The 59861-nt window shown below is 41.4% G+C and overlaps 6 protein-coding genes across 6 annotated transcripts; all 6 read right to left on the bottom strand.

The window, feature by feature from the left end:
- Window positions 1-602: 602 nt before the first annotated feature.
- Window positions 603-3020, bottom strand: LOC122118039 (protocadherin beta-4-like). The gene has a single exon (XM_042691889.1). The coding sequence runs from the start codon at window positions 3018-3020 to the stop codon at window positions 603-605; it is 2418 nt and encodes an 805-aa protein (XP_042547823.1).
- A 3552-nt stretch (window positions 3021-6572) lies between these two features.
- On the bottom strand, window positions 6573-8944 carry LOC122118038 (protocadherin beta-4-like). The gene has a single exon (XM_042691888.1). The coding sequence runs from the start codon at window positions 8942-8944 to the stop codon at window positions 6581-6583; it is 2364 nt and encodes a 787-aa protein (XP_042547822.1). The 3' UTR covers window positions 6573-6580.
- A 3553-nt stretch (window positions 8945-12497) lies between these two features.
- Window positions 12498-14899, bottom strand: LOC122118151 (protocadherin beta-5-like). The gene has a single exon (XM_042692069.1). The coding sequence runs from the start codon at window positions 14846-14848 to the stop codon at window positions 12506-12508; it is 2343 nt and encodes a 780-aa protein (XP_042548003.1). The 5' UTR covers window positions 14849-14899; the 3' UTR covers window positions 12498-12505.
- Window positions 14900-23582: 8683 nt separating this feature from the next.
- On the bottom strand, window positions 23583-25979 carry LOC122118037 (protocadherin beta-4-like). The gene has a single exon (XM_042691887.1). It carries the CDS (start codon window positions 25977-25979, stop codon window positions 23583-23585), a length of 2397 nt encoding a protein of 798 aa, XP_042547821.1.
- Window positions 25980-39110: 13131 nt separating this feature from the next.
- LOC122118153 (protocadherin beta-3-like) lies at window positions 39111-41451 on the bottom strand. The gene has a single exon (XM_042692076.1). The coding sequence runs from the start codon at window positions 41449-41451 to the stop codon at window positions 39118-39120; it is 2334 nt and encodes a 777-aa protein (XP_042548010.1). The 3' UTR covers window positions 39111-39117.
- Window positions 41452-46002: 4551 nt separating this feature from the next.
- On the bottom strand, window positions 46003-48402 carry LOC122118036 (protocadherin beta-2-like). Its single transcript, XM_042691886.1, has one exon. It carries the CDS (start codon window positions 48400-48402, stop codon window positions 46003-46005), a length of 2400 nt encoding a protein of 799 aa, XP_042547820.1.
- Window positions 48403-59861: the final 11459 nt, after the last annotated feature.

Here is a 59861-nt window from a genome sequence, read left to right as displayed (position 1 = left end):
ATGAGAACATAAAGTTCCAGGTAAAGTCATTTGCCAAAATATTCAAATTAGAAATAAGAAAAGCTCTAAAATGTTGCACAAATACAATAACTAACATAAATTATCACTAAATGAGTAATTTATAATTATAGAATAATAAACTACCAGAAGAAAGATGTGGAGAAAATATAAAATATACAGTTCAACTAAAAATGTCTAATAAAATTAAAACCAATAAATAGGACACAAATTATCTGAACAACTGTAATCCTAGCTACTCAAGAGGCTGAGATCTGAGGATTGTGATTAGAAGCCAGCCCAGGGAGAAACAGTCCCTGTGAGACTCTTATCTCCACTTAATCATTCAAAAACCCTAAGTGGCCCTGTGGCTCAAGTGGTAGAGTGCTAGCCTTGAGCACAAAGAGGCTGAGGGACTGCATCCAGGTCCTGAGTTCAAACTCCATAACTCTTCCTCACCCCCTCTCCCACACATACAAGGAAATAAATGTGTTGTTGTCAGGGACATGCATAGGTTTAGACTAGTGATAAGAAAGGACTACTAACATAATCGCTTAAAGACCTGTCAATAATTTGTCAGCATTGATGAGAGATTCATTGTTAAACTAACATCCTAACACAAAGTCGTGACCGCAGTGGGGGTTCTCCTGAACTTCTCTCACAGCATCCTGCACGAAGAGCTTTGGGAGTATAGGTTTCAGAAAGTTGAACTCACCATTCCCAGAGTCTCCTGTGAGACACACCTCATACTGGTAGCTGTGGGCCAGGGTCCCCGTGCCACTCACGTCCAGCAGGTGTCCAGGCAAGGGGCCATCGGGCAGCGCGCAGCCGGCCAGCGAGCGCGCCCTGCTCCTCCTGCACAGCCTGACGGCCACGAAGAGCAGCAGAGACAAGAGGAAGAGAGAAGACACGGCCGCCAGCGCGATGACCAAGTAGGCAGTGAGGCGGTCGGGCTGCGCGCGCTCGGGCGCCGCCGCGTCGGGCAGCGGCAGGTAGGGCTGCGAGAAGCCATCCACCAGCAGCACGTGCAGCGTGACGCTGGCCGAGCGCGGCGGCTCGCCATTGTCCTTGACCAGCAGCAGCAGCCTGTGCTTGGGCGCGTCGCGCTCGCTCAGCAGCCTGGCGGTGCGCACCTCGCCATTGTGCGGCCACACGCTGAACAGCCCGGGCTCCGTGGCCTTGAGCAGCTGGAACGACAGCCAGGCGTTCTGGCCCGAGTCGCGGTCCACCGCCACCACCTTGCTCACCAGGTAGCCCGGCTCGGCCGCCCTGGGCAGCAGCTCGGTGCAGGGCGCAGACGCGTTCTGCAGCGGGTACAGCACGAAGGGCGAGTTGTCGTTGGCGTCCAGCACCTGCACGCGCACCAGCGCCTGGCTGCTGAGCGGGGGCGAGCCGCGGTCGGCGGCGCGCACGCGCACCTCGAACGCCTGCAGGGCCTCATAGTCCAGCGCCCTCAGGGCGAACAGCTGCCCGCTGTCCGCGTTGATGGACACCAGCGCCGCCGCCGCGTCGGGGCCGGGCTGCGGGCCGGGCAGCAGCGAGTAGGTCAGCTGGGCGTTGCTGCCCGAGTCTCTGTCTGTGGCGCTGATGGTGCCAATGTGCAGGGCGGGGCTGTTGTTCTCGCGGACCCACAGGGTGTAGGAGGACTGCGTGAATTCGGGGGCGTTGTCGTTCACCTCGGACACCTGCAGGGTGAAGGTGTGCTGAGTTTGCAGCCTGGGAGTCCCCAAGTCGGAGACAGTGATGGTGATATTGTATTGGTCTCTTATTTCTCTATCCAAGGGCCTCTCTGTCACCAAAGTGTAGAAATTCTTGAAAGTAGATTTTAGGATGAAAGGAAGGTCATCTGGAATAGAGCATACTGTCTTTCCATTATCTCCAGAATCCCTATCTCCAACTCTGAAGATAGAGACTAAGGTCTCAGCAGCATTTTCTGGGATGGAGCTGGTGAGTGAAGAGATGGTAATTTCCGGGGCATTGTCATTCACATCCACCACCTCTATGAATACAGTGCCCTTCCCAGTGAGGCCTCCTCCATCCGTGGCCTCCATTTCCACACGGTAAGAAGTAACTTTCTCAAAGTCCAATGCCTTTTTCAGTCGAATTTCTCCCGTGATCTCATTTATTGAGAAAGTTTGCTTAATGTCATCTGATGCTTGGAAGAAGCCATAGGAAACACTCCCAAAGTGCCCATCATCTGCATCTTTGGCTAACACGTTTAGAATCACAGAATCTGGTGGGCTGTTCTCCAGGACCCGCACCTCATATGGAGAGTGCACAAACTCGGGAGCATTGTCATTGACGTCCATGACCAGGACTCGAACCAAGACTGTGCCAGACCTAGGTGGAGTCCCACCATCCAGAGCCACAAGGGTTAAGCTGAGCTCAGCCTGTTCCTCGCGGTCCAGCGCTTTGTCCTGGACCAATTCTGGGTACTTCTTGCCTTCGCTATTATTTCGAGTGAGCACATTAAAGTGAGCATTGGGGCTGACTGTGTAGGTTTGAATCCCATTAATGCCCACATCCAAATCCTCTGCTAATGTTAATGGAAACAGAGTTCCTGGGTGGCTGTTTTCCGGTATTTTCAAGAGCACTTCCCTATCAGGAAAAACCGGGGCATGATCATTTATATCTTCAATCAGTAATTCTCCTGGAAAAGCTTGCACTGGCATTTCCAGGAACACTTGGAAATGCAACACACACGGTTCCCTGGGGCCACAGAGCTCCTCCCGGTCTAATTTCTCCCTCAGTAGCAAATCTCCATTCTGAGGGTCCAGCAGCAAATGCTGTTTATAATCGTCAGACACCACCCTGGCAGATCGGGAGGCCAATTCCCCAAGTGCCATGCCGAGATCTTTGGTAAGACCGGCTACAAAGGAACCGCTTTCTGTTTCTTCTGGCACAGAAAAGCGCATTGGCTCCGGGCGAACAAGAGACACAAACATCATAACAACAAAGAACCTCACTTGCCTGTTTGAGGGAATCATCTCTACCTTCTCCACGTTGGAGCCTGATGCTGGCATTCAATCACTTCCGCCGCTCCTGAGGAAATGCTGGAGATGTATTATGATTTCTTGTTTGGCTGAATCATCAGAAAGTGGCTTTTCTCCACCAATTCTTTGGTATAGGTTCGACCAACTCCGTTTATAGCCTCTCTCAACGCTTCTGTATTTGACTGTGTATTACAGTGTAAACGAATACAGGCGCTTTTTAGGGCTGTTTATTCGGAATCTTAGCCTGCAGCGCCACCCTGCGTCCTGATTGAGAAATTAATCCGAGATAGTCAAGTAAAATGACCTTTTACAAGTTTCTGATTGAATAGACCTAACAGCAACTGTAGTTAGTACTATACATTTGACAGTTTCTCTGTGTTCTGCGCTTAGTGAAATAGCTAAATAAAGGACATTTTAGAGGAGGGTGTGATGGCAGGAGGTTCTTCAGGCTAGCCAAGGTGGCCAGCTTTGGCTGTACAATAAGACCCTGTCTCAAAAAGCAGTTAAAGCTTAAGAAACTTTTATTCATGTACAAGGGTAAAGGGTTTCAGTTGCACATAATTGGAGATAACTTTCTACCAAAGAGTTTTTGACTGCACATAAATGAAGGCAATGTTCAAACAAGTGGAAGGCATAATTATTTCTTGTCATCAAATTTAGACTATTATCTTTGCTGCATTTGCAAAATTCTACTTAACCAACAGTGTATAAATTCAATTTATTCATATTGCTAATGATTATTTCATGTGAATCGCTGATAGGATCTGCACTTGAGTATATATCTTGGTGGTACAGTGCTTGTATGCCCATGGCCCCAGCCATCACCACCACAATGCATGAACACTCTTATTAGTTACATCTATTTTGTCCTCAAACTATAAATAACTCTCCAAAATTTGATGGCCTGGGAAAGAACTGCCTCCTCTTTACTTGCCACAATTAAATATTTCCCATGAAATTGGTGATAAATGGATGTTTTGAACAGAAGATTTGGCCTTTTTCCTTATCTTCATGGAAACAGCTAAGGATAAAAGGATAAAAACATGTGCCCCAAAGTATATTCAAGAATACATTTAAAGTACATAGAGTGAAAAGTAAAAAATTATTTTTGATTATTAAGGAGTTAGGCATCTGTTGTTCGGTTGCATAAAGAGAATTGTACTTTTTTCTGGGTATACAACCAAGGTTCTCCTGCATGCTGGCCATAAATTTCATACTCTATCATTGACGTGTATGCCCCAACCATCACCACATAAATGTAGCTATAACTGCACTTTATGCATGCTTAAAGAAATGCTAGCTGGGCGCCAGTGGCTCATGCCTGTAATCTTACATATTCAGGAGGCTGAGATCTGAGGATCACAGTTCAAAGCCAACCCTGGGCAGGAAAGTCCATAAGACTCATCTCCGAAAAACCACCAGAAAGCTGGAAATGGTGCTGTAGCTCAAGCAATAGAGTACTCACCTTGAGCTGAAGAGCTCAGGGATAGTGCCCAAACCCAGAGTTCAAGCCCCATGACCAACAAAAAAAGAAAGAAAGAAAAAAGAAAGAAATTCTAATCTTATTTTTCCTCATGGAAAGTTCCAAAAATCTCGAGAATTTCCATTCTATTTCTTTTCATCATTAGTGTTCAATTTCTGTAAAGCAATCATACCCATGTGAAGAAAAGTTATTTTTCTAATACATTTCTTTAAACACTAAATGTTTTATTGACAAGATTTGTTGTTTCTGTTGTTTTAAATTTTATTCTTAGCTGTAGTTAACTTAGACTTTCATAATATTGCTCTCTTTCCTTTGGTACTTTTTGTTCGGCTTCTTTTTTTGTTGATTGTGGGCTTGAACTCAGGGCTTGGGTGCTGTCCCTGAGTCTTTTTGTGCTCAAGGCTAGTGTTCCACCACGTGAGTCACAGCACCACTTCTGTTTTTTAATTAGAGATAAGAATATTATGGGTACTGTTCTGCCCTGACTGGACTCAAATCGAGATCCTCAGATCTCAGCATCTTTGAGTAGCTAGGATTACAGGAGTGAGCAAAAGGTGCCAGGCTTATTCAGCTTCTTGAACTACAATGTTGGAAGTAGAATGCTGAAGTGTATTATCTCCAAAGGACTGCAAATAATCCCAAAACAATATTAGATATTAGTGTAAGCCAGGAAAATAAAGGAAGAATAAAATAGTTCCCTTCTAAAACACCCTATGTATGTCAGGGAATCATGAATAATGAAGTAGGACTCCATGGACAAGATACATTTATGTTTCTTCAAGAGATTACATGTGACAGGAGTCTTTACATTTGCAACTCTGAATTTACAAATCAAACTGTCATCCCTCATGCCTTAATAATGTCTCATTCACAGTAGAAAGCACAATCAGATGTTTAAAATGGTTTCAGTTTAATTTTGTCCTCAGTCATTGTGAATATGATTTGACCAACTATAATCATTTAAGAGGAGTTTGCTGTACTCATTTATATTTTTGTCCATTGTATGTAATACACTAACAAAATATTAACTGTAACTGTCAATAAAGAGAATGAATCAAATGTTTTATTTTTATTTTTGTACTATAAACCTAAAAGGGAATTAATTGATCTTAAACACTTCCTTATTTTCCCTACAGGCCATTACTTGAAGATGTACTAGGAATATTATAACAAGCACAGAAAGAAAATGCAGTGCAAATACAGAATGGAGATTTGTTCAGCCATAGAGTAGAATCAAACTATGCAGTTTTCAGTACATAGGTGAGATGGGAGAAACCATGTTAACCTACATAAGCCAAACTCAAGAGTATCATAATTTTCCTCTCATATATGGAATTTAGAGTAGAAAAAACATGAAAATCCAATGCAACAGTAATATTCACAAGACACTATGTAGGAAATAAACTCTATAACTTGGGGGGGGAGGGCAAGTAGTTGGAGGGGAGTGAAAGCAAGGGGAAAAAATGAGGGAGGTGGTAACAACCTTCCACAAGCAATGTACTCATTACCTTCCTATGCAACTGTAACCTCTCTGTACATCATCTTGACAATAATTAAAAATTTTTAAAAGAACATGAATCTCAAAAGGGGAAAAACAGAAAAGTAATAAGGAAGATAAAGGGATTCAAAAGGGTAAATAAATGCAAGTACAACAGGAAATTAAGTTGAAATTTCACTGTTGAAATAAAGATAGCATAATGAGAACTATTCGTTATAAATTAAATGTTTTGGATTTTATGATGCATTCTTTCCATTTACAATTAACTTAAATACATGGTAAAAACAAAACTATGCCTGTACTTTGAAAAATTTAACATTTACACATTTGTTTAACTACACAGATTTTGACTGTAACTGCTTTTAAATACATAATTTGAACTGAGTTAAATAGATGTATTTGAAATCACCAGTAAAACAATGGATTCATTATTCCTGCCCATTAGCAAAAAAAAAAAAAAAAAACCATAAAGGCATTAACTGAATTAATAAGAAGACCCACTTTGATATAAGAAAAACATAAAACCACAAATAATCTCATATATCGATATGAAAACAAGAGAATGGAACAGAAAGTTATTAATATTTCAGTTACTACAAAGCCTCAGCCTTAAGTGTCATGAAAAAGACTATTCGGAATAACGGGTTTCAGGAAATTGAACTCGTTGGTGCCAACACCTCCCTGCAGACACACCTCATACTGGTAGCTGTGGGCCAGGGTCCCCGTGCCACTCACGTCCAGCAGGTGTCCAGGCAAGGGGCCATCGGGCAGCGCGCAGCCGGCCAGCGAGCGCGCCCTGCTCCTCCTGCACAGCCTGACGGCCACGAAGAGCAGCAGAGACAAGAGGAAGAGAGAAGACACGGCCGCCAGCGCGATGACCAAGTAGGCAGTGAGGCGGTCGGGCTGCGCGCGCTCGGGCGCCGCCGCGTCGGGCAGCGGCAGGTAGGGCTGCGAGAAGCCATCCACCAGCAGCACGTGCAGCGTGACGCTGGCCGAGCGCGGCGGCTCGCCATTGTCCTTGACCAGCAGCAGCAGCCTGTGCTTGGGCGCGTCGCGCTCGCTCAGCAGCCTGGCGGTGCGCACCTCGCCATTGTGCGGCCACACGCTGAACAGCCCGGGCTCCGTGGCCTTGAGCAGCTGGAACGACAGCCAGGCGTTCTGGCCCGAGTCGCGGTCCACCGCCACCACCTTGCTCACCAGGTAGCCCGGCTCGGCCGCCCTGGGCAGCAGCTCGGTGCAGGGCGCAGACGCGTTCTGCAGCGGGTACAGCACGAAGGGCGAGTTGTCGTTGGCGTCCAGCACCTGCACGCGCACCAGCGCCTGGCTGCTGAGCGGGGGCGAGCCGCGGTCGGCGGCGCGCACGCGCACCTCGAACGCCTGCAGGGCCTCATAGTCCAGCGCCCTCAGGGCGAACAGCTGCCCGCTGTCCGCGTTGATGGACACCAGCGCCGCCGCCGCGTCGGGGCCGGGCTGCGGGCCGGGCAGCAGCGAGTAGGTCAGCTGGGCGTTGCTGCCCGAGTCTCTGTCTGTGGCGCTGATGGTGCCAATGTGCAGGGCGGGGCTGTTGTTCTCGCGGACCCACAGGGTGTAGGAGGACTGCGTGAATTCGGGGGCGTTGTCGTTCACCTCGGACACCTGCAGGGTGAAGGTGTGCTGAGTTTGCAGCCTGGGAGTCCCCAAGTCGGAGACAGTGATGGTGATATTGTATTGGTCTCTTATTTCTCTATCCAAGGGCCTCTCTGTCACCAAAGTGTAGAAATTCTTGAAAGTAGATTTTAGGATGAAAGGAAGGTCATCTGGAATAGAGCATACTGTCTTTCCATTATCTCCAGAATCCCTATCTCCAACTCTGAAGATAGAGACTAAGGTCTCAGCAGCATTTTCTGGGATGGAGCTGGTGAGTGAAGAGATGGTAATTTCCGGGGCATTGTCATTCACATCCACCACCTCTATGAATACAGTGCCCTTCCCAGTGAGGCCTCCTCCATCCGTGGCCTCCATTTCCACACGGTAAGAAGTAACTTTCTCAAAGTCCAATGCCTTTTTCAGTCGAATTTCTCCCGTGATCTCATTTATTGAGAAAGTTTGCTTAATGTCATCTGATGCTTGGAAGAAGCCATAGGAAACACTCCCAAAGTGCCCATCATCTGCATCTTTGGCTAACACGTTTAGAATCACAGAATCTGGTGGGCTGTTCTCCAGGACCCGCACCTCATATGGAGAGTGCACAAACTCGGGAGCATTGTCATTGACGTCCATGACCAGGACTCGAACCAAGACTGTGCCAGACCTAGGTGGAGTCCCACCATCCAGAGCCACAAGGGTTAAGCTGAGCTCAGCCTGTTCCTCGCGGTCCAGCGCTTTGTCCTGGACCAATTCTGGGTACTTCTTGCCTTCGCTATTATTTCGAGTGAGCACATTAAAGTGAGCATTGGGGCTGACTGTGTAGGTTTGAATCCCATTAATGCCCACATCCAAATCCTCTGCTAATGTTAATGGAAACAGAGTTCCTGGGTGGCTGTTTTCCGGTATTTTCAAGAGCACTTCCCTATCAGGAAAAACCGGGGCATGATCATTTATATCTTCAATCAGTAATTCTCCTGGAAAAGCTTGCACTGGCATTTCCAGGAACACTTGGAAATGCAACACACACGGTTCCCTGGGGCCACAGAGCTCCTCCCGGTCTAATTTCTCCCTCAGTAGCAAATCTCCATTCTGAGGGTCCAGCAGCAAATGCTGTTTATAATCGTCAGACACCACCCTGGCAGATCGGGAGGCCAATTCCCCAAGTGCCATGCCGAGATCTTTGGTAAGACCGGCTACAAAGGAACCGCTTTCTGTTTCTTCTGGCACAGAAAAGCGCATTGGCTCCGGGCGAACAAGAGACACAAACATCATAACAACAAAGAACCTCACTTGCCTGTTTGAGGGAATCATCTCTACCTTCTCCACGTTGGAGCCTGATGCTGGCATTCAATCACTTCCGCCGCTCCTGAGGAAATGCTGGAGATGTATTATGATTTCTTGTTTGGCTGAATCATCAGAAAGTGGCTTTTCTCCACCAATTCTTTGGTATAGGTTCGACCAACTCCGTTTATAGCCTCTCTCAACGCTTCTGTATTTGACTGTGTATTACAGTGTAAACGAATACAGGCGCTTTTTAGGGCTGTTTATTCGGAATCTTAGCCTGCAGCGCCACCCTGCGTCCTGATTGAGAAATTAATCCGAGATAGTCAAGTAAAATGACCTTTTACAAGTTTCTGATTGAATAGACCTAACAGCAACTGTAGTTAGTACTATACATTTGACAGTTTCTCTGTGTTCTGCGCTTAGTGAAATAGCTAAATAAAGGACATTTTAGAGGAGGGTGTGATGGCAGGAGGTTCTTCAGGCTAGCCAAGGTGGCCAGCTTTGGCTGTACAATAAGACCCTGTCTCAAAAAGCAGTTAAAGCTTAAGAAACTTTTATTCATGTACAAGGGTAAAGGGTTTCAGTTGCACATAATTGGAGATAACTTTCTACCAAAGAGTTTTTGACTGCACATAAATGAAGGCAATGTTCAAACAAGTGGAAGGCATAATTATTTCTTGTCATCAAATTTAGACTATTATCTTTGCTGCATTTGCAAAATTCTACTTAACCAACAGTGTATAAATTCAATTTATTCATATTGCTAATGATTATTTCATGTGAATCGCTGATAGGATCTGCACTTGAGTATATATCTTGGTGGTACAGTGCTTGTATGCCCATGGCCCCAGCCATCACCACCACAATGCATGAACACTCTTATTAGTTACATCTATTTTGTCCTCAAACTATAAATAACTCTCCAAAATTTGATGGCCTGGGAAAGAACTGCCTCCTCTTTACTTGCCACAATTAAATATTTCCCATGAAATTGGTGATAAATGGATGTTTTGAACAGAAGATTTGGCCTTTTTCCTTATCTTCATGGAAACAGCTAAGGATAAAAGGATAAAAACATGTGCCCCAAAGTATATTCAAGAATACATTTAAAGTACATAGAGTGAAAAGTAAAAAATTATTTTTGATTATTAAGGAGTTAGGCATCTGTTGTTCGGTTGCATAAAGAGAATTGTACTTTTTTCTGGGTATACAACCAAGGTTCTCCTGCATGCTGGCCATAAATTTCATACTCTATCATTGACGTGTATGCCCCAACCATCACCACATAAATGTAGCTATAACTGCACTTTATGCATGCTTAAAGAAATGCTAGCTGGGCGCCAGTGGCTCATGCCTGTAATCTTACATATTCAGGAGGCTGAGATCTGAGGATCACAGTTCAAAGCCAACCCTGGGCAGGAAAGTCCATAAGACTCATCTCCGAAAAACCACCAGAAAGCTGGAAATGGTGCTGTAGCTCAAGCAATAGAGTACTCACCTTGAGCTGAAGAGCTCAGGGATAGTGCCCAAACCCAGAGTTCAAGCCCCATGACCAACAAAAAAAGAAAGAAAGAAAAAAGAAAGAAATTCTAATCTTATTTTTCCTCATGGAAAGTTCCAAAAATCTCGAGAATTTCCATTCTATTTCTTTTCATCATTAGTGTTCAATTTCTGTAAAGCAATCATACCCATGTGAAGAAAAGTTATTTTTCTAATACATTTCTTTAAACACTAAATGTTTTATTGACAAGATTTGTTGTTTCTGTTGTTTTAAATTTTATTCTTAGCTGTAGTTAACTTAGACTTTCATAATATTGCTCTCTTTCCTTTGGTACTTTTTGTTCGGCTTCTTTTTTTGTTGATTGTGGGCTTGAACTCAGGGCTTGGGTGCTGTCCCTGAGTCTTTTTGTGCTCAAGGCTAGTGTTCCACCACGTGAGTCACAGCACCACTTCTGTTTTTTAATTAGAGATAAGAATATTATGGGTACTGTTCTGCCCTGACTGGACTCAAATCGAGATCCTCAGATCTCAGCATCTTTGAGTAGCTAGGATTACAGGAGTGAGCAAAAGGTGCCAGGCTTATTCAGCTTCTTGAACTACAATGTTGGAAGTAGAATGCTGAAGTGTATTATCTCCAAAGGACTGCAAATAATCCCAAAACAATATTAGATATTAGTGTAAGCCAGGAAAATAAAGGAAGAATAAAATAGTTCCCTTCTAAAACACCCTATGTATGTCAGGGAATCATGAATAATGAAGTAGGACTCCATGGACAAGATACATTTATGTTTCTTCAAGAGATTACATGTGACAGGAGTCTTTACATTTGCAACTCTGAATTTACAAATCAAACTGTCATCCCTCATGCCTTAATAATGTCTCATTCACAGTAGAAAGCACAATCAGATGTTTAAAATGGTTTCAGTTTAATTTTGTCCTCAGTCATTGTGAATATGATTTGACCAACTATAATCATTTAAGAGGAGTTTGCTGTACTCATTTATATTTTTGTCCATTGTATGTAATACACTAACAAAATATTAACTGTAACTGTCAATAAAGAGAATGAATCAAATGTTTTATTTTTATTTTTGTACTATAAACCTAAAAGGGAATTAATTGATCTTAAACACTTCCTTATTTTCCCTACAGGCCATTACTTGAAGATGTACTAGGAATATTATAACAAGCACAGAAAGAAAATGCAGTGCAAATACAGAATGGAGATTTGTTCAGCCATAGAGTAGAATCAAACTATGCAGTTTTCAGTACATAGGTGAGATGGGAGAAACCATGTTAACCTACATAAGCCAAACTCAAGAGTATCATAATTTTCCTCTCATATATGGAATTTAGAGTAGAAAAAACATGAAAATCCAATGCAACAGTAATATTCACAAGACACTATGTAGGAAATAAACTCTATAACTTGGGGGGGGAGGGCAAGTAGTTGGAGGGGAGTGAAAGCAAGGGGAAAAAATGAGGGAGGTGGTAACAACCTTCCACAAGCAATGTACTCATTACCTTCCTATGCAACTGTAACCTCTCTGTACATCATCTTGACAATAATTAAAAATTTTTAAAAGAACATGAATCTCAAAAGGGGAAAAACAGAAAAGTAATAAGGAAGATAAAGGGATTCAAAAGGGTAAATAAATGCAAGTACAACAGGAAATTAAGTTGAAATTTCACTGTTGAAATAAAGATAGCATAATGAGAACTATTCGTTATAAATTAAATGTTTTGGATTTTATGATGCATTCTTTCCATTTACAATTAACTTAAATACATGGTAAAAACAAAACTATGCCTGTACTTTGAAAAATTTAACATTTACACATTTGTTTAACTACACAGATTTTGACTGTAACTGCTTTTAAATACATAATTTGAACTGAGTTAAATAGATGTATTTGAAATCACCAGTAAAACAATGGATTCATTATTCCTGCCCATTAGCAAAAAAAAAAAAAAAAAAACCATAAAGGCATTAACTGAATTAATAAGAAGACCCACTTTGATATAAGAAAAACATAAAACCACAAATAATCTCATATATCGATATGAAAACAAGAGAATGGAACAGAAAGTTATTAATATTTCAGTTACTACAAAGCCTCAGCCTTAAGTGTCATGAAAAAGACTATTCGGAATAACGGGTTTCAGGAAATTGAACTCGTTGGTGCCAACACCTCCCTGCAGACACACCTCATACTGGTAGCTGTGGGCCAGGGTCCCCGTGCCACTCACGTCCAGCAGGTGTCCAGGCAAGGGGCCATCGGGCAGCGCGCAGCCGGCCAGCGAGCGCGCCCTGCTCCTCCTGCACAGCCTGACGGCCACGAAGAGCAGCAGAGACAAGAGGAAGAGAGAAGACACGGCCGCCAGCGCGATGACCAAGTAGGCAGTGAGGCGGTCGGGCTGCGCGCGCTCGGGCGCCGCCGCGTCGGGCAGCGGCAGGTAGGGCTGCGAGAAGCCATCCACCAGCAGCACGTGCAGCGTGACGCTGGCCGAGCGCGGCGGCTCGCCATTGTCCTTGACCAGCAGCAGCAGCCTGTGCTTGGGCGCGTCGCGCTCGCTCAGCAGCCTGGCGGTGCGCACCTCGCCATTGTGCGGCCACACGCTGAACAGCCCGGGCTCCGTGGCCTTGAGCAGCTGGAACGACAGCCAGGCGTTCTGGCCCGAGTCGCGGTCCACCGCCACCACCTTGCTCACCAGGTAGCCCGGCTCGGCCGCCCTGGGCAGCAGCTCGGTGCAGGGCGCAGACGCGTTCTGCAGCGGGTACAGCACGAAGGGCGAGTTGTCGTTGGCGTCCAGCACCTGCACGCGCACCAGCGCCTGGCTGCTGAGCGGGGGCGAGCCGCGGTCGGCGGCGCGCACGCGCACCTCGAACGCCTGCAGGGCCTCATAGTCCAGCGCCCTCAGGGCGAACAGCTGCCCGCTGTCCGCGTTGATGGACACCAGCGCCGCCGCCGCGTCGGGGCCGGGCTGCGGGCCGGGCAGCAGCGAGTAGGTCAGCTGGGCGTTGCTGCCCGAGTCTCTGTCTGTGGCGCTGATGGTGCCAATGTGCAGGGCGGGGCTGTTGTTCTCGCGGACCCACAGGGTGTAGGAGGACTGCGTGAATTCGGGGGCGTTGTCGTTCACGTCGGACACCTGCAGGGTGAAGGTGTGCTGGGTTTGCAGCCTGGGAGTCCCCAAGTCGGAGACGGTGATGGTGATGTTGTATTGGTCTCTTCTTTCTCTGTCCAGAGGCCTCTCTGTTGCTAGGGTGTAAAAGTTCTCAAATGTGTGTTTCAGGAGGAATGGGAGATCATTTTGAATAGTACAAATCATCTTCCCATTATCCCCAGAATCTGAATCAAATACACTGAAAACAGCAACTACAGTCTCTGGTGAGTTTTCTGGTATGGAGCTCCTGACCGTTGACATGGTCAGTTGTGGGGCATTGTCATTCATATCCAAAACCTCTATGGCCACAGAACATTTTCCTGAAAAGCCCCCAGTATCTGTGGCTATAACCTCAAGGTCATAATGTGGAACTTCCTCGAAATCCAACATCTTTTTCAGGCGTATTTCTCCTGTCATTTTGTCTATCACAAATGGTTGAGAAACTTCATCTTCTTGGAATAGAGCATAGACCACACTACCATACATTCCTGCATCTAAATCTCGAGCAGAGACCGTGACAACTAAAGAATCTGTCGGGCTGTTCTCAGGAACCTGCACCTTATAGAGCGACTGTAAAAATTCAGGGGCGTTATCATTGATGTCCACAACTTCTATGCGCACTGTGGAGGTCCCAGAGCTGGGTGGAGCCCCACCATCCACAGCAGTCAGAGTGAGGCTGAGCTCAGCCTGCTCCTCCCTGTCCAGCGCTTTATCCAGCACCAGCTCTGGATATTTCCTGCCATCTCCGCGATGATGGGTAACCACATGAAAATTAAGGTTGGGGCTGATTGTGTAATTCTGGACAGTGTTGCTCCCTATGTCGAGGTCCTGCGCTGCTTTCAGAGGGAACACTGTCCCTGGCTGGGCGCTCTCTGGGATCTTTAGGAGCATTTCTCTCTCTAGGAACTCTGGAGAATGGTCATTTATATCTGTGATGTGCAAATCAGCTTGAAAAATCTGCACTGGGTTTCCAAGTAGGAGCTGGAAATGCATTAGACAGGGTTCTGTCGCCCCGCACAGCACCTCCCTGTCCAGCTTTTCATACAGGAGCAAACTGCCTGTCTTTACATCTAGCTGCAAGAGCTGTTTGTTTCCTTTGTAATGGATTCGCGCGCTGCGAGTGGCCAACTCCCCCACCCTCAGCCCCAGATCTTTTGCCAAGTTGGCCACAAAGTGGCCACTTTCCGTTTCTTCTGGAATGGAATATCGAATTGTCTCACAACCAGACCCCCACACAAACAATAGCAAAGCAAGAAAAGCAACTTGCCTTTTCTCTGGCGTTTTTGCTAGCGCAGTCTCCATTGTTCAGACTCGGTTCCAGAAGGTCCGTTTCTTCAACTCCGTGTAGGATTAATCCACACAGGTGATTTCGCCAAATAACCTCCCTTAAATCTTACTCACTGACTTGTTTTTAGAAGTATGCTCTTCCTAAAGATCTGTCCTCTAGACCTCACCAAAATGCGCGTCCTTCTTTTAAGGAAAGATTTCTGATTGTCAGCTTAATGGCGCTGTGGGTATCTGCAGAGCGGGTTATTCTCATTCTTAGCCTGCAGCGCCACCAAGCGTCCTTACTTACTATTGCATACAATTTTTGCCATTTCAATCCCAAACTGGACTGTTTTACAAGAATATTCAAGTCACAGGACTCCCCAGTACTGTATCTCTTCCTCTCATTTATTGTATGTTCTAATGAAACATGTTATTAATTAATTTTCAAAAGAAGGAATACTTTTGGAGCAAAAAGTGTACATTTCATATCTGCTAGATTTTTTTCTTTTTAAATTAAACATGCATCCAGAAGCGAAAGACCAAAATGTTGTAGAAAACTCAGTGGGTTTACACCGAATTAATACTCTGGTTTAAGAATAATCTGCATGAAAAGTAGAACTTACCAAAACCACAGGAATCCTTTTCTCTTATCCTCTGGTTACAACTCTCACTGTTAAATATTTACGCTACCCTGAGCCCATTTACCAAAGATTATTTTTTATTTTTGGAACTGTTATGCAAATGTTAGTTTGTGAGTATCAGTCTCTCATGTTTTTTCTCTGACTGAAGATATTGCTAATAGAACTCATCTATGGTATGTTGTAATTTGTTTTATTCTCATTATTCTATGAATGTACTGTAATTCCTTTACAATCTTCTCTCACTGATGAACACCGAGTTTTTCCAATGTTTACCTTTACTGAAAAGTACTGCCCTGTCCTGTTTTTCTCATGCCATTTACTGATGACTTTGCAAATATAATCAGGGGAGTTAAATAGTTGTGCATCCTTGTATATGTTTGTATTTTACTTTAGCAAATCTTTTGAAATTCTTTTCATGAGTAAATATGAGTTCCAGTTGCTCTATATCCTTGTCAACAGTTGATGTTGTCTTTTTGTTTGAACATTCTAGTGAATATTACCATATTGAAGTTTTGATTTGAATATCCCTAGTGACTAATGAAAATTTTGCATTTTCATGTTGTATGGCCATTTGTATAAATTCTTCAGAAATATTTGTTCAAGTTTTTATGTATTTTTTGTTTGAGATTGTCTGTTTGCCTATCGTACTATGGAAGTAGTCTTGCATTTTGAATATAGGACTCTGTCCAAATATGTACATTACAAATACTTCTCACTTGATTTGTTGTATTTTAACACTAATTTTTTTAACTTTGATTTTTCAGTTTTGTAATTTCAAATGATCATTTTTCTTGTTAACTTTAAGCCTTTGTACCAGACACTGGTGGCTCATGCCTGTAATCCTAGCTACTCAGGAGGCTGATATCTGAGGATTGTGGCTTGAAGCCAGTCCAGGCAGGAAACTCCATGAGACTCATCTCCAAAATCTTCTTAGAAAAAGCTGGAAGTGGCACCGTGGCTCAAGTGGTGGATTGTCAGCCTTGAGCCAAAAGGCTCAGGAACAATGCCCAGGCCCTGAGTTCAGGCAGCAAAACAAAAGAAACTACAATCAACTTAAAAGGTTTGAAAAAGATTGGATTCATTTCCTCTCCCCTCACTTCAGATACTTTAATACCATCTATTAGAAAGCTGACTCAATTCCCTTTATTTCTGAAGCTTCATTGTTGTCATAAATCGGATAGTCATGTGTTTGCTCAAGTATTCCATTTTTATTTCCTTGTCTATCATGCCATATTATGTTATTAGTATAGCTTAATCTGAGAGGTAAGTCTTCCATTATAATACTATTTTCAGCCAGGTGCCAGTGGCCTATGCCTGTAAACCTAGTTACTCAGGAGGCAGAGTTCTGAGGATTGAAGCCAGCCCAGGCAGACATACCCAAGAGATTTTGTCTCTAATTCACCAGAAAAGGCCAGAAGTGGAGGTGTGTTCCTAGGGGTAGAGCACAGCGTAGATGCAAAACAAATTGAGAGTATAAGTCACTGAGTTCAATCCCCACTACTAGTGTGACTTGATGTGATTTTGATTAATTCTCTCAGTTTTATTAATCTGAAACCACATTTTTTTTGTGGGGGTCCGGTCATGGGGCCTGAACTCTGGGCCTGGGTGCTGTCCATGAGCTCTTTAGCTCAAGGCTAGCGTTCTACCACTTGAGCCATAGCACCACTTCTGGCTTTTTTTATTTTCTGCTTATGTGGTACTGAGGAATCGAACCCAGGGCCTCATTAATGCAAGGCAAGCGCTCTACTACTGAGCCACCTTCCCAGCCCCTGAAACCACATTTTTAATGATATGTTTACTGGTAAAAGAATTTTAGCCTAGTAATAATCTTAATTCAGGACTTTAAATACAGCATTCCTTTGTCTTTTGATTTCATAGTTTATGTGAAAAAATCAGCTCTCTGTTTAATACATGCTATTTTAGAAATAATGTCGTATTTGTTTGTTTGGTCCTTTTTCTTTGGCATAATGCACTAACAGCACTTGAGCCACTCCTCTAGCCCCTGATTTTGGTCTTGAGCAACTTTGGTATGATATACCTAGATATTGATTTCTATTTACTCCGCTTGGGTTTTACTGAGAATCTTGAAGGGTTAAACTTTCACCTATTTTGGTGACTACCACTTGTTACCCTCTCTTATTCTTCTAGTACTATATTTATATATGTGTTAGAGAGTTTCATACATCCTATAAGAAAGTAGTTATTTTCCATAATTTTGGTTACTTTAGCATTTCTAGCCAGATAATTTCTATTGCCCTGCCTTAAACCCACCAATCTGTATTATTTTATGTCTACAACATTGCATGATTTAAATAATTGTATATGCCCTGCATTGTGTTTTTCAGTTACAGGATTTCCATCATAAATTTCAATTCTCTGGTTAAATTTTTTGTCCCTTTTTTCCATTATTCCTTATTTTACTATTTTAGTCATACTTGTTTTAACACCGTGTTTAATTCCTTTCATTTTAACCTATGGATTTTCTAAAGTCATTGATTTTATTCTGCTCTTCCTGTTTTATTGGTACAAACTTGAATTTTTGCTTTTTGCTGAACACTATTTACATGAAAAATCATGCACAATGAAGATGACAGTACTTCCTTCAGGAGGAGTACATGTTTTCCTCTGTTAACGCCATAAAACCCCATCTCATCATATAACCTTTTGTCATCTAAAGAGGCTCAAATGTATTTGCAACTCTAATTTTCAGCTAGAACTTAATCTATTCTCCATAGCCTTTTTTCCTGTGATAAATTCCAGAATCTGATTTTTATATTTCAAGAAAAACCTTACCCTAGTTTTTAGAGAATTGACAATCAGGATGGGCCCACGTGGCTTAAACCTGTAATCCTAGCTACTTAGGAGGCTGATATCTGTGGACTGCAGTTCCAAGTCAGCCCAGGCAGCAAAAATTCATGATACTCTTATCTCCAGTCAACCACTAAAAATCCAGAAGAGAAGCTGGGGCTCAAGTGGTAGAATACTAGTCTTAACCATAAATGCTAAGGAACAGGGTGCAGGGTTCAGTCTTCAGTGACAGTCTCACACACACACACACACACACACACACACACACACACACACACACACACACAGAGAGAGAGAGAGAGAGTATTTCACTTAGGTTTTTAATCTTTTGTTGTGGTCCAGAGAGAAATTTGTTCAAAAACTGTATTTCTCCAAAGGTCACTACCTTCCTCTGCTTCTGTCAAGAACTTGCTATTGTTTCAGACTTAGAAAAATTCTACAGAATACAACTGACTGTAGCTCTCAGTTCTCATCCTCACAGTTTTGCTAGCTAAGAAGTTGGGTTTTTCTTTCAGTTGTGAGGCCTGAACTCTGAGCCTGTCACTGTCCCTCAGCTCTTCAGCTCAAGACCAGTAGTCTTCCATCTGAGTCACAGCGCCACTTCTGGGTTTTTCTGCTTAGGTGGTGCTCAGGAATCAAACCCAGGGCCTCATGCATGCAAGACAAGCTCTCTACCACTGAGCCACCTTCCCAGCCCTATCTAAGAAATTTTTGATTTGGGAATGGTAGTACTGAGAGATGAACTCAGGGCCACAACCACTTGAGTCATGAATCCCTCCCCTCAGTCTTTTTTGCCTTTTTTGGGCCAGTCCTGGAGCTTGACCTCAGGTACTCGGCTCTCTGTGCTCAAGGGTAGCCCTCCACCACTTGAGTCACAGCACCAATTCTAGCTTTTTTTGTTTATGTGTTACTGAGGAATCAAGCACAGGGCTTCAAGCATGCTAGGCAAGCATTCTACTGCTAAACCACACTCGCAGCCCTCATTTGATTTTTAGGTAAGTTCTCACACTACTTTCTCAGGCTGGCCTCTGATGTAGCTGGGATAACAGATGTATACCACCACATCTTGACTGTCTCAATAACTTTTAGCCTGACCTAGAATCAACCTATGATCTTCTTGCTCTCTGCTTCCCATGTAATTGGGATTAAAGGCATGTGCCACCATTCCTGACTTGTCATATCAGCCTCTTCCTATTGGTATAAAATATATATATATATATTTCTGACTTTTAACCAGTTTGTGTGTGTGTGTGATTCAGGATAAATGTCTGCCTAATTCCACCAAATATGTAAATGAGTTTTAATTGTAACAGAAGTGTGGAACTTAAGGTCATAATGGCTATACTACTTTCAGTAGAACTTCTGTCCTTAGAACAGTACTTATTAAATTCACTATGTCCAACACCTAAAAATGACAGCAAATGAATTATAAAAGATGTATGTATGTATATATCTACAAGCACTTGAAAGTGCATAATGAAATAAGCGTTATTGCTTGTCCTTCAATCTATTTTTGTTCTGTGACCACAGAACTGGCCTATTTTAGAAGGTGTGAATGTTATGGATATTTAAATTATAACAACTAGATGTCAGAAATGGAGCTGTGACTTAAGTGGTAGAGTGCAAGTCTTAAATGGAAAGGCTTAGGGAGACCATGAGGTCCCAAGTTTAAGCCTCAGGCTGGGAAGGTGGCTCAGTGGTAGAGCACTTGCCTTGCATGCATGAGGCCCTGGGTTCCATTCCTCAGCACTACATAAGAAAAAGCTGGAAGTGGCGCTGTGGCTCAAGTGGTAGAGCACTAGCCTTGAGCTGAAGAGCTGAGGGACAGCGCCCAGTCCCAGAGTTCAGGCCCCACGACTGGACCCCTCACCCAAAAAAAGAAAGTAATACCAAGTTTAAGCCTCGGTACATATGCTCATGTGTGTGTATGTATGCTCACATGCACACATGCCCACACACACACACACAAATCCAAACTCATATACGAATTTCAGAAATTTACCTACTCTGCTGTCTGGTCTGGCCCCTAGCAGTCAAGGAAGAATCCCTGATTTATGAGTGCAGGATTGGGTGGATTCTAGATACTTATTTTATTAGTCTCCTATGGGTAATTATACAAACTGAACTTTCCTCATAAAACAAAAAAGTGAGGTTGGGACAAGAGCAGCAGTACTTATCTGTAACTCCAGTATTAGGGAACATGAGTTTGAGAACAGCCTTGGCTGGACTACAGAGTGAGATCCTGTCTCAAAACTAAAACAATTATAGAAAATGTAAATGTGAAGTGTTATGACATTGAAATATGCTGGTAAAAACTTCAACCAGTTGTATTAGTTGTCATATAGAAAAGATATTTCATGGTCTAGCGGTGTAGTGTACTTGTCTATAATGCTGAAGACTCTAGGTTCAACCCTCTATACTGCAAAAAAAATATTAAGAAATGGAGAAGTCATTACAATTGATTACTCTATGTCTTGCATATTTGTGCTCAATTCTGTTGTCATTTTTATCTTTTTTGCATTCCAATTTTGAAGACTCAATTTGAACTCAGATCTTCATATATGTTAGGCAGGTATTCTATCACTTAAGCTAAGCCTAGACCCTTTTCTTTTAGCTGTTTTTAAGATGAAGTTTCAACTTTTCCTCAGGACAAACTCATCTGTGATCCTCCTATTTATACTTCGCGCTATTGCTGAGACAAAAGGCATGTAACATTGTGCTCTGCTTTTTATTGGTTGAAATGGGTAGTCTTATGAACTTCTTGCTTGGTCTAGCTTCAAATCTTGAACCTCTCAATTTGACTACTTGGGATTATAGGACTGAGCCACTTGAAGCCAGCTGATTTTAATTCCTTAAATAGAATGAAGGCTGAAAATGGTTTCCAGAATAATTTAAGTGGATAGAAATTTTCTTTTTTATTGTATTACATCTTAGGGTAAAGAGTAATTCACAGAAAAGTACAATACTTAAATCCAGCAGAATATGTGAGATTTTAAAGCAAATACAAGACGGTAAAGAAAACTTTTAAATTGCTCATAATTCTGACAAAAATTCAATGAAGTTGACTTACAGTCATATCCATATATTTTTAATAGTTAAAAATTATACACTACTCCATTAGGCTCATTGAACAAAATATTCAACAGTATAATTCAGATAATTCAAAACTCTTCAGGAACAAAATAACACTTATTTCATACAAATATAACTTAAACCCTGTTGAAATTTTACATTATTTTAGAATAATTATTACACTAAAGAACAAAATAGAAAATAATTAACAAGAAGCCATGATAGGGCTGGGAATGTGGGTTAGTGGTAGAGTGCTTGTCTATCATTCATGAAGTCCTGGGCTTGATTCCTCAGTACCACATAAACAGAAAAACGGGAAGTGGCATTGTGGCTTAACTGGTAGAGTGCTAGCCTTGAGCAAAAGAAGCTCAAGAACAATGCCCAGGCCCTGATTTCAAGCCCAGGACTGGCAAGAAAAAAAGAAGTGATTATATTGCTGACAAAGCCTGTCCCTATGTGCATGATAACTGAACGTAAAAATCTGAAGGGAACCAATAATGAACATTAAACAGGATAAAGCTGGGTGCTGGTGGCTCATGCCTGTAATCCTAGATACTCAGAAGGCTGAGCTCTGAGGATTGAGTTCAAAGCCAGCCCTGGCAGGAAATTACATGAGACTCTTATTTCCAATGAACCACCAGAAAACTGAATGTGGCCTTGTGGTTCAAGTGGTAGAGTGCTCACCTTGAGCTGAAGAGCTCAGGGACAGTGCTCAGGTCCAGAGTTCAAGCCCCACCACCAATTTAAAATAAACAAAAACAAAAAACAAACAAACAAAAAAGAAAATTAAGGAGGAGAGCCAAACTTAGAAGACATTTCCACTTCTGAAAAGAGAAAAGAAGATTTAGCAAAACTATAGAGGGACATATGAGCTGTAGTTGGGCTTGTATTTATAGACCAAAAATGGAAATGAGGAAAATGATCCCCTCATGAGTCATGCATGGATTGGGAATATAATGGAAGTTCTAAAATATTTGGAAAGGATGGTATCAAGCAGTGATTTAAATTTTATTTACTGAAGAGGATAACAAATTATATATTTTATCTTTACTTTTCACAAAATGAAAAATATTTAACTGTGTGTGTATGTGTGTGCCTGACAGTACGAGGAATTTGGCTTTGAACTGAGAACCTCCCTTGGGCTATTTTAGTCAGAGCTGATATTTTACCACTTGAGTTACGTCTCCAGTTCTTGCTTTTTGATGATTAATTGGAGATGGACAATCCTGAATTTAAATTCTCAGTCTGTCTTCTAACCACAATCCTTAGATCTCAGCTTCCTCTTAGCTAAGATTACAGAAAGGATCCACCAGAACCTAGTATAACATTTCTTAATCATAGTATCTGTGGAGTACTTACAATGCTCTTGGTAAGTAGCAACCAAATAAATAATCTTTAGCATATGTGGTACTCAAAATCAACAAGGTCACAGTTTTATACACTGATATTGTAGTGAACTGCCTGTTAACATAGAATTAAGGAGAAGGAAATATTCTAGGTTTTAGGCTAACGGGTATTCAATGATCTTCAATACCTTCTGTGACAATTGTAAAACCAGGCTACCAAATTATTATAATTAAATGTCTCTTTCTCTTGAAACACCTAAAATGTGAAAGTAATAGCAAGGAATTTCAAATTCTCTGACCTTGAGAACATAAAGTTCCAGTGAAAGTCATTTGCCAAAATATTCAAATTTGAAATCAGAAAAGCTCTAAAATGTTCCACAAATACATTAACCTACATAATTATCACTAAATGAGTAGTTTATAATTGTGGAATAATAAACTACCAGAAGAAAGATGCGGAGAAAATATAAAATATCCAGTTCAACTAAAAATGTCTAATAAAATTAAGACCAATAAATAGGAAACAAATTACCTGGACAACTGTAATCGCTACTGGAGGGGGCTGAGATCTGAGGATTGTGATTAGAAGCCAGCCCAGGGAGAAACAGTCCCTGTGAGACTCTTATCTCCACTTAATCATTCAAAAACCCTAAGTGGCCCTGTGGCTCAAGTGGTAGAGTGCTAGCCTTGAGCACAAAGAGGCTGAGGGACAGCATCCAGACCCAGAGTTCAAACTCCATTAACTCTTCCTCACCCCCTCTCCCACACATAGAAGGAAATAAATGTGTTGTTGTCAGGGATATGCATAGGTTTAGACTAGTGATAAGAAAGGACTACTAACATAATTGCTTAAAGATATGTCAATAGTTTGCCAGCATTAATGAGAGATTCATTGTTAAACTAACATCCCAACACAAAGTCGTTACCGCAGTGGGGGTTCTCCTGAACTTCTCTCACAGCATCCTGCACGAAGAGCTTTGGGAGTATAGGTTTCAGAAAGTTGAACTCACCATTCCCAGAGTCTCCTGTGAGACACACCTCATACTGGTAGCTGTGGGCCAGGGTCCCCGTGCCACTCACGCCCAGCAGGTGTCCAGGCAAGGGGCCATCGGGCAGCGCGCAGCCGGCCAGCGAGCGCGCCCTGCTCCTCCTGCACAGCCTGACGGCCACGAAGAGCAGCAGAGACAAGAGGAAGAGAGAAGACACGGCCGCCAGCGCGATGACCAAGTAGGCAGTGAGGCGGTCGGGCTGCGCGCGCTCGGGCGCCGCCGCGTCGGGCAGCGGCAGGTAGGGCTGCGAGAAGCCATCCACCAGCAGCACGTGCAGCGTGACGCTGGCCGAGCGCGGCGGCTCGCCATTGTCCTTGACCAGCAGCAGCAGCCTGTGCTTGGGCGCGTCGCGCTCGCTCAGCAGCCTGGCGGTGCGCACCTCGCCATTGTGCGGCCACACGCTGAACAGCCCGGGCTCCGTGGCCTTGAGCAGCTGGAACGACAGCCAGGCGTTCTGGCCCGAGTCGCGGTCCACCGCCACCACCTTGCTCACCAGGTAGCCCGGCTCGGCCGCCCTGGGCAGCAGCTCGGTGCAGGGCGCAGACGCGTTCTGCAGCGGGTACAGCACGAAGGGCGAGTTGTCGTTGGCGTCCAGCACCTGCACGCGCACCAGCGCCTGGCTGCTGAGCGGGGGCGAGCCGCGGTCGGCGGCGCGCACGCGCACCTCGAACGCCTGCAGGGCCTCATAGTCCAGCGCCCTCAGGGCGAACAGCTGCCCGCTGTCCGCGTTGATGGACACCAGCGCCGCCGCCGCGTCGGGGCCGGGCTGCGGGCCGGGCAGCAGCGAGTAGGTCAGCTGGGCGTTGCTGCCCGAGTCTCTGTCTGTGGCGCTGATGGTGCCAATGTGCAGGGCGGGGCTGTTGTTCTCGCGGACCCACAGGGTGTAGGAGGACTGCGTGAATTCGGGGGCGTTGTCGTTCACGTCGGACACCTGCAGGGTGAAGGTGAGCTGGGTTTGCAGCCTGGGAGTCCCCAAGTCGGAGACAGTGATGGTGATGTTGTATTGGTCTCTTATTTCTCTGTCCAAGGGCTTCTCTGTCACCAAAGTGTAGAATTTCTTGAAAGTCGGTTTTAGAAGGAATGGCAGATTGTCTGGAATAGAGCATACCATCTTTCCATTCTCTCCAGAATCCCTATCTCGAATTCGAAAAACAGAAACTACCGTCTCCAGAGCATTTTCTGGGATGGAGCTGGTGAGTGAAGAGATGGTAATTTCCGGGGCATTGTCATTCACATCCACCACCTCTATGAATACAGTGCCCTTCCCAGTGAGGCCTCCTCCATCCGTGGCCTCCATTTCCACACGGTAAGAAGTAACTTTCTCAAAGTCCAATGCTTTTTTCAGTCGAATTTCTCCCGTGATCTCATTTATTGAGAAAGTTTGCTTAATGTCATCTGATGCTTGGAAGAAGCCATAGGAAACACTCCCAAAGTGCCCATCATCTGCATCTTTGGCTAACACGTTTAGAATCACAGAATCTGGTGGGCTGTTCTCCAGGACCCGCACCTCATATGGAGAGTGCACAAACTCGGGAGCATTGTCATTGACGTCCATGATCAGGACTCGAACCAAGACTGTGCCAGACCTAGGTGGAGTCCCACCATCCAGAGCCACAAGGGTTAAGCTGAGCTCAGCCTGTTCCTCGCGGTCCAGTGCTTTGTCCTGGACCAATTCTGGGTACTTCTTGCCTTCGCTATTATTTCGAGTGAGCACATAAAAGTGAGCATTGGGGCTGACTGTGTAGGTTTGAATCCCATTAATGCCCACATCCAAATCCTCTGCTAATGTTAATGGAAACAGAGTTCCTAGGTGGCTGTTTTCCGGTATTTTCAAGAGCACTTCCCTATCAGGGAATACTGGAGCATGATCATTTATATCTTCAATCAGTATTTCTCCCTGAAAAAATTGCACTGGCATTTCCAGGAACACTTGGAAATGCATCACACACGGTTCCTTAGGGCCACATATCTCTTCTCGGTCTAATTTCTCCCTCAGAAGTAAATCTCCAGTCTTAGAATCCAATAGTAAGTACTGCTTGTCATCGTCAGAAACCACCCTGGCAGACCGGGCAGTCAGCTCCCCCATTCCCAGACCCATGGCTTTGGTAAGATGGGCTACAAAGGAACCACTCCCTGTTTCCTCACTCACAGAAAAACGCATAGGCTCCGAGAAAACCAGACGCAAGAACGCTGCAAAAATAAAGACCATCACTTGCCTGTTAAGATGCATTCTCTTTAGCTTCTGCATTCTTTTGGTTAAATCCAAATTTTTCAGTAATCACAGACACTGGAGGCGTTCAATTCTAATTTTTTGCTTGTAGTAATGACGACAAAATTACATTCTATTAAATCTATCCTTTAGCAATCCTGCTGGTAATTCCATACTGCTTGAAAAGCTTTTTGCGCATTCAAAGGAAATTCTCTCTGAACACAAAGGAGTAAGTGAGCAACCTGGGCTCGTTACTGTGTTCACAACCTAAGCCTGCAGCGCCACCCAGCGTCTAAAACTAGACATTTTCATGTCAAGTACTTTTGGAAAATTCCAAATGAAAGCTATATGTGAAAGAATATATAATAATCAAACTTTGACATTTCTTTAAATTTCATAATTGACCAAGTTATTACATTATTGAGAACTAAGTAGGACAACTTTGATCCCTAAGGAAACAAATATCTTAGTTTTCCTACACTTATATCAGTGGAACTTCAAAAGACTATTTCTCCTTGGAATTATTGAACTAAGGAAGATGAGTTCTCATAAAAATATCATTTTAATCCATAAAATTAATATATTTATTTTCAATACTGAGAAGTCTTTATGATGATGTAAACGTTTAAGATGTTCTGTAACACATGATTCTTAAAAAGTGCTGTATTTCAAAGGATACATAGTAATATTCTATGCTGATATGCAAATAGCAACACATTTGAATAAATCACTACCTTGTTTTGTATTAAAACATTTATACTGTGAAAACATTAAAATTAGAATTAAAGCAAAATATTACAGACTTTTAGACAAAACTGTAGAAGAAAAAGTATTTTTATGGAAAAGAAAATTGAAGCTTAAGGAATAAGAAGGTGTGATGATTCTGCTTCCTTCTTACTATGATTATATCAAGATAAAAACCAAGAAAGTAAAATTTACTGAATTTTAATAAGATAAAGGCATTAAACTGTACTTATGTATTTAGACAGATGTAAAATATTTTTTACAGTATGTTTGCTTGCTATCACATTCACTCTTCGTATTGCAGATATTATATTCCTTGACCAGTTAATTTGGAGACAAACAAGAAGCACTGACTGGAAATGTTCTAATCCGTGATCAAAGGTCGGCTAGTGGCTTCTCTATTCTTGCAATGTAAATGGGAGAAATTTGTGTAAAGGATGGATTGGAGCACAGTGTACAACTATTGAGACTTCTCAAATACAGAAAGAAAGCATTGCTACACTGGAGACAGCCAGTTAACTAATTACAATTAGTATATTGGATGGAGTGCACTTACCTTGCCACATAAAGAATTATTTCCCCTTTAATATTTTGTCATTTAATCATCTTATCAATTACAATATATAACTCATGTTAAATGAATTATTTCAAAAGGATTTTAACAATCTAAGTCCTTCAGTTTAAAAAAAAGTCTTACTGAGAAGCTGGGAAGGTGGCTCAGTGGTAGAGTGATTGCCTTGCATGCATGAGGCTCTGGGCTCGATTCCTGAGCACCACATACGCAGAAAAAAGCTGGAAGTGATGCTATGGCTCAAATGGTAGAGCACTAGCCTTGAGCTGAGGAGCTGAGGGACAGTGCCTAGGCCCAGAGTTCAGGCCCTACCTCTGGTTTAAAAAAAAAAAAAGTCTTATTGAAATTATAGTTGTAGCATGGATTATAGTAGTTATTCAATAAGCACCCAGTTCAAAAAATTTCACTAAATTTTTCTGTGTATATAAGCAGATTATTGTGAACTTATATAGCTGACCTTTGACATCTAGAAGTCAGTACAGAATTCTTAAGGGTGAGATTATAATCCCTGCTAAATTCTATTTAATTAAATTTCTATTTCTATTATTTAGTTCTTATAATGAATATAGTGATGAGAGTAATAACACTTAAAATTTTCTTTTTCATTTACAATAAGAAAATATACATATGTTAGGATTAAATGAAATAAGGCATATGCACTGAAATAATAGGAAATAATATTATTTTTGCATAAATGTAAAACAATCCTCCCTCAAAATAAATAGAAAATTATTCCTAATATAGTACCTAGATTTTAGTTAGATTGAAACTCAAGATTCAGAACTAAACTCAAATTATGTTTTCTTATTCCTAAATGATGGCAAAGTAAGTGCCGAGACTCAGTTCTTTCCAGTTCCCTTTGCAATCCAAACGCAAATGAAAGCTAAATAATAATAATGATATATTCAGGTATTATTGAAGCATTTTGCATATTATAATCAATTTTAATCTGCCCCCCAAATCGATATGAATTGGCACTTTCATTGACTACATTTATAGGGGATAAAAGTAAGGCACAGAGCGTTTCAAACCTACTCAAGGTCCTACACTATGTCAAGTGATAGATTCGTGGTTTAAAATGTACATTGTAGCTTCACAATTTGTTGTATGTTCAAGTAGCAGTGAAGACGTGAACAACTGTTTAGATAATTTACAGAGAGTACATCCAGCCTTGTCTTGGTTACATAGACATTACAGGTAAAATGTATTTGTATTCAAGTTTGCACTTATTATTAGAACTTTCAAATGTTTTGGAGACAGGATTGGACATAGCAGCAAAGGGAATTTTAATCAATTTAAAAATTGGAAAGAAAACGAGTATTTTCACAGATTGATTAGATGAAAAAATAAAAATGACATATATAATGAAATCCCTTAAGCACCGGAGAAAATTTATACGTATAGATTAGATTTATGTAAAGGATTAAAAGTTACAATCAAGAAGGGAGGTTTAGAAGGATAGTCTAGCATAAACCTCAGGGATGATTCCTCAAACCATACAACTTATATTTCAACCTGAATAATTTTATTTTCTAATTGCTACACCTGGAAACTTCAACACATTACTAGAATAGTGAAAATAAGTTTCCTGCTTTGTTCCTGAGAGAAAAAGAAGTTTCAGTTTTTCATTAATAAACATCAGGTTAATTTAGGGACTTTAGATGTGGTTTTCCATGTTGAAGAGTTTTATTCATAATTTCTTGAATGTTTCATAATCATGATGGTGTTGGATATTGCAAAATGCTTTTCTGCATTGAGACAATTCTGTGTTTTTTGTCATCTATTCTGTTAACAAAGTTTATTGTCTTGATTGATTTTTGTATGTAGAACCAACATTGCAATCCTGAGATAATCCTTCTTGGCCATGGTATGTAACTTTTGATGTTACCAAAATCAGTTTACTAAAATTTTGATCCAAAAATTTTACAACTATATTCATGAAGGAAACTGGTATGTGGTTTTGTCTTCTTGCATTATATTTGCCTGAAATTATTTAAAGTTAGTTTTCCCTTCACGTAATAAGTTAATAAGTGGCCCCTGATCCTCTATTTTTTAAAAACGATTTTTGTCTGGTATTGGTGTTAATTCTTCAAATGTTTGGTAGAATTCATCAGTGAAGTCATCTGATGATGGGCCAATCTTTGTGGAAAATTTTTGCTTACCAACTTCATGCTTTAATAAGGCCTACTAAGAGTTTGTACTTGCCTGGGAATGTGGCTTAGTGGTAGAGTGCCTAGCATGTATCAAGCCCTGGGTTCAATTCCTCAGTACCACACATAAACAGAAAAGCCAGAAGTAGTGCTGTGGCTCAACCAGGACCTGAGTTCAAGCCCTAAGACTGGCAAAAAATAAAGAGTTTGTACTTTTTTCTCATTGGCTTTGGGTGTTTCTAGGAAATCTTCCATTCATCTATGTTTTCCAATATTTTGATTTAAGTTGTTCACATCATTCTCTTACAGACTTGTTTAACCCTTATAAGGTAGATTATACTTTCCACTCTATTTTTAGTTTGCTAAGTTGAATCTCTTATTTATTTTTCTACATCAGTTCGTCCAAATGTTTTGCAAAATTACTTTTTACAAAGTACCAAGTTTTTGTTCAGTAGATTTACTATTGTTGTTCTATTCTTGTTCAGTAGATTTACTATTGTTGTTCTATTCACTTATTTGTTTCTACTTCAATCTTTAATGTTTTGAAAATTACCTTACATAAGTTATATGAAGGTAGATTTTATTTTTACATTTCCATATATTTACAATATATTTCAATCCCTCTCACCTCCTCTATCATTCTTCCTTCTCCTCTCCTTCTTTCCCCATATGCTCTATTTTGATAGATTTGAGCAATGTATTTAGACTGCATTCATTATACTCTAATATACTAATTTCCTTTTGCTTTCTTTGAGTTTAGTATGTGCTCCTCTGTCTAGTTCCTTAAGTGGAAGTTTGAGTTATCCATTTAAAAAAACTGGTATTTTAAGCTATAATTTCTGGCATGTGGTGATTTCATTTTTATTTTATAATGTTAAAAGTAGTATACAGTATACCTTGTGACCTATTAGCTATTTAGAAATGTGTTATTTTTAATTTCCAAATTCTCATTCTATTGTCATTGGAGAACATACTTTGTATGATCTCGATTCTTTAAAATGTATTAGGACTAAGCCAGATGCTGGTGGCTCCAGCCTGTAACCCTAGCTACTCAGGATCACTGTGGATCAAAGTGGTAAAGCACTAACCTTGAGCTAGGGACAGTGCCCAGGCTGAGAGTTCAAGCTCCATGACTGACCAAAACACTTATTGAGACATTTTATTACTTAATATGTACTCCATAATGAAGAGTATTTCATATGCACTTGAAAAGAATATGTATCCTCCTACTTAGGGATAGAGGATTCTATCAGTTATGCTTATTCTGAAATATCAAATAAAGTGTTTTTTCTTGGTTCTATGCTATTTTGTGACTTTATTCTTCTATACATGTATTATTGAGAGTGGTAGTATTAAACTTTCCTATTATCACTATAGAATTGCCTACTTATTTATGTCAGATTTGCTTCAATTGTTTTGGTGGCTTTATTATTAAGTGCATATGTAATTGTGGATCTTCCTAATTATTTGGACCATTCATCATTTGAAATAGCCTTCTTCAATTGTATATTTAGTAATCTTTAACTCATTTTTATGGCCTATTTTGTCTGGTATTAATGTAGCAATTCCTCAGATGTCATATGTTTTATTATTGTCTAGATGGTCTATCTTTTTCATCCTTTAACTTTCATCATATTTGTATCTACAAATATAAATTGTGTCTTTGATAGACAGCATATAATAAGATTATTTACATACATATATTTTTGTAATTCTTCCTTTTTAATAGAATTTTCCTTCATGTAAAAGTATTATTGTATATATGTGTATATTTTACTTTTACATTAATCCAATTGATGGACACTAGAATCAATACTTTGGTTGATTTAACCAATAGTTTGGTTGCCTATTGTGAATAATGCTTCAATGAGTATAGAAGATAAAATATCTTTTCAATATACCAATTTAAATCTTTTAAATGCATACACAAATGTGGGATTGCTGTATTTTATGATGATTCTACTTTTAGTTTTTTGAGAACCTCCATATAGTTTTCCATGACTGCACTAATTTACAGCCACTGGAGCAGTGTACAACTGTTCCCTTAGGGACAGTTTTAATTTGTTATTATATTCTTGCATTTTGGTTACATTTTATTTAAATATTTCATACATTTTCCTGAGAAGTAAGCCTTTTAATTAATTTGTCAACTCTACAAATTAAATTCTACTGTTTTAGGGTTGTAGTTTTTGCTGTTTTTTTTTTTTTTTTTATCAGTCGTGGGGCTTGAACTCTGGGCCTGGGGGTTGTCCCTCAGCTCTTCAGCTCAAGGCGAGTGCTCTACCACTTGAGCTACAGCACCACTTCCGGTTTTCTGATGGTTTATTGGAGATAGGAGTCTCGTGGTCTCTTCTGCCTGGGCTGGCTTTGAACCACGATTCTCAGATCTCAGCCTCCTGAGTAACTAGGATTACAGGCGTGAGCCATCAGCGCCTGGCGTTCTTGCTGTTTTCAATTGCCTTTTTGCTTGTTATTTTTGACAGCTAATTCTGTAAATTCTGTATTTTTGTTGAAAAGTCAGTGAAGTCTCTTCTAAGTTCACTTACTGACTGCATAGAGATTTCTTTATAGGCATGGAACTAATCAATCTCCTAGTATTTATTAAGGGGCTTATATTTATGTTGGAACATGCATTCACTGCTTAGATGAAAATTGTACCTTACGTTTCCCTCCCAAACCTATTTCCCAGGATGGAGGAGAAGCTGAAGTCATAGCCACAAAATAAACCAGGCAAACCTGGAAAATAGAATTACACACCTAGCCACAGGACCAACACACACCTCCTGCTAGTATTAAACTCAGAATAATAATGGATCCTCCTGCATTGTAGGCTAACATTGGAGAACAAAAGAACTCAAATTCTAACTTTAAGAAAGATTATTGAAGCCCAGAATCGATGGCTAGCACCTGTAATCCTAGCTACTCAGGAAGCTAAGGACTAAGGATCTCGGATCAGAGCCAGCCCAGGCAGGAAAGTACATGAAACTCTTATCTCCAATAAACCACTCAGAAAACCAGAAGTGGCCCTGTGGCTCAAGCAGTAGAGTGCTCACCTTGAGTTGAAGAGCTGAGGGATAGTGCCTAGGCCTAGCGTTCAATCCCTATGACCGACAAAAACAAAAACAAAAATAAATAAAAAGAATGATTACTGATCACAAAGAACTCTGGGCCTAGGTGCCATCCCTCAGCTCTTCAGCTCAAGGCTAGTGCTCTGCCACTTAGGCCACAGCGTCATTCTGGCTTTTTCTGTTTATGTGGTACTGAGGAAGCAAACTCAGGGCCTCATGCATGTGAGGCAAGCACTCTACCACTGAGCCACCTTCCCAGCCCCAGATTCTTTTTTGTGTATGTGCTAGTCCTGGAGCTTGAACTCACAGTCCGAGTGCACTGTCTCTGAGCTTTTGTATTCACACTTAGTGCTCTACCACTTGAGCCACAGCTCCACTCCAGCTTTCTTGGTAGTTAATTGGAAATAAGTGTATCATGGCCTTCTCTGCTCAGACTGGCTTCAAACCATGATCCTCAGATCTCAGCCTTCTGAGGAGCTAGGATTACAGATGTGATCCCCAAGCATTCAGCTGATATCAAGATTCTTTGCCAAAAAAAATAACAAAATAATACAAACAGAATGTTTGTATATGAAAAAAATCAACAAATCAAATAAGACCTAGAAAGCATTGTCAGTAGACTAGACCAAGCAACAGAAAGGAAAAAGTAAACAAGCATGTCTCCAATTTCAAAGAACATTGGGACAAGATCAAAAGTGCAAACCTTAGAATCCATGTATAGAAGGAGCTGAGAAACCAACTAAAGCATGTCTTTTTGCCTGTTTCTCTGTATCTCTCTGTATATCTTTCTCTCTCACACACACACTCACACATACACAGAATCTATTCAATGAAATTACAGCAGAAAATTTCCATTTCCCAAATCCAAGGAAAGGTATGGACATATAAAAATAGGAGGAACATAGAACCCCAAATAGACAAGACTAGAAAAGCACCTCACATCACACAATCAAAATGCTAACACTACAGAACAAAGAATATCAAAAGCTGCAAAAGAAAAATACCAACTCATTTATAAATCTATCAGAATCTATAAGAGCTCTCAGTCAAAACTCTAAAATTATGTCAACCAAATAACTGCCAATCAAGATCTACTTCTTCTTTAAAACTCAATGGAGGGTTGGGAAGGTGGCTCAGTGGTAGAACACTTGCCTTGCATGCATGAGGCCCTGGGTTCAATTCCTCAGCACCACATAAGCAAAAAAAGCCAGAAGTGGTGCTGTGGCTCAAGTGGTAGAGTGCTAGCCTTGAGCTGAAGAGCTGAGGGACAGCGCCCAGGCCCAGAGTTCAGGCCCCATGACCAGACCCCCCCCCCTCAAAATTATAAAACTCAATGGAGAAATAAAGACCATTCACTATAAGCACAAACTAAAGCAGTTTGTATCACTAAGCCAACCAGCATTGTAGAAGATACTTAATAAAAACAAGGACAACAACCTATACATGGGGAAGAAAGCCAGCTACAAATATGAGAGGTCCAAAAAAAGTAAAGTTCAAGATATGCAATATATAAGTAGATGAAAAGAAGGAAGGAATCAATCATGCACTATTTAGTAAACAAGCAAACTCCCAAGAAGAACAAGAAAAGATCAAATATTACTCAACAAAGTAAATAGTAGTCAAAACAACCTGAAAACAACAAAATTACAGGCCTCAGCAAATATTTCAATATTAACTCTAAATGTGAATTATATTAACTCTTTAATTAAAGATTCTGATGGGTTTGGATTAGGAAAAAAATCTGCCTAGCACCAGTGGCTAACACATGTAATCCTAGTTACTCAGAGGCTGAGATCTGAGGTTCATTGTTCGGAACTCAGCCTGAGCAGCAGAGTACATGAGACTCTTATCTCCAATTGACCACCAGAAAACCGTAAATGGTGCTGTGGTTCAAAGTGGTAGAGTACTAGCCTATGTCAAAAAGAGCTCAGGGAGTTCACACTATAAGCCACACTATAAGAAAAGAAAGAAAGAAAGAAAGAAAGAAAGAAAGAAAGAAAGAAAGAAAGAAAGAAAGAAAGAAAGAAAGAAAGAAAGAAAGAAAGAAAGAAAGAAAGAAAGAAAGAAAGAAAGAAAGAAGAAAGAAAGAAAGAAAGAAAGAAAGAAAGAAAGAAAGAAAGAAAGAAAGAAAGAAAGAAAGAAAGAAAGAAAGAAAGAAAGAAGGAAGAGAAAGAAAGAAAGAAGGAAGGAAGAGAAAGAAAGGGAGGAAGGGAGGGAGGGAGGGAAGGAGGAGGGAGGGAGGGAGAAAGAGAAAGGAAGAAAGAAAGAGAAAGGAAGGGAGAAAGGAAGGAAGGAAGGAAGGAAAGGAAAAGACAGAAAGAAGGAAAAGGAAGGAAACAAAGAAAGGAAGGAAGCAAGGAAAAAAGAAAAAAGGAAAGAAAGGACTACTTGTTGTATACAAGACACACAAATCTCCCTAGGAGACACACAGAGAGACAAAGTAAAATGATATGCCACACAAATGGAAATCAAAACCATGCAGGAGTTCCTATACTCAGAAAAATGGTTTAGCATACCTGAATCAATGAACATATTGGGGCTGGGAAGATGGCTCAATGGTAGAGTGCTTGCCTCACATGAATGAGGCCTGGGTTCAATTCCTCAGCACCACATAAAAAGAAAAGGCCAGAAGTGGCAGTGTGGCTCAAGTGGTAGAGTGCTAGCCGTGAGCTGAAGAGTTCAGGGACAGTGCCCAGGCCTAGAGTTCAATACCCATGACACACACACACGCGCACACACACACACACACACACACACACACACACACACACACACACAAATCAATGAACATATTACGATACAGAAGTGGAATCAGGCACAAAAATTATATCCATGTGCTCATCACAATAGAGGCAGAGGCCTTTGAGAAAACATCCCTTCAACAAATGATGCTGAGAAAATTGGATATTGACATGTAGAAAATTAAAACTAGACTTATATCTCTAATCTTGTACAAAAATTCAATTCAAAATGGTTCAAAAACCTCAATGTAAGGCATAAATTATTGAGACTACTAGAGAAAGCCCTTCAAATACAAGTACAGAAAACGACTTCAATTGCTATAAGTAAGAGCACGAATTTCATCAGATTAAAAATCTTTCTGCCATCCAAGGAAATAAATTATAAGGACAAAGCGAAAGCTTATAGAATAGGAGAAAGTATTTGCCAGCTATTTATTTGACAAGACAAAACTAGAATATAAAGAGTTAAAAAACAGAAACAGTAATATAATTAATAACCAAATGAACAGTTTTCAAAGGAAGAATAGAAAGTAAAAAATATGAAGAAGTGTCCAAAATACACAAAGAAAATGCTAATCAAAGCATCATTGAAATTCCCTCTCAAGCTAGCCACAAATGGCTATCCTGAAGTAAACAAAAAACATGTTTCTGTTTACAAATTAGTGATTCTACTTGAGAAAAAAGAAAATATGGTCAGGAATGTGGCTCAAGTGGTAGAGCACTTGCCCAGCTAGCACAAGACCTTGAGTTCAAATCCCAGAACTACAAAAAACAAAATTAAGAAAAAGGCATGGGAGGACCATCCAGGTGGTGGAGGAAAAGCTTGGGAAAACACCTGAACATGTGGCATCCAAATGCTGGGCAGGCAGCACAAAATCTAAGTAGCCCCTACATAGGGTGCCCTGAAGGTTCCAATCCTGTCCCCTTCCCTCAGGAGCTCCCCAGGGGAGCCCAGGTTTCCTTCCATATGGGCCTCCTTAACCTATGCCACAGCCACAGTATCCAGGATGCCATCCTCAGGTCCTTACCCTCTCCCATACCCACACACCCTGCACCTGGCATGTGTCCTGTGAATCCCCTGGTTCCTGGCATGGTAGATGCATGAGCTACAATGGACAAGAAAGCACTGAAGAAAATAAAGAAACCACATTAAAAGATGCACAAACACCACAAGCATGGCAAGCAATCCTCAGTGACTCTGACTGAATGCATCAAGTCTCACCAGTTTTGCTCTCATCAAGCTTCTGCTGCAATGTTGTACTGGAGCAAAATTAATCCTCGGATCCCTATCCCCACACACCCTGTGCCTTATCCTGCTCTTCAGACCTGACCAGCTAGGAAAAAGTAAAGAGGATTGCCGTGGGCTAGTAAAGACCATCTTCTCCCTGGTTGGTAGATCTTAAAAAAAAAAAAAAGCTATGAAAAGGAGGAAGGGAGACTATCAGTGGGGAATAAAAAAAAGTATGGAAGGGATGACTATGATCAAAGTACATTATATGTACATCAGAAATCTTACAATGAAACCTCTCATTAATAAAACATAAGAAATAAATGACATAAAAAGGAAAACAGTCTAAAACAGAGTAAAGAGGTTTATAGAGAAAAGACTGAGTAGACTAACATTCTATGTTTCATTGACAGTGTTGAATACCAAAAGAACAGAGGAAAACCAGTTTAATTTTTTAAATCTATGCTCATTCACACTACTGGCTAATCATACATGCACATTTGACATAAACAACAGGACTAGATTAATATAGGTTTGACTTTACAAAACTTAAGGAGAAGATATTCCCAGAATAAAGTAATAGGAGGTACAGAGAAACTATGTTTTTCAAAAAATGTCATTTGCAAGGAAGCACCATTTAAGAATAAGGAAGAGAGCTGGGTATGAGAAAGTCATCTTTTCTATTAAAATAGTTTGCTTCTTTTCTGTTAATTTTGTAAGAATTGTTTTTTTTTCTGAAAAGTTCCTGCTTGGCTAGGTGGGTTGGCCTTTTGTTAATTTGTTACATCCTTTACCTGTTGCATTTTAATAAAGACATCCTGTTAGAAGCACCTTGAATTAATTAAGCCATATCCTTTTGCAGATTGTGAACCTGAGCTCAGCTAAAGTAGCAGATAAACTTTATGTCTTGCCAAGTTCCTTTCGGGTTGATGTCCTTATTTCTATGTGACACCTCTACATCACAAGCCATTTGTAGCATGGATGCCAGTGGCTCATACTCTGTTATTCTAACTACTCAGGCAACTGAGATCTGAGGCTCATAGTTCAAAGCCAGCCTGGCAGTAAAGACTCCAATTAAACATCAAAAAAGCTGAAAGAAGAACTCTACCTCAAGAGGTAGAACACTAGTCTTGAGTACAAAAGCTCAGGAACAGTGTCCAAGCTCTAAGGTCAAGCCCTAGAACCAGCACACACACACACACACACACACACACACACACACACACATGCACACACACACATACACAAAGAATAAAGAATTTAATGAATTACTTCAGTAGATTTAGTTGATATTTAACTATATTGATACATAATTGAGTTTGAGTCTAGTTTAGTATCATAATCACACTAGATACAAATTTAAATTCACTTCAAAACTTTGCTTTACAGTGCTAAAAGCTAAGTGGTGACTTTAACAAGAAAATACTAAAATTTATTTCTAAATTTATGTTTATAGGAAAAAAGAGTGCTCATACCATCTAGAATTATATTTGGCAAATAAATGAGTGACTATCCAAATGTTTTTAAGCCCCAGGAATCCTGCAAGACTTATTTAATTTTGGCACCATAAAAACTAAGTTCAATAGAAATGCCAATTCTAGCTGAGAGGATTTCAATACAGACTTCAGGACAACGAGAATGGACTTGTGTTTAATTTTAATCAAATACAATTTAATAGATATTAATTTAATACATTAAAATTAATGGATTTTAATTAAATACAAATTAATGGAGATTAACAGTTTATTTTGCAATTTTCTGAATTTTCAGAACACTCAAAGGGAAACAATCAAATAAGTTGCTTCCATAGAGATTGGATTCTATTCTCACAATAGTTAGAATAATTCATCTCTTCTAGATAGATACTTCATTGAAATTCTATGTGCCTTCCTGAGATTACAAAAGGCCAAGATTTTTACATTTGCACCTCTGAATATACAAACGAACCTGTCATCCTACCATATGCCTTAATAAATATCTCATGTCAAGTGGAAAGCACACTTTTAAAATGACTTAAAATGGTTTAATTTTCATTTTCCTCATTTATTATGAATGTGCTTAGAAGCAACAATAATGAAAATTAAGAAGTTTGCTATATTCATCTATAATTGTTGACTTCTATAAACATGCAATTTTGAAATAATACAGAATATAAATTGAATACATTTTGTACTCTCATTAGAATATTATACCTCATGAAATATGATAAATTATAAAAAAGAAGAGATGTTAAATTTAAAGAATAATCTCAAACTAGATTAACTATAAATAATGCTACTTTAGGAGTATTAAAAAGCATGTTATATCAATATAATGAACACTACAAATTGCAAAACTTGTGGATTGGAACTATGTACTGATATGAAATGTGGATATTTGAAGTGAGTTGTTAAATAAACCTAATTAAAATTACCACTGAAAGAGAACCAATTTGCTCTTGTTATCCTATTAGTAAAAGAAAAAGAAACATTAATATCGCACGTTGTTAAAGTATGAAAGAGATGAAAAATTAAATTATGAATTCAATAACGTAACCACTAGAAAGTAAAATCAACATAACTATGTCATGTTCCCTAAAATACTTGATTTAAAAAGAACACAAAGCTAAACCACACTTGACTGTGCGGTTAATGATATCCAACTTACTGCTGCAACTTAAAATTTGTAGTGCGTCTTTAAGAGTCTTGTATCAGAAAATTGGGGGCAAAGTTGAACTCATTTACCCCAGCACCTCCCTGCAGACACACCTCATACTGGTAGCTGTGGGCCAGGGTCCCCGTGCCACTCACGTCCAGCAGGTGTCCAGGCAAGGGGCCATCGGGCAGCGCGCAGCCGGCCAGCGAGCGCGCCCTGCTCCTCCTGCACAGCCTGAAGGCCACGAAGAGCAGCAGAGACAAGAGGAAGAGAGAAGACACGGCCGCCAGCGCGATGACCAAGTAGGCAGTGAGGCGGTCGGGCTGCGCGCGCTCGGGCGCCGCCGCGTCGGGCAGCGGCAGGTAGGGCTGCGAGAAGCCATCCACCAGCAGCACGTGCAGCGTGACGCTGGCCGAGCGCGGCGGCTCGCCATTGTCCTTGACCAGCAGCAGCAGCCTGTGCTTGGGCGCGTCGCGCTCGCTCAGCAGCCTGGCGGTGCGCACCTCGCCATTGTGCGGCCACACGCTGAACAGCCCGGGCTCCGTGGCCTTGAGCAGCTGGAACGACAGCCAGGCGTTCTGGCCCGAGTCGCGGTCCACCGCCACCACCTTGCTCACCAGGTAGCCCGGCTCGGCCGCCCTGGGCAGCAGCTCGGTGCAGGGCGCAGACGCGTTCTGCAGCGGGTACAGCACGAAGGGCGAGTTGTCGTTGGCGTCCAGCACCTGCACGCGCACCAGCGCCTGGCTGCTGAGCGGGGGCGAGCCGCGGTCGGCGGCGCGCACGCGCACCTCGAACGCCTGCAGGGCCTCATAGTCCAGCGCCCTCAGGGCGAACAGCTGCCCGCTGTCCGCGTTGATGGACACCAGCGCCGCCGCCGCGTCGGGGCCGGGCTGCGGGCCGGGCAGCAGCGAGTAGGTCAGCTGGGCGTTGCTGCCCGAGTCTCTGTCTGTGGCGCTGATGGTGCCAATGTGCAGGGCGGGGCTGTTGTTCTCGCGGACCCACAGGGTGTAGGAGGACTGCGTGAATTCGGGGGCGTTGTCGTTCACGTCGGACACCTGCAGGGTGATGGTGTGCTGGGTTTGCAGCCTGGGGGTTCCCAAGTCGGAGACGGTGATGGTGATGTTGTACTCAGCAGTGCTTTCTCTGTCCAGTGGGCTCTCAGTCACTAAGGTGTAAAAGTTCTGTACAGAGGGTTTCAGGACAAAAGGGAGATCTTTCTGGATGGAACACTTAATTTTTCCATTGTCTCCCGAGTCTAGATCTGAAACGCTGAAAATCGCTACCACAGTCTCTGCCAAATTCTCTGAAATAGGACTGTTAACTGACGACATGGTTAATTCTGGTGGGTTGTCATTAACATCAATCACATCAACTATGACTGTACATTTTCCTGAAAGGCCTCCTCCGTCCTTGGCCTCTATATCTATTTCGTAAGTACTAATTGTTTCATAATCCAGACATTTAACTAGTTGCATATCACCAGTAATTGGATTTAGTTGAAAAGTTTTGAGAATTTCTTCTGAAGCGTGAAAAAATGCATATGAAACCGCCCCATAATTTCCTGTGTCTAAATCAGAAGCGGAGACTGTAGTAATGACAGAGTTGACAGGAGTGTTTTCTGGAATCTGAACCTGGTGGAGTGACTGTGCAAATTCGGGGGCGTTGTCGTTGATGTCTAAGACTAAGATGTAGATCTGGGCTGTCCCGAACCTTGGAGGAGAGCCGCCATCCAGCGCTGTGAGGACTAAAGTAAGCTCTGGCTGGTCCTCCCGATCTAGCGCTTTGTCCAGCACTAGCTCCGGATATTTCCTTCCGTCCCTGCGACGCTGTGTGACGACATGGAAGTGGGAATTGGGAGCCAGGGTGTAGTCTTGGAGACTGTTTCTTCCCACATCCAGGTCCTCAGCATTTCCCAAAGGAATTGCTGTTCCTGGTGGGGCGCTTTCTAGGATTTTCACCTGCATTTCGTTCTCAAAGAATACTGGCGAATGATCATTAATATCTATGACTTGGAGCTCATTTGTAATCAACTGAAAAGGATTTTGCAGTAACACCTGAAACGGCAGTATACATGGCTCCGTGGAACCGCAAAGCTCCTCTCGGTCTAACTTCTCATTCAGGAGCAAATCACCGGTCTGATAATTGAGCTGAAAATGCTGTTTGTTCCCTTTGGATGCAACTTGGGCCACCCTTGTGGCCAATTCGTCCACCCTCAGCCCCACATCCTTTGCTAGATTGGTTATTAAAAAGCCCCTCTCACTTTCCTCAGTCACAAAATAGCGTTTCAATTCCGACCCAGCCAAGGACCCACCAAGAAAAATAAAGAGAAGCAGGACTTGCCTTTGTTTAAGAAAGCGCTCCCCTCCAGCCTCCATTTTACTTCCTGCCTTCTTCTTCCAGAAGGAACCGTCGCTAAATCCAGCCTCAGCGGTGTTGGGAAAAGCGTTTTATACCTCAGCTTGTGCAAATGGCTTAACAAAATAATGTTTTCCAGAGGCTCAGATAAGCTGGTTGATCCTTCTGCCCAGGTTCACACTCCCGGGCTTTCTCTGACTCGATTGGTGCGTCAGAGGAAGACAGTGTAATTCTCCTTTTTTAGTCAACAGCGCCACCATGCGTTCATTGGCAGTTTAAAATTTTTTAGAGAAAGTAATTTTGTTCATTGTCGTTATCAAACCCAGTTGACTATTGGAGGAACTTCTGGTGTCACATAAGTAAGCGTAACTTATGGAAATTAACTCCTCTAAATGAAGATGGAATCCCTGAAAGAGCCCTGATTTACATGATTTTGTAAGAGTCTATACATGCTGATAATGCTACTACCTTTCATCTATATTTATTATACATAAATATAAAAGGCTTTGTTTTAAATGATGCCATACTTAACTATCCTATGTGTGATTTAATTTTCCATTTTGTTTAATAAATATGAATTGCTTTTTTTTTTTTTTGGTCGTGGGGCTTGAACTCTGGGCCTGGGCGCTGTCCCTCAGCTCTTTAGCACAAGGTTAGCACTCTATCACTTGAGCCACAGTGCCACTTCAGGCTTTTTCTGTTTATGTGGTGCTGAGGAATCAAACTCAGGGCCTCATAAATGCAAGGCAAGCACTCTGCCACTGAGCCACCTTCCCAGCCATAAGTAGCATTTATAATAATAAAAACACTATGAGAAAGCAAGTTGGGAAAGAAATTATGGCAGATTGTTTCACAGTCCATCTAGAGGGTAGCAAATGCCCAATTGCTTACACTTTTTCATTTCCAAGAAACACTTTAGAGCCAGGCACCAATGGCTCACTCCTATAATCTTACTTGGGAAGCTGATATCTAAGAATTATGATTCACAGGCAACTAGGGCAGGAAGTCCACAAGAATCTTATCTCCAACTAACCATCCAAAAGCCAGAGGTGGAGCTCTGACTCAAATTTACAGTACTAACCTTGAGCATAAAAGCTCAAGAACAGTGACCAGGATCTGGAGATCAAGTCTCAAAACTAGTGGGCATGCACACATACACGCATACAAGAAATACTTTAGAGGGCCTTTTCCTCTCCTTATTAAACAGTAATATTACAACTAGTTATTCTGCATAGGTGATTATTGAATTTGTAGAAACTAGGCATAGGGCAGAAAGAGCCAATGTCTAAAATCATATACTATCTTACATCAAAGGAGATATATGTACTTTAAACACATGTTCAAAAGTATGAAAGCTTTATAGAGGAGATAAAATGAATGCACTGAAAGCATGCATGAGGGAGGCCTTAACTTAATGAAGATTGCTAAGAAGACTTCACTAAAGTTCCCCCATTTAATCTGGGGCCTGAAGGATGATGAGTGTACCAGCTGACTACAAAGAATGTGAAGGTCCTGGAAGAACAAAGTACAACCATTTTGGGTAATAAGAAAGCAGAGAATACCCAGAACCTTATTTTCAAGAGTAAGTGAAAAGGGTGAAGAGGTAAAGTCAGTCCAAATAATGGGCACATGCTTTTTATTTTAAGAACAAAAAGAGACATCTGTAAGGAAGACAAATGAAACAACACAAATATATGTGTTCAGTATAACTTCATTTGTATTTCTACACAATTATCAGGAATGCTATGTACTAGCTCATCTATTGACTTTACTTCTGATGCTGAAGATACTAAAAATAATTCCAATTATCCTTCTATAACTTTATGTTATTTTATTGGACTATAACTGCAAGGTATTGAAATAGCTATTGTCATGGGAGCAGGATTGTGACCTAAGATCCTAGATGGAATTAGTGGTTAAAGACTTCTAATGCCAAGGTAGAACTCAGTGTCACTGGAGATCTCAAAATGAGATCTCCAAATTATAATTTTAATAGTATAGCTCAAACATGTGAAAATAATATAAAAAGTAAAGATAGGCTGAATAACAAAATAATTAAAATTCATTTAAGAGGTTGTTCAGAAATTAAACTGTAAGAAATGAAATTTTCATGTGTCATTTATTTTTAAATTATAAAGCTGAATGTCTCAATGTCTCCATCTATAAACCAGTGGATAGGAAAAGAGATTCAAAAGGCAATAAGTAGATGGGCTGGGAAGGTGGCTCAGTGGTAGAGTACTTGCCTTGCATGCATGAGGCCCTGGGTTCGATTCCTCAGCACCACATAAACAGAAAAAGCTGGAAGTGGCTCTGTGGCTCAAGTGGTAGAGCACTAGCCTTGAGCTGATGAGCTGAGGGAACAGCACCCAGGCCCAGAGTTCAGGCCCCACAACCAACAAAAAGAAACAGAAAAAAGAAAATAAAAGCAATAAGAGGAAAAACAAGTACAGATATATACAATGGGGGTGATAACTGGATAATTTTGTTTTGTTTTGTTTTGGTTTGGTTTTTTTTGTCCATTGTGGGGCTTGAATTCTGGCCCTGGGTGCTGTCCCTGAGCTCTTCAGCTCAAGGCAAGTGCTCTATCGCTTAAGCCACAGTGCCACTTCCGGTTTTCTAGTGGTTTATTGGAGATAAGAGTGTCAGGAACTTTCCTGCCTGGGCTGGCTTTGAACCATAATTCTCAGATCTCAGCCTCCTGAGTAGCTAGGATTACAGGCGTGAGCCACCTGCACCTGGATCTGGATAATGTTTAAATAACACTTATTTAAACAGTTCAATTATAACAAAATGACACAATTCATTGTGTATCAGAAAGCATTTAATTCCAGCAAATTTTGTTCATTAACTATTTTAGCATATTTAAGTATTAATCCATACCAAGTGAAATAACTACTTTTCAATCATTCAGAAATTTTAAGTAGAACCTAAAATGCCTTAGTGACTATGTTAATCATGCAATAAATGTGGAGCTATTCATACATATAATGCAAACACTTTTTATAAAGCATCAAAAAGTCTAGAGAACTGAAGGAGGTATAGATAAATAGACAGACAGACAGACAGACAGACAGACAGACAGACAGACAGACAGATAGATACATAGATAGATAGATAGATAGATAGATAGATAGATAGATAGATAGATAGATAGATAGATAGATAGATAGATAGATAGATAGCTATCCCGAGTGTGAGTAGAGTGAGTGAGTGAGTGCATCTATCTACATTCTAACACAGGCTGATTTCTTATTGAATCCTAAATGCCTCCAGAAATTCTTGAAAAGAACAAAAGTTTCTTAAGTTGGTAAAGAATAAACACATATTACATGTATTATTTTAACTTTTGTGGAGGGAGTCAGAGTTAGTAAAAGGCTTCTAATAATTCAAATGGATATTTAAAGAGGACTGGATTAACCAGAGTTCTTTTTGTTTGTTTGTTTGTTTGTTGCTGCAGTTGTTTTGCATTGCTTAAACTTTCACAGAGCATGCCTCAGACCAATATCCTTGTAACTATGCCTAGGTATAGCCAAGATGACAGGCATGTGACACCAAGACAAACTTAAAAAAATAATGAGATGGAGATCTCAATAACTTTTTGTTCGAGCTGACCTTAATTTCAGTTCATCCAGACTCTACCTGAGTTATTAGAATGATAAGAATGAGCAACTGTGCTCTGAGTTACTAGAATGATAAGAATAAGCAACTGTGTCCACTTAACTTTTTTTTTTTTTTACAAAAACAGACATTCATAAAGTGAATAGTCTGTGGATTCAAACAATTAGGCTCCTCAAAGCTTCTAAAGAAGTAATAACTTTTACATGTTGTCATTTAAGATATACTTTTAGATAAATATAATAAAGGTGTTATGTTATTCATGAATATACCCCTGTAAACAGTTACAGAGAACAATCCAAAGACACACAGCCTAAAGTGATAAAACAAAAATATTCTGGGCTTCAAAATTTCAACCCATGTACTGCAATAATGTTGTTGTTTTTTTAAAATATAAGCCTTTGAACTTACCAAGGAACTGGGAAGTTGACTTTCAGAAAAGGCTCTCTAACTAAAAATGAAAGAGTTCCAGAAGTACAAAATTTACATTCATACTTTAAATATAACTAGGTTGCTATACTAATCAAAATCAAAACACAACCAAATTCATATTCATTGAACTACAAAAGCCATACATTTAGAAATACTAAGTAACGAGAAGAATTAGAACAAGATACTTTCAAATAAGTATGAGCAAAACAGTAAACGAGAGAGAGAGAGAGAGAGAGAGAGAGAGAGAGAGAGAGGGCTGAATCCAAAGCTATTACTAAAACAGATTTTCATCATAAACTCTTTTGCACCCTGAGAAAGGATGGAGATGCTTGGAGTCAAGAAGTTGACTTCACTGGTTCCAGGTCCTCTCATCAGGCACACCTCACCAAGGTAGTGTACGACAGAGTCCTTGTGGGCAACGTCCACTTATTTCTGAGTGCAAAATTTTTCTATAACACATTAAAAATCCCTGTCTGGGTTGGATCCCAAATAGAAAGAATACTTTATCATAGCCAGACAGACCTCTATTGGAATCCAAAGCTATTTCGGACTACAATATTATCTCCCATTTCTTCACCAGAGCCCTGGGGCTGGAGATTGGGGATGATAGGCTTCAGGAATTTGAACTCATTGGTGCCAGCACCTCCCTGCAGACACACCTCATACTGGTAGCTGTGGGCCAGGGTCCCCGTGCCACTCACGTCCAGCAGGTGTCCAGGCAAGGGGCCATCGGGCAGCGCGCAGCCGGCCAGCGAGCGCACCCTGCTCCTCCTGCACAGCCTGACGGCCACGAAGAGCAGCAGAGACAAGAGGAAGAGAGAAGACACGGCCGCCAGCGCGATGACCAAGTAGGCAGTGAGGCGGTCGGGCTGCGCGCGCTCGGGCGCCGCCGCGTCGGGCAGCGGCAGGTAGGGCTGCGAGAAGCCATCCACCAGCAGCACGTGCAGCGTGACGCTGGCCGAGCGCGGCGGCTCGCCATTGTCCTTGACCAGCAGCAGCAGCCTGTGCTTGGGCGCGTCGCGCTCGCTCAGCAGCCTGGCGGTGCGCACCTCGCCATTGTGCGGCCACACGCTGAACAGCCCGGGCTCCGTGGCCTTGAGCAGCTGGAACGACAGCCAGGCGTTCTGGCCCGAGTCGCGGTCCACCGCCACCACCTTGCTCACCAGGTAGCCCGGCTCGGCCGCCCTGGGCAGCAGCTCGGTGCAGGGCGCAGACGCGTTCTGCAGCGGGTACAGCACGAAGGGCGAGTTGTCGTTGGCGTCCAGCACCTGCACGCGCACCAGCGCCTGGCTGCTGAGCGGGGGCGAGCCGCGGTCGGCGGCGCGCACGCGCACCTCGAACGCCTGCAGGGCCTCATAGTCCAGCGCCCTCAGGGCGAACAGCTGCCCGCTGTCCGCGTTGATGGACACCAGCGCCGCCGCCGCGTCGGGGCCGGGCTGCGGGCCGGGCAGCAGCGAGTAGGTCAGCTGGGCGTTGCTGCCCGAGTCTCTGTCTGTGGCGCTGATGGTGCCAATGTGCAGGGCGGGGCTGTTGTTCTCGCGGACCCACAGGGTGTAGGAGGACTGCGTGAATTCGGGGGCGTTGTCGTTCACGTCGGACACCTGCAGGGTGAAGGTGTGCTGGGTTTGCAACATGGGAGTTCCCAAGTCGGTTACAGTGATGGTGATATTGTACTCAGAGTTGGTCTCCCGGTCCAGCGCTGAGTTTGTCACAATTGTGTAAAAATTTTCAACTGAGGGTTTGAGAAGAAAAGGAAGATCTTCTGGGATGGAGCACATCATCCTTCCATTATCTCCTGAGTCAGGATCTGAAACACTGAATACAGCAATTACGGTTTCCATCAGGTTTTCTGGGATCTGATTGGTAAGTGAGGACATGCTTAGTTCAGGAGGGTTGTCATTCAGATCCATCACTTGGACAAACACCACACAACTTCCAGTAAGCCCTCCACCGTCTATTGCCTGAATATTTACGGTGTACATCTGAATGGATTCAAAATCCAATTTCTGTGCTAAAAGGAGTTCTCCCGATTTTGTATTTATCTGAAATGTTTTTCGGATATCTTCAGAAGCTTGAGAAAACATGTATGTTATTTCTCCATTAATACCAATGTCCAAATCCCTAGCAGAGACCGTGGCAACCTGAAATCCAACAGGGCTGTTCTCTGGGACCTGTAACTCATAGAGAAGCTTTGTAAACTCCGGGGCATTGTCATTGATATCCACAACTTCAATACGGACCAGGGCAGTGCAGGACCTGGGTGGATTCCCACCGTCCAAGGCAGTAAGGAGTAGCCTGATCTCACGCTCTTCCTCCCGATCCAGCGCTTTCTCCAGCACCAGCTGCGGTAATATGCCATCAGGGCTGTCTTGTAATTTCAGATGGAAATAGAAATTGGGGCTGAGTGTATAATTTTGGAGACTGTTGCTTCCTACATCCAAATCCTGGGCACGTTCTATTAGGAAAGTAGTTCCAGGAGCAGTGTTTTCTGGAATTTTCAAAATTATTTCGTTGTCTAAGAAAACAGGGGAATGATCATTTATGTCCTTAATCCATAACTCGCCTAGGAAAAACTGCAGAGGATTTTCCAGTAACACCTGGAAAGGTAGTACACAGGGCTCTGTACGACCACAGAGCTCCTCCCGGTCCAGTTTCTCATTTAACAACAAATCCCCGGTTTGCCTATCCAAATGCAAATGCAGTTTTTTCCCTTTAGATACCAGCTGGACACCCCTGGAAGCTAGCTCCTCTACCTCCAGCCCCAGATCCTTTAACAAATTGGCCACAAAGGAGCCACTCTCTGTTTCCTCAGCCACTGAGTAGTGTGTAGGTTCAGAACCAGCTTGAGCTATGCCCAGCAAAACAAAGAATATTAGGACTTGCCTTTGTTTCAGAAAGAGCTCCTTTCTCTCTCTGGCCTCCATCACCTTCTGGTGTATCTGCAGACTCGCTCCAGCTCTCTCTCCCATTACCGCTGACAGTAAATCCCAGTGTCTTACAGACAGTCCAGCAGCCTGATTTCCCAGAGTGACCGCCCTAGAAAGCCTCTTCTTCCTGCTGGCTTCTTCAGCTGAGTAACAACCTAATGCCTTCAGCTGATTGCTTTGCTTATTCTACTTCTAAGTCTGCAGCGCCACCCTGCGTCTTTTCCTAGTGTTTGTTTTCTAACAGAAAATCATGTTACTTTGTTTTTGACTGATAGTAATCTAAGTTGAATATTTTTTAAGTAGTATCAAAATGTATGGAAATCGTATGTGTATGTTAGGGCTTTTCATTGCACCCCTAGCATAAGGGGTGCAATGTTCTACTTCGGGTTCATCACAAATCCAAGCATCTCTTTTCAAACTATGATAATCAAGAAACAGGAAGGGTATGACCTCAGGGACAAAGGGTATGACCATGGGACAAAAAGAAAGCTTTGAGTAGGCAGTTCCCAGATTTGTTCAGAATTTGGACATGTGTGCAACTTGATCATGGTTTTGGTTACAAAAATGATACTCAGGGAAAGACAATTCAAATGAGAATGCTTCTGTGCTCTTATATTTCCCTGAATTCTGAAGTGACTATCCCACTGAATGGAGGTAATTCCTTCTTATGTCAATACTTTTATATTTTCTTCTCTAAAGGATAGGGTTTTTTTTTGTGCCAGTTCTAGAGCTTGAACTCAAGACCTGGGCACTGTCCCTGTGCTTCTTTTACTCAAGGCTAGCTAGCATTCTAGCCACAGCTCCACTTCTGGCTTTTTTGATAGTTTAGTGGAGATAAGAGTGTCCACAGACATTACTGCCTGGGCTGGCTTCAAATGATGATCTTCAGATCTCAGCCTCCTGAATAGCTAGGATTATAGACCCTGGGTAGGATAGTATAATTTTAATTATAACTTCAATTTAATGATGACATCTGAAAACTTTAAAATGTCATGATACCAAATACTCCATAAAGCTTCTAATTTCCCCAATTATCTTTCAAATTTTCTTTCTAGAGATTGTGCATTAAATCTGATTCTAAACAAGATATAATTTATTGCAGTTTTTGAAGTTCTTTCTTTTGATATCTTAAAAGGTATTTCTTATAAATAAAATAAATCTAAAGCCACAGAAATATATGGATGAAACTTAAATGCATATTGCTTAGTGGGAAAAAAAAACCCCAATGATGAAAAAGGTGATTTTAAAGATATAGTAAGAAGTTCAGAGATTGCAGAGGGACAATGAGAGTGAATGAAGAGGTGAAACTTTTAGGGCAGTTTTATTTTATGTTACTATAATGTTATATTCTTGGATTCGAGAGCTCACACATTTGTCAAACCTAGATAACTATGTAAAACAAAGAGTGACTCCTAAACTGTGCACTTGAGTTAATTGTATTGATGTTGTTTCATCACTTGTAATAACTATATTAAACTAATCTAGGATATTAGTAAGGAAACTGCAAGTGAGAGGGAGAGTATATATGGAGTCTATTATTTGCTCAATTTTCTGTAAAGTTTAAGATTCTTTATGAGTAGTCTATTCATTTAAAAGTATTTTGATAGGGGCTGGGAAGGTGGCTCAGTGGTAAAGTGCTTGCCTCGCATGCCTGAGGCCCTGGGTTCGATTGTTCAACACCACACATAAAAAAGGCTGGAAGTGGTACTGTGGCTCAAGTGGTAGAGCTCTAGCCTTGAGCTGAAGAGCTGAGTGACAGCACCCAGGCCCAGAGTTCAAGCCCCATGACTAACCAAAAAAATTGACAAAGAAACATTTCAAATACAAGTAAAAAGTGAAAGAATTGTACAACAAATGCAACTTATCCAAAGTAGATGATAATTTATGTAGATAATAATTTATATTTGCTTGTCCAGTCAAAATAACTTGAAAACATTATACTTTACCTCTGAATATGAGAGAGCAATATATATTCCCTTTTCAGGAATCCCTGATGCTTAAAACTGGCTTAAGCATGTCAGATTAAAGCACTCTTGCAAGAAAAGGGGTGACACTGTCCAAAAATAAATGTACTCTTTACCTGACTTATGTAAGTGCAACCCCTCTGTACATCACCTTTATAATAACAACAAAAATTTAAATAAAAAGGTACTCTAGTAGATGACTATATCATTATAATAACTATAATTTTCTACTAATAATAAAATTGAAATTTCATACTGTAAAAGAAAATATGGCAGTTTGTTAGTAACTAAATATAACATAAAATTAGTAAATAGAAATAGATATACAGGGGCTGGGAAGGTGGCTCAGTGGTAGAGCGCTTGCCTTACATGCATGAGGCCCTGGGTTCGATTCCTCAGCACCACATAAGCAAAAAGAAAAAAGCTGGAAGTGGCGCTGTGGCTCAAGTGGTAGAGTGCTAGCCTTGAGCTGAAGAGCTGAGGGATAGCGCCCAGGCCCAGAGTTCAGGCCTCACAACCGGACCCTCCCCCCTCAAAAAAAATAGAAATACAAAAGATTTCAGAATGGCAAACAATGTTTGGAAAGGAAGAAAATGCAGAATCTAATGACAAAATACAAAACAATTCAAATACACTAAAGAAAAATAAGAAAATATTTCTGAAAAAGGAGACATGGAATTGGGATTCAAGGAATCCATGTGAAAACTGTTCTGTCTATATTCAAGTCCTGCCATTTGTACGAATTTCCATTCAAATGAAAGTGCTTTACTGCTTTTTTTTTTGTATCATTTGTAGGTGAAGGAATATCTGGGAAGTGGTAATTTATGCTTGTAAGTTTGAACTCAGCTTAAGGAAATGCAAGCCATTTTCCTTTAGCAACTGAAATACAATATCAATGTTTGCGGCGAACGCCTTCTCGGCCAGCAAGGAAGAACGACCACCACACCAGGAGTCTTCTCAGATCACACTTTATTGGAGAGCCTTTGTGTTGATGGGAGAGCTTGAGCGAGAGACCCCATACAGGAAAATGTGGCCGCTTATATAGGGAACAGGAACACTGGTCGTTCTATCATTGGTCGTCTGCCTTTCGCTGTCACCAGGTGCCACGGGATTGGCTGGGGACGCTACGTGGCTCGAGCATGCGCAAAGCCCGGGACCCACAGGCCCGCCAAGCACTGCCTAATATGGAGTTGTTTACCTCAAAGCTGCAAGGAAGTGGGCGCCATCTTGTAATGGCGTTCGCCCAGGCTCCCCGCAAATGTTTCACTGGGTTTTCCCTCTGGGTTCAGTGTCTACTTAGTATCAAATCCACAGCCCATGACTTTAAAGTGCTATAATATACTGTAGATATGCTACTTGCCTTCTCACTCTCTGTCCCTTTACTTGCCTATCATCAAGCACCAAACTTCTGATGTACCAATAGCAGAACCTCTTCAACAGAATTCTGCCGTACAATATCCTGAATGGGACATGTTGACTAAAACAGAATCAGACTTTATCTTAGATTGAGCTTTAAGTATTTCTTTAAATATGTTCCAGCAAATAGAACTCCATGCAAAGTCTGATCACACAAATGTGTTACTTAAGCCTCAAGAACCTCAGACTTCTGATACAATAGTCAGAGACAGGCAATGTAATATGGAACATACAGCACTGTATTTGCAGTTAATACCAGGGCCTACAGTGTTGTCATACAGGCTTTTTATATGTTTTACATTTTCCAGAAAGAATAAATTTGAAAGGAAGAGATAACATTGATCAAGACACATTGTATTTATTAACTGATTTGAACTTAAACGCCTTTGTAAAGCTACTTAAATTAATTCAAAAAATTGTGAAAGGCAAGACAAATTTGATACTTATATTTATTATTCATTATATTTAATAAGCTGTATCATTTTCTCACTAACATTAAATATCAACAAGATCTAATTTGAAGCCTGTTTTGTATCATTTTAATGTTTCTATACTGTATATGAGAATATTAAATATTGACACAAATAAAATAAAGGTAAGATTTTTCCTGTTGGTCCATCTTATATGAAATTTCCTTTTATTCTGTGCCAGTCCTGAGGTTTGAAACTCAGGGCCTGGACACGGTTCCTAAGGGTTTTTTGTTTTTTTGTTTTGTTTTTTTTGGAGGGGGGTCCAGTCATGGGCCTGAACTCTGGGCCTGGGCGCTGTCCCTCAGCTCTTCAGCTCAAGGCTAGCACTCTACCACTTGAGCCACAGCGCCACTTCTGACTTTTTTTTCTGCTTATGTGGTGCTGAGGAATCGAACCCAGGGCCTCATGCAAGCAAGGCAAGCACTCTACCACTGAGCCACCTTCCCAGCCCTTGGTTTTTTGTTTTGTGTTTGTTTTTTTCTCAGAGCTAGCACTCTGCCACTTGAGCCACAACTCTACTTCCAGAATTTTGGTGGTTAATTGGAGGTAAGAATCTCACAGCTTTTCCCGCTCTGAATGGCTTCAAAGTACAGTCCTCAGATCTCAGTCTCCTTAGTAGCTAGGATTAGAGGTATGAGCCACTGGTGCCCAGATACAACATTTCTTTTTGAAGTACCAAGTTGACGGTATAGTTATTGGAAAAATTATTTTTGACATTTAATGAATAAGAAAATTCAATGGAAATTGACAAATACAAATTTGGTAAATAATCCACATCATTGGAGTTATGACTTAATAATGAAAGAGACACATAGAGGATCTTTGTTGTTCCGCAGTCCAGGGTGGCTCCAAATTCCTGATTCTCCTGAAGTGCTCACCCAAGTCATGGGATTACAGGCATGCATCACTATGCCTGGCATTATGTTTTCCTTATAGTTTTATATTTGCAGTTGAATTTGTTACCAATGTCATCAAAATCATCTAATGAATTTAATTCAAAATGAAAAGTAATATCAATCAAGTAAGTAGTAAAGATCTGCTGAAAAATAATACTGATAGTCACAACTTACTTGTCTCCACTTATGAAATATCAAGAAAAGCAAAAGGTGCTCTCAACATAAACAGCTTGGCCCTCTATGACATGTTATGACAGGTACCATTTTGGAGATAATCATCCTTGTCAAGCTGAATGCCAATGGCTCATGCCTGTAATCCTAGCTAATCAGGAGGATGAGATCTGAGGTTGCATTTCAAAGCCAGCCTGGGCAGGAAGGTCCATGAGACTCTCATCTCCACTTAACTTCCAAAAAATCCAGAAGTGGAACTGTGGCTCTATTTGTAGAGCCCATGAGCCTAAGCACTGAGATCAAGCTCCAAGACTCATGCACTCACAAAGGCATGCATATGCATGCACGTGAATACACACACACACACATATCCTTGTCAAACTTCAGAGTATCTACTTCTTTTTAAATTGTTTTTGTGTAGTTGATATACAGAGGGGTTAGTTATATGTATCAGATATATAAGTACAATTCTTAGTGAACTACTTCCCCCCTTCTGTTGCTCTCTCCCAATCTTTCCTTCCTGTCCCCTCCCATAAGATAACCAGTTCATTTTCTACAATGTGTCTGGTGAGTATCACTGTTGTATAGTTCATCCTTGTTCCACCTTTTTTTTTTTTTTTTTTTGTCGGCCATGGGGCCTGAACTCTGGGCCTGGGCGCTGTCCCTCAGCTCTTCAGCTCAAGGCGAGCGCTCTAACACTTGAGCTACAGCACCACTTCCGGTTTTCTAGTGGTTTATTGGAGATAGGAGTCTCACGGTCTCTCCTGCCCGGGCTGGCTTTGAACCGCGATCCTCAGATCTCAGCCTCCTGAGTAGCTAGGATTACAGGCATGAGCCACCAGCGCCCGGCTTGTTCCACCTTTTATGTGCCCTCTTACCCACCCAAAGACAAAGGAAATAACAAACAATACAAAAGGAAAAGAGAGGGTTGGGAAGGTGGCTCAGTGGTAGAGCACTTGCCTTGCATGCATGAGGCCCTGGGTTCAATTCCTCAGCACCACATAAGCAAAAAGAAAAAAAAGCTGGAAGTGGCGCTGTGGCTCAAGTGGTAGAGCACTAGCCTTGAGTTGAAGAGTTGAGAGACAGCACCCAGGCCCAGAGTTCAGGCCCCATGACCGGACTCCCCCCCGCCACCCCCCCCCCCCGAAAAAAAGAGAACAAAAACATCAACAGTGACAACTAAAGAGTGTCTCCTGTTTCCTTTTTATGGAGCTCATTTCATAGAATATTATTTATATGACCATCTGTCCAGAGCTACTATGCTTGGCCTCCTTTGGCCTGTGTATGTTAATGATTAGGGTCCTCTATAATTTATCATGTCTTGGTTTTCTTTTGATTCTTCAGTGTGTTTACTTGTAGATTTATAGGTACATTCTAGTTACCACAAATGAGGGAACCCATGCAGCCTATGTTTCTTTGGTTCTGGCTTACTTTGCTTAACATAATATATTCCACGTCTTTCCATTTCCTTACAAATGGTACAATATCATTCTTTCTTGAGCCAGCCACTCATCCACTGAGGGACATCTGGGTTGATTCTATATCTTAGCTATGGTAAACAATGCTGCAATAAATATAGTTATGCTGGTAGCTTTAGTTTGGCCTGGTTTGTGGTCCATTGGATAAATGCTCAGAAGTAGAATTGCTGGGTCATAGGGAAGCTATATGTTTATTCTCTTAAGGAACCTCCATACTGCTTTCCAGAGTGGTTGAAGAATTTTACATTTCCACCAACAATGAAATAGGGTTCCCTTTTGGTCACATCCCCGCCAGCATGTTATTGTTAGTTTCCCTAATAATGGCCATTCTAACTGGAGTAAGGCAGAATCACAATGTTTTAATTTGCATTTCTTTTATGGCTAGAGATATTGAACACTTCTCCATGTGTCTATTAGCCATTCTTTTTTTCTTCCTCTGAGAAGTCCCTCTTTGGGCCTTTAGCCCATTTGTTGATTGGGTTGTTGTGCTTTTGAGGGGTTTGTTTTGGTGGAGGCGGTTAATTTTTTGAGAGCTCTAAGTATATTTTGGATATGAGGCCCTTATCTGATGTATAGCTAGTGAAGATTTCCTCCCATTCTGTGGTCTTTCTTATCTTGACTAGCTATGTCCTTTGCTGGGCAGAAGCTCTTCAGTTTGATATAATCCCATGCATCCAGCCTTTCCTTGATTTGTTGTGATTCTGGACCTTTGTTCAGGAAGTTTGCCCCATGCCTAGAAGGCTTAGGGTTTCCCCTACACCTTCCTGTAATATTTTCACAGTATCTGCCCTTACATTGAGGTCTTTGATCCATGTAGAGTTGATTCTGTTACAAGGTGATATATGGAAATCTACCTTCAGTTTTCTGCATGTAGATAGTCAATTTTGCCAGCACCATTTGTTGAAGAGGCTTTCTTCCAACCTGTGTTTTTGGATCCCTTATCAAATATTAGGTGTCTAATGTTTGTGGGCTTATTTATGACTCTTCTATTCTGATCCATTGGTCCTCAAGTCTACTCTTGTGCCAATACCAAGCTGTTTTTATCACTATGGCTTTGTAATAAAGTTTCAAGTTTAGTATCCTATTCCTCTAGTGCTGTTCTTCCTGCTTAGGATTGTTTTTGCTATTCTGGGTCTTTTATTATTACATATAAAGTTTTGGATTGATTTCTTTGAAGAAAGTTGTTGGAATTTTGATAAGTATTGCATTGAATTTGTATATTGGTCTGGGCAGAATTACCATTTTCACTATGTTAATTCTTCCTAATCAGAAACATGGGATGTTTTTGCCATTTCCTTAGGTCTGCTTCAATTTCTTTCTTCAGAGTTTTAAAGTTTTTACAATAGAGGTCCTTTACATCTTCGATCAAGTTAATTCCTAAGTATTTTTTGAGGTTATTACAAATGGAGTCACTTTCCTGATTTCAGCATCAATCTTCACCTTCATTGTTGGCATACAGGAAGGCTGTTGATTTTTGTGTGGGCTGATTTTTTTTTGGGGGGGGAAGGGAGGTCTGGTCATGGGGCCTGAACTCTAGGCCTGGGCGCTGTCCCTCAGCTCTTCAGCTCAAGGCTAGTGCTCTACCACTTGAGCCACAGCACCACTTCCGGCTTTTTTCTTTTTGCTTATGTGGTGCTGAGGAATTGAACCTAGAGCCTCATGCATGCAAGGCAAGCGCACTACCACTGAGCCACCTGTGTGGGCTGATTTTATAACCTACTACTTTGCCAAAGCTTAGAATCAACTCAAGTAGCTTGGGTCAGCAAACAAGGATTGTTTTACTTCTTTCCCTATTTGGATCCCCTTTATGTTTATCTCTTGTCTTATTGCTCTTGCTAAGAATTCCAGCACTGCATTGAAGAGGAGTGGAGAGAATGGGCATCCTTGTCTTGTTACTGATTTTAAAGGGAATTGTTTTAATTTTTCTCCATTAAGTATAATGCTGGCCATTGGTTTATCATATACAGCCTTTATTATATTGAATATGCTCCATGGATTCCTATTTTCTCCAGAGCTTTTATCATAAAGGGGTGTTGAATCTACCTGTTTAAAGTTTGATTGGTGTGGATCTCTCAAGCTAAAGTGTGTGCCAGGACCCTAAATCTGTTTGGTCAGAGACACCTAGGGACTTTACCTGTGACAATGCCACATCTTCCCAAAAGTCCAGGATATCTGCTTCTTAAAGTCTAAAGTTTGGGGGTACTTTAAGGAAGGTCACTGATTAGGCAAGCTTTCTCTGCTTAATAATAAGGAGATAACATAGTAGTTTCAAAACAAACATCTATAACAGTAGTGCTGTTATAGGTAATGACCTATACTTGAGAAAAAAAGATTATAATTATAATGACACCTAGGAAAGAGGTTTTCTCTTATTCAAAAGCAATGATGCCTGATGGGAGGGAGGGAATGAGAGGGAAAGATGGAACAGTTTACACTAACCAAAAGGAAAGAAATGTGCATATCACCCAATGTGGAAGAAATAGATGTATTGTTAAAGCTCATAGAATTCACAAACATTTTAGACCATGATAATGCCTTGTGAAGGTTAAAATGTATTTGTGACTTTAACTAGCACTATCCCATAATACTGTGAAATTTGTGAAATTTATGTAATCACTTAATCTCAATAAAAAATTATTTTTAAAAAAAGCAAGGCTGCCAAGAATAGTGCTCCCTACCTACTGTTAATGACTTTCTAAGACCCTAGTTTTATTGGACATAAAAAGATATTATATATAACTCACTTTTCTCTGTCCTATATTAGATTAGAAGAATATGGACCAATTTTAACATTCAATGGAAAGAAAATTTTTGAGAGAAGGACCAAATCATTTTTCCTTTTATCCTAGAGTGCTGAGATATGGGCCATAAAAAGATGAAGTCTGTTTCTGGAAGTTCCAGGAAGAGGCAAGTAAGCATCAACAAGCCCAATAATATAGAATTGTCATTGAGTGACTGTCACCCAGTACATTGAGCTTACTAGGCAGGCATTCTAACACTTGGGACACACTCTCAGCCATTATTTGCTTTAGTTATTTAAATAAGGTTTCATAATTTTCCAGGAACTACCTCCATCCTTGTAATTCCCATCTCCATCTTTCAGGTAGCAGGAATTATAGGTATGTATCACCACATCCAATCTGAAAGAGATTTTGGCAATTATTTCTGCTGGCAACTGTAGCCATATTGCAAGCAATTTTCTTGCAGTGGATATTTATGATGCAGATATTAGCAGTACTTAAAAGGTTTCCTCAGGTCTGGGAAGGTGGCTCCGTGATGAGCACCACATAAGCAGAAAAAGCCGGAAGTGGCACTGTGGCTCAAGTGGTAGAGCACTAGCTTTGAGGGACAGTGCCCAGGCACAGGGTTCAGCCCCCAGGACCTACAAAAAAAATGTTTCCTCGGTGTTCTCCAAAAGTTTGATGATTCAAAGAGCCTGAAAAAATCCATTTAATTAGTTGAGACTATTCAATTGTTTACTGAGGCTAAATCTTCAGAAAAGGCTTTGACCACCAGGAGCATGTTTCTCAAGGACTGTCAGACTGTCACAATTTGGACCTAGAAAGTCTCACACTATTGCTAATACAGATCATTCCTTTTTCTAAGTGTGAAACTTACCTAGGGTTGTTCTTCCTCCATCAATTTTTAAAACTAAATGGACAAATATCCCACAGTATTGTGAAAAGTTAAAGTGAAACTTATTGCAGAATCCAAGGATAGAAAAATCACTTTTATCTTGTGCACATCTGTAGTACACATTTGGAAACATTCAGAAGAATGTCTCATTGTGGGTTATAGTTGTAAGCATTATGCCCACCTTTGGTCCTCAGCTACACCCAGATCTGAGCTCCTCCCAGCCCAAGAGTTCCGGACATACAGCTGGCCGCTCCCTCTCTCCACCCAGACCCACCTGAGCTCCCATTTACCTCACTTCCTACCCCCAGACCCTCCTGCTACCTGGTTAGTGAAGGGTGCCATATGCTCCTTCTCCAGGGAAATATGGCTCCTCTAATAAGCCTTATGATAATCTTTCTCCTTTGTCTGCCTGCCTTTGCATGGTCTCCTGGGATGGATGTGATGGATCCTTTCAATAGTTACAAATATTCTCTCCAAAAACTTTTGGAGTCACAATGATAGACTCAAAAATGAAGAACTGTCTCAGCAAGCCAAAATTTACTTCGGCAAAAGATTGTGCCATCAGCTAAAAATCTGGCAAGCAAGCAGAACAGGCAGCCTCTGCCCTATTCATCCCTAATTCCCGGCCCCTCTGCTTAGCTTGCTTGAGCTCAGGTTCACAATATGTTCATGATTGGGTAGTTTGAATGAGCAGACTGTATTTACATAAGGTGACTTTGAAATAAGATTAACAATACACAAGCAATCTCAAAATATACCCACACCCTTCGCTCTTTCTCAAACAATCTGAGGTGTGTCTTAACTCAATCTAGAAAAGAAACCAGTTTAAGACAAAACTTTACATTTCAAAACCCTTTCTTATCCCAAAGTAGTTCCTCTTTTCCTTAACAAGAGCCTAGCTGCCAGGCCCAATCAGGAATATTTAAGACAGTTTTTCTCACATAGTTAAGTTTCGGGCTCATTTTTTCCTCTGAAACAAATTTACAGATAAAGACTGGGAGTATAAAGGTTCTATAGGCCTTTTCCTATTTGGGAGCAATAGTCTTTTGTAATTTGATTTTTTTTTGGGTCAGGTCATGGGGCCTAAACTCTGGGCCTGGGCGCTGTCCCTCAGCTCTTCAGCTCAAGGGTAGGGCTTTACCACTTGAGCCACAGCGCCACTTCTGGCTTTTTTCTTTTTGCTTATGTGGTGCTGAGGAATCGAACCCAGGGCCTCTGGCATGCAAGGCAAGCGCTCTACCACTGAGCCACCTTCCCAGCCCCTAGTCTTTTGTAATTTGATTTGACATATTCTTGGCTTTCTTTGGAAAGTACTGTGGTTTTGTCTGTCTTCCTACCCTGTGCAAAGGCTTCCCTCTCTGCTGCAAGTGACAAATCTCTGGTAATCAGTAATAGCTTTCCTTTTCCAGGACCGTCTATGCTATA

The sequence above is a fragment of the Dipodomys spectabilis genome, unplaced genomic scaffold (genome assembly GCF_019054845.1).
Source record: "Dipodomys spectabilis isolate Male_0828 unplaced genomic scaffold, ASM1905484v1 ptg000147l, whole genome shotgun sequence".
NCBI lineage: Eukaryota > Metazoa > Chordata > Mammalia > Rodentia > Heteromyidae > Dipodomys > Dipodomys spectabilis.
Note: the sequence above shows the minus strand (reverse complement) of the source record. Positions and strands in the feature narration are given on the sequence as shown.

Coding starts and splice junctions, on each gene's coding strand:
- LOC122118038 (XM_042691888.1), bottom strand. CDS start 8,944: ATGCCAGCATCAGGCTCCAACGTGGAGAAGGTAGAGATGATTCCCTCA.
- LOC122118153 (XM_042692076.1), bottom strand. CDS start 41,451: ATGGAGGCTGGAGGGGAGCGCTTTCTTAAACAAAGGCAAGTCCTGCTT.
- LOC122118037 (XM_042691887.1), bottom strand. CDS start 25,979: ATGCAGAAGCTAAAGAGAATGCATCTTAACAGGCAAGTGATGGTCTTT.
- LOC122118039 (XM_042691889.1), bottom strand. CDS start 3,020: ATGCCAGCATCAGGCTCCAACGTGGAGAAGGTAGAGATGATTCCCTCA.
- LOC122118151 (XM_042692069.1), bottom strand. CDS start 14,848: ATGGAGACTGCGCTAGCAAAAACGCCAGAGAAAAGGCAAGTTGCTTTT.
- LOC122118036 (XM_042691886.1), bottom strand. CDS start 48,402: ATGGAGGCCAGAGAGAGAAAGGAGCTCTTTCTGAAACAAAGGCAAGTC.